At 31.1% G+C, this 72,089-nt stretch overlaps 2 protein-coding genes and 2 pseudogenes across 6 annotated transcripts in view; 2 read left to right on the forward strand and 2 right to left on the reverse strand.

The window, feature by feature from the left end:
* The first annotated feature begins 3,360 nt into the window (after positions 1-3,360).
* On the forward strand, positions 3,361-33,537 carry LOC111283829 (uncharacterized; annotated as a pseudogene).
* A 15,472-nt stretch (positions 33,538-49,009) lies between these two features.
* Positions 49,010-49,524, forward strand: LOC111283306 (NEDD8-specific protease 1 pseudogene; annotated as a pseudogene).
* Positions 49,525-53,155: 3,631 nt separating this feature from the next.
* On the reverse strand, positions 53,156-57,741 carry LOC111283489 (transcription factor bHLH81-like). 4 transcript variants are annotated; one of them, XM_022872075.2, is made up of 6 exons: positions 57,138-57,741; positions 56,637-56,780; positions 56,481-56,546; positions 54,416-54,484; positions 53,645-53,694; positions 53,156-53,418 (listed from the first exon to the last, which is right to left on the reverse strand). In XM_022872075.2, exons 1-6 carry the CDS (start codon positions 57,588-57,590, stop codon positions 53,319-53,321), a joined length of 882 nt encoding a protein of 293 aa, XP_022727810.2. In that variant the 5' UTR covers positions 57,591-57,741; the 3' UTR covers positions 53,156-53,318. The 4 variants fall into 4 exon arrangements, with proteins under 4 accessions (XP_022727810.2, XP_022727812.1, XP_089614587.1 ...); XM_022872077.2 differs by having other exon boundaries at positions 53,645-53,687; positions 57,138-57,737; XM_089758461.1 differs by having other exon boundaries at positions 53,156-53,687; positions 57,138-57,737.
* Positions 57,742-70,139: 12,398 nt separating this feature from the next.
* LOC111283961 (patellin-3-like) overlaps positions 70,140-72,089 on the reverse strand; it is a 2,611-nt gene continuing 661 nt past the window's right edge. Inside the window, exons 1-5 of one of the 2 annotated variants that reach the window (XM_022872660.2) lie at positions 71,432-72,089; positions 71,218-71,342; positions 70,963-71,113; positions 70,535-70,791; positions 70,140-70,376 (exon numbers count right to left, since the gene is read on the reverse strand). The exon at positions 71,432-72,089 is cut by the window's right edge and continues 661 nt beyond it. In XM_022872660.2, the coding sequence (XP_022728395.2) occupies positions 70,537-70,791; positions 70,963-71,113; positions 71,218-71,342; positions 71,432-72,089 (1,189 nt within the window). In that variant the 3' untranslated portion in view covers positions 70,140-70,376; positions 70,535-70,536. Of the gene's footprint in view, positions 70,792-70,962; positions 71,114-71,217; positions 71,343-71,431 lie in introns of both variants that reach the window. The other variant, XM_089758462.1, reaches the window with a different exon arrangement.

Here is a 72,089-nt window from a genome sequence, read left to right on the forward strand (position 1 = left end):
AATTTTTTTTTTTTCAATTTTCAAGATCAAAGGGCTCAGTGGCCATGAATGCATGTTTGGAGATACGGTGTTCGAAGTAAAATTCTTTTTTTTTTGACAAAAAAAGTTCTTTTTTTTTTTTTTTTAAGCTTTCCCAAGTCCCATTTTCAACAAAAATTTGTAAAAGTTTGAACATGAAAAAGGTAATTTTAAAGTTGTTGCTGATACTTAACTTCTAAAATTTATTTTTTACTATTGAATTCTTGATTGATTGAGACTGATTTGAGTGAGTTGTTTGTTATAATAAGTCTTGGGTAATATATTCATTGAATTTTCCTTGATGAAAGAATTGTAAATTTTGAATTTCTGATATGATATTTTGAACGAAAATGGTGTTAGTAGCAATGACTTTTTATTCATGATCACTATTTTTCACTGTATCATTTTTTCTTGCTACTACCGGTTATTATTACTGGCGTGAATTTTTTTTTTTTATTTACATCAAAAGAATAAAATTTTAGTATAAATAAAAAAAAACTTATTTAAAATTAAAATTTTGATATTTTTTCAAGTGTCTTTGACCATTAAGTTAGAGGCTCGAAGCCTACTGGAGTAAAGTTTTTCACACCATTCTTTTAAGCATATAACGGCTTTAGAGGATGTCCCTACCACAAAATAATATTGGTGACACCGGTACACTGTCGCTTTTTAAATCTCATTATGAAGTATCCAATAATGATTCATCACATCAAAATTTTTTTCCGTGCAAGATTTATTAAGGTTTTTTTTTTGTAACATGGTTGTTAAAAGTAATTTTTGCATTTAAAAATTACATTTTGTCAAACGTAATGCTAAACAAGAACAAAATTTTAACTTTTTTAATTTAAAATCCTGATTTTCCAATTAAAAACAAAAAATTCTCAAAAGTTGCCTTTGTGATAAAAAAAAAATGCATTTGAAATAAATTTTTTTTTTATTATCTCTATATTTTTAATATTTTAATATTCTATATATATATATCTTTATATATTTTAACATTTTAATTACTTATAATATTTTTTCACAATAATTTTAATCACATTTTTTCTTGCCATACTTTTTAAAAATACTTTTTTCAATTCAAACATTTTCTCAACTGTCACGGCAAACTAGCTGGGACAAAATTCAAAGACTATCACAAAGAATAACCAAAATAATAAAAACAAAAACGAAAAAAAAATTCACAAAGAATAACTAGAACAGAAAAAAGAAAAAAAGTTTCAGTTTCAAGCGAACGAAAGAGGTGAAACCAATCAAGCATAGAAAAACCTTCAAGTCTTCTTCTCTAATCCCTTTCATGATCATAAATTAAGAGAAATGGATTTTTTTTTAAATCATAGAAAATTTTGTATTTTGAGAATGGGACCTTCCAGGATGCGTGTGGCCTCCTCCAAAATTCACTTTGTCATTAATATCTCCGCCTTCTCTTGCTTATTCACTTTTGAATAAAATATATGTATTTGCCAAGTTCTTGATTCTGAACAATAGATATTTGTAATATGAGAAATTCAATGAACAATGGCTTTTGCTATTTGCTTTTCTTTTACCTTATTTTTCTGTATTTCTGGCGTTTCATCTATTGAAAATTATAATTGTTCTATTAGAGCATAACTCCATTACTCCATGGAGCCTGGGCTTTTAGTTGTCCGGTTGCAGATAAAATGTTTGTGTTTTTGCTTATGTCAAATTTGCTGTTGATTCTTAACTGGGGATCTAGTCTCGTTTTAATTTAGAATAATTTGAAGACAGTCTTTTGATTGACAAAAAAAATTGGGATGACTTCCAACGAATTGAATGTTTAAACCCTTTTTTTTTTTTTTTTTGGTTTTATTTTCTAGTTTCACCTTCTTCTTGTTTGAGACTTCAACTATGACGTAGAGAATAATTCGGCTGTGGCGAAATGTTATTGGGTGGGCCTATATTTTTCTTATTTGCTGTACAAGTGAACAACTATATATATATATATATATTAATTAGGTAAAACAATAATTAGAATATTAAGATTATTTGGAAATAAAAAAATAAATGCATAATGTTAAACAATACTATCTTTTCCTGTTTTTGAAACCCCATCGAACATTTTGAAGCATGTTATTGTAAGACTCTTCCAAGAACTTTTCAGTCGTCTACCGCAGTTCTTCAATATCTTCACCATTGATGTCGGATTGACTGCATTCCATGTTGAGAAGATTATAATAAGCTTCTTTGAAAAATTTTTCAGTCGCCATCGCCTTTTCGGCTTCAATCAAACCCTCGGAGATATTTTGATGGTGCTTTTCTCTTCCAAATAAAATGGATTTTTTTGTGTGTATGGAAAACCTAGGATGAGATTGTTATATATATATATATATAGACCAAATAATGCAGTTCCTTTGTAGTTGGGAAAACAATGAGTACTATACGTTGAAAACATGTTTTCCTTTGAAAACATGTTTTCCTTGGTTAATAAAAATATTGGGTGCCTTTACTTCTACATTTGATTTGGAGGAATTCCGTAATAAAAATATTATAGGCAAAACATAGAGAATAAAAAAGTAAGGGAAATACACAAGGATTTGAAATTTGACGTATAATACAATTGAGTTAAAAAGAAACTTAAAAACGACATTTGGCACAATGATGTTATTAATCCCTCAAATAAATTATTAATCACTTAAAAATCCTTCAATTAATTAATTAAAAAATTTTCATAAAAATTAGTAAGTGCTTAAAAAATTTTCTTCTTCGACATGCTATACTATTGCGATTAGACTCAATCTAATGGTGCTGCACCAAGAGTGTGCGGATGTTTACTATATAGTCGCAATTTTTTTTATTATTGTATTTGCCTAATTATTTTCAAGGTGAAATTGCCCAATTTGGCTAGATATGGTTGGGTAATTGACATAATTAAGATGAATTCGGATCAAATTTATTTTTTAAATACTATATAATATTATAAATTTTTAAAATTTAATTTGAATTTAAATCTTATTTTATAAATTAATTTGATACGAATTGAGTTATTATTTTTTTTATATTTTTAAAATTTAATTTTTTTTAATTTCTTATATTATTTTAATATAATTTTTAATATATTTAATTAGATTTGAGCATAAAATAATTATTTTATTTTATAAAAATTTAAAAATAAATAAAAAATATAATTTGATTTGATTTGAATATTTTTAATTTTTTAACTTTTCAATTTAAGATTGATCAGAATATGATAAAAATATTTAATATCAAAGCTTAAACCGAATTAAATTAAAATTCAATCGATATGAACCTAAGAATACAATGATTTCAAATAGATGTTTGCCTTTTTAATTTTTTTCTGATCCATATAAAAAAAAAGGTCAAATGGATAACTTAGACTGGAATATTTGGGTTGATTTCAACCTTCAGTTCACCCATATGAAACATAAAAAGCCCCGAAATTCTTTCTTTTCTTTTTAATTTTGGAATTTAGTATGGCGAAGCCCAATTAGTCTACCCGAGCTTTACTTTTGTAACATTACTCGAAACGAAAAGAAATCTGTTTGTCAAAGCACAAAATCGTGGTTTGGTTTTTTTTTTTTTTTTTTTTTCTGTTGGAGCCCCTGAAATCGAAAGAAACGAATTAAGGGAATAGAAGACATAAATGATTTGTTGGTTTGTAGTGGTGGAGTTCCTTTCAGGTTTAGGTTACCTTTGAGTGCGGTTGGGATAAATCTCAGGAAAAAAAGAATAAAACCAAACCCAACAAGATTTCTCAAATAAATTGTCATGACTCAATTGTCACTTGATTAGGGTTTTAAGGGTTAAGAAGAGAACAGAGGAAAATTGAAAAGACTAAAGAGAGAATAAAGAAGAATTGGGGAGACTAAGAAGAGAATAGAGAGGGATTCAAAGAAGAAATTATTTTTTTCATTCATGAGAGATCAGTTACAGCCATAAATTATTTAAATAAAGTTATTGTGAAACTATCATGCAAACTATAAAAAATACAAATTTACAGAGTATTACTAGTCACTAGATTAATAATTGACTCCAACCCCAATATATTAATAACTGACATCCCCATCTTCTGCCATAGTCTTGCTCATGCCACTATTGCTCTTTTCCATCAAGTTTATGGCAATACCTTCCCCTTCACCATTTCCTTGTCCCCAAGGATCAAAATTTGGAAACTGTGACTTCATTACTGTATAATCTTCCCAAGTTGTGTTATCAGGCCCTAAATTTGACCATACCACCAGGAGTTGGGTGATAGCTTTATTGTGCCTCTTAACCATTCATTTATCAATCACAATAGTAGGATATCCAAGCAGTTGTCCATCTTCAATAGTTTCTGGTGAAGCTATGCTGGGAACTACCTTGCTTCCTAATTTTTTTTTTTAACAAACTGACATGAAACACTGGATGAATCTTAGAAATATGAGGTAATTGCAATTTATAAGCAATTGTACCAATTTTGGCTAATATAGGATAAGGACGATAATATCTGGATGAAAGTTTTAAACTCTTTCGAAGTGCCAAAAAGGTTTGTTTATAGGGCTAGACTTTTAAATACATTTCATTTCCTACTTGAAACTCTTTTTCACATCTTTTTATGTCAGCATACAATTTCATCCTTTGTTGAGCTTTATTTAACTAATCAATAATTAACCTATTGACTAGTTCTCTATCTTTCAGTAATTCCTCCACATTCGTCATTTTTGCTTGACTACTTGCATCCAATGCTAAGGCTGGTGGTTTATAACCATACAAAGCCTGAAATGGAGACATTCTAAAAAAAATGTGATAGCTTGTATTATACCACAATTTGGCTAATGGTAATCATTAAACCCAACTTTTAAGCTTAAAAAAACACATACATTGCAAATACTGCTCCAAACACTGATTAACCCTTTCGATTTATCCATCAGATTTTGGATGATAAGCTGTATTCAGATGAACTATGGTTTTCAATAATTTCATTAACTCCTGCCAAAATAAACTAGTGAAGACTAAATCCCTATCAGAAATAGCAATTTTAGGAGTTCCAGGTAGTTTATGAACTTGGCTAAGATATATTTGAGCTACTTCCATAGTTGTAAAAGGATGGGATAAAAGAAAAAAGTGACTAAGTGAATTTATCCACTATCATTATAATACAACTAAAATTTTGAGATAAGGCCAACTTTACAATAAAATCCATATTGATTATATCCCAGGTTTACCGTGGTATAGAAATTAGTTGTAGAAGACTAAGATAAAGAACATGCTCATTTTTGTTCCTTTGACAGGTATCACACTGTTAGATATACTCACGGACTTGTTTCTTCATCCTAGGCTAATAAAAATTCAATTTAAGTTTGTGGTAAGTGGCTTGAATTCTTGAATGCCCTTTGGAGGTGAATCATGCAAGGCTTGCAAAATTTTTTCCCTTAACTGCCTATTATTATCTACATACGCTTTCATTTTAAATTTTAAAACTTCATTACTAAATGAATAGTGAGAATTATAAAAAAGATGGATGATAAAAGCCTTAATTTGCCCTTGTGCCAATGAATCACCATTATAACTATACTCGATCTCCTTCACCCACTATAGTATAAATGTAGTGGATTGTAAGCTATAGCTTTATGCTTTCTTTTCATGTTGCCTGGATAGAGTAATCTAGCCCAAGTAATTTGGTTAGTCCTCTTTTTTAAATAGTGGTGGTCAACTTCTGCTCAAGCAAATGTTTTAAGACTTCATGATCTGTCTTGATAATGAATGATTATCCTTCTAAATAGTGTCTCCATTTTGTTACTACCATTAGTATGGCTAGATATTCATTTTCATAAATAGAAAGGTCTTTGTATCTAGTACCTAGAGCTTTGCTTAAGTAAGTTATTGACTTTCCATCCTAGGATAAAATAGCTCAAATCCTATTGTTGCTAACATCAATTTCTAATATAAAAGGTTTATTGAAATCAGGCAATGCTAGGACAAGGACAGAACACATGGTCTTTTTTAGTCGATTGAAAATTGATATTGCTACATGTGTTCATTTAAACCTATTTTTTTAAGCATATTTGTCAATGGCTTACTGATCTCCCAATAGCTTTTCATGAACTTCCTATAAATCCAGTCAATTCAAGAAATCCTTTCAAAGGCTTAACGTTTTTATGCTATGGCCAGTTTTGCATTGCTTCCATCTTAGCAGGATCTATAGATACCCCTTCAATTGATATGATATGCCTTAAATATTCAACTTGTCTTTAACAAAAAAAAATACTTGTTTTTTTTTTACACATAATGTGTTCTTTCTCAATATTGCAAATATAGTGTTTAAATGTTTTGTATGTTCTCTCAAGTTAGAACTATAAATAAGAATATCATTAAAAAATAACAATACAAATTTTTTCAAATAAGGAGCAATTATATCATTCATGAGAGACTGAAAGGTTGTAGGTGCATTAGTAAGTCCAAATGACATTACTTTAAATTTGTAATGTCCCTGATGAGTTTTAAAGGCTATTTTATGAATGTCATCTTCTTTCACCCTTATCTGCCAGTATCTTGATCTGAGGTCTATTTTTTAGAAGTAATTGGCTCATTTCAACTCATCCAAGAGGTTTTCCATTATAGGTATAAGGAATTTATTTTTCACTGTCGCTGTATTTAATTGTTTGTAGTCGACACATATCCTTCAAGTGCCATCCTTTTTCTTAACTAATAAACATGGAAAAACAAAAGTACTCTTACTAGTTTGTATGATAGGGAAAGATAATATTTTTGCCATTTGCCTTTCAATCTCATTCTTCTGATAATGGTTGAATCTGTAAGGTTTTAGGTTAAGAGGTTGAGATCCTGGTTTTAAAGGTATACTATGATCTTACACTTTTTCTGGTCGTGATCCTATAGGCTCTTTGAATATGTCCTCGTAAGAAGCTATTATTGGCTCAAGCACAGCTGGTGTTTCTATATGATCACAGTCACCACTGATCATGAACATTTCCCCTAACATCTAAGGATCCGTGTAGGCTAGCTTTTGTAATTTATCTCAAAAAATAAGCTTTAGGCTAGCTTTATTCGACCATTTTTTAACGTAACTTCTTGTTTTTTTTTTCTTGAAACTCACTGACATGTCATTGGAATCAAATACAAGAGGACTATATTTTCTCATCCAATCAACTCCAAGCACTATGTCACTACCTTTTAGTGCCTAAACTTTTAGATCATGAGTAAATTTATGCCCATACATTATCCATTCAAGTTGTTTGCATTTGGCTATACAACCTCTCACCATTAGCTACAATTATAGCCAAATGATTAGTACACGTCAACTCCACCTTATCTTTAGCCAATTTGGGAATCATAAAACTATGAGTACTTCCACTATTTATAAGTATATTTAAAGGTTTCCCTTTCACATTCCTTTTTATCTTTAGTGTGTTATACTGAATACTACCCATTAAAGCATTAATAAAGATTTCCAAATTACCATCTGCTGGGTCTACTTCAATGTAGATATCCTGACCATTGTCAACTAGTTCCTTATAATCTTTTTTTTCTTTTGAAAATTATTTCACCATGATACAGTTCAACTGTTTATTCTTACAAATGTGGCCAGGAAAAATTTTTTTACCATATTTAAAGCATAGGTTCTACAATCTTTTTTGCTCCAGGAGAGTTTGCTTTTATGTAATTGATGTTGTATTGGAAGTGACTTTTTATGATTGAGACTAAAGGTTATAAGGGTTCTTAAAAGAAGTATATGTGTTATTAGTAAAACTGGGTTTAATGGGTGGTCTGTTTCTTTTGTATTCAACTTCCAAGGCTAGTTGGTGTAACTTAGCTTACCTATAAGTGGTTGCCAAAGCTGTTGCCAAAGTTCAAGGCTTACTAGCGTTAACTCTTCGTTTTAGATCTTCCTTTAGGCCACTTATAAAATTAGATACAAAATATAACTTATCCAAATAGAGGTTATTCTAAAGCATGAATGGCTTAAGCTCTTCAAATTTCTCATGATATTCTTCTACTGTGCTATTTTGAGTTAGCTTGTTGAATTCTTCAATTACATCCGAAAAGGTCTTATCATAAAATATCTTGCAAAAATCATTAGAAAATTCCTGCCATGTAGATCTTATGTTCTGCATCAAGTATCCACCAAACCAGAGTTCTACTCTGCCAGTTAAATACATAGCAGCTATCTACATTTTGTGATGATCTGAACTCCAAAAATGGTAAAATACTTCTGACATTTTCTTAACCATCCTCTAGGATTCTCATCTTCAATAATGGAAGTTTGATTTTTGTCCAAGGGATAAAAACATTTAGGCTTAGAAGGTAGTTTGTTCCAGATGAAGCTTTAATATGTTTGCCTGCCACCATGTTATTATGTATATTATTAAGGTCACTGTCTTGCTAAAGTTTTGGTAGTAACCTTGGATCATTAGGCTTATAGCTAAACTTATTATATTCATCAATAATATTTATCTCAATAAGATTTTTACCCTCGATTTTGGTTTTCACCAACGGAGCCAAATGAGAACTATGAACATGCTCCTTTCCTCTTAGATCTAGCTGGGTTGGAGATTCCCCTTTTTACAGTAAAGATTCTAGCATCTTGGCCAAACTGTTGTGATTCTTAGCCATCTTGATTTCCAACTTTTTTTTTATATTTCCATAGTTTTGACATAAAACTCTGTGTTACCTTTATGTTCTCAAACTGTGTTAAGATATTTTGAGATTTGTTCATGTAAGCTATTCAATCGAGTGCCTTCAGCTATGGAAAATTTTTTCCTACTCTTTCCCAGCGTTGATATGAGATTGCAACGGGCTCTGATACTAATTTGTCACTAATTAGTTATGACTTGGTTATGGTTTTTAGGATTAAGAAAAGAACAGAGAAGAATTGAAAAGACTAAGGAGAGAGCAAAGAAGAATTAAGGAGACTAAAAATATAATAAAGAGGGATTCAGAGAAGAAATTATCTTTTCCATTCATGAGAGATCAGTTATAGTCATAAATTATTTAAATAAAGTTATTGTGAAACAGTCGTGCAAACTATAAAAAAAAATTTGCAGAGTATTACTAGCCATTAGATTAATAATTATCCTAACCCCAATATATTAATAACTGACATCACCATCTTATGCCATAGTCTTGCTTATGCCATTATTGCTCTTTTTCATCAAGTTCATCACATAAATGACCTTCTCACTCCTTTTCTCCCTTCCAAAATCCCTGGCACTCAAGTCTTTTATTATTTCCTAATATAATTATATATATGTGTTAGTAAATATCTCTTCATTTTTTTTTATTAATTCTTTGTTACAAACTATTTATGTTAAAACTTTTAGGTGCTCACATAACTAGTCAAGTTTTTTTGTTTATTTTTTAAAGTTTAGCTTAATAATTAGCTTGATGGCTAGTTTTAAGGTTAAAAAAAGACCTAAAATCTATTTTTAACTCTATGAACTTCATTAATATTTATAGAGTTAATTACACTTTTGATACATGAATTTTGAAAAAATGTATAAGTTAGTAACTAAAGAAATAAAATGTAAAATTTGTGCCCTTAGCTTTTAAATAATGTATCATTTTATCTAAATTCTATTATTGTTAATTTAACTTGCCTATATGGCATTTAACAGGTATAATTTTGTTATATACATGCTATTTGTTAAATAAAATTATTAGATATTTTGTAAAATCTTTTATGTGGATGTCACGTGACAAAAAATATTGATCAACCATGGACAATTTTTATGGTTAAAGTAAAAAATATATGTTTTTAATTTAAAATAAAAAGATATTGATAGCATTTGTGGTGAACGCATAACTTGATAATATCCATCAAACGCTGCATATATAAGCTGATTTGATTAATTAGATTTGAGTTTGGGTTAATATGATCCATAAGTTTCAAATTACACATTTTATTTTTTTAGATACCAATTTGTACATTTTTCCAAAGCTTAGGTACCAAAATTGTAATTAACTCATATTTATATTGTTTTACATATTTGAATTCAAAATTCTTTTTAGTTTTTTCTTTTTTGTTCCCTCAAATACTTAAATTCACCAATAGTTTGTGTCTTACATGTTTATTTAGAAGATATGGTTGAAATATATGAATAATAAATGCTTGAAATAGTAGTAACCCTGCCTTGAGCTCTTATGTCCTATGATGTTGCATTTTTTTTGCAATTACTAGTCATTAGTAGAACTACGTTATTACTATTATATTGATTTTGAAACCTTTGATTTTTCAGGTGATTACTTTGAGATTTAAACTATTTTTGTTGATTTAAGGTTTGAATTTTCATTAAGGAATCAATGGATCACAATGTTGTCATGTTGAGGAGGTCCACACTTGAAAGTCATTGAAGATGAGGAGAAAACATTAGTGTTTAATCAACAAAATGTTTGTGATATATAATGTTATTTATAATAATTTAAAATCTTTTATATTAGAGATATTAATGGTTGATTTGATTGTATGTCAAACTTGATGTTATTTGCAAGCTTTGACATTCCGTTCATGAAACAAAACTAAATGCCTAATCCATCTCATTCATGTTCATATATGGTTCTAAATGTAAAATTCGATTTAATTTTTGCTATTGGTTTTTTTGATATTTTGAACTCTTGTCAAAATGATAGTGAATATATGGCAGGTCAGCTTTTAGCATTTGGCTATGCAATATTTGACAATCATGATGAGGGAGACCTTTGGCTAATAAATACATAAGGCTTCGACCCTTGAATTAATTTAATTGTTATTATCTTTCTTTAGATTGTTGTCACCCTTATTCTCTTTATTATTCTTTTAGTACTAGTGCTAAGTGCTTATATATCATGTTTTAACAATTATTAAATCATAAAAAATTTTGGTTCTCATTATTAGAATTAATGCTTTAGAGAACAATTTGCCAATCCCATGGATTAGCCTTTCATTATATAGACAGTACTAAGGGAAGAGAATCAATTACAAATTACACATTAATGCTCCTAATTAATCCCTCCTAAACTTTTCCATAAAGTATTTCCATAATATTCCAACTCACACATGCATACACTAACACTCCCCCTCAAGTTGGAGCATATATATCAGTCATGCTCAACTTGTTAAATATATAGTCAACTCAAACTCTTGTAAGTGATTTTGTAAGAATATCTGCTAGTTGTTCCCATGTGTGCACATATTCCAGTGATATTGTTCCACTCTGTAATTTTTCCCTAATAAAATGACAATTAACATCTATATGCTTGATTCTTTCATGAAATACTAGATTGGAAGTAATATGGACCACAACTGGATTATCATATAATAACGTTATAGGGGTCCAAATTGAAAGCCCAATTTCATCAAAAAATTGAACCATCCACAATACCTCTATTCTAGCCAAAGCTATAGCTTTATACTCTATTTTTACGCTAGACCTAGCAACTAGTAACTACTTCTTGTTCTTAAAAAAACACCAAATTATTCTTAAAAAGGATATCATAACTAGATGTAGACTTTCTATTTATAGGAGAGCCTGCCTAATTTGCATCTGCATAGGCTCAAATACCCTATCACTAGTAGAACTATAGAGTATTCCTTTTCCAGGATTTCTCAACAAATAGCAAAAGATATGCATTGTTGCTTTCTAGTATCTCTGAGAGCTACCATGACTTGACTAACCACTCATTGGAAAAGATATATCAGGTCTTATTATGGTTAGGTAATTCAATTTTCCCATTAATCTCTTGTAAGGTGTGAGATTATCAAGTAAAATGCCATCTCATGGAGAAAGCTTAATACCTAGATCCATCGGTGTGTCACTTGGCTTGGCATAAAACAAGCCTACATCTTTCAAAATATCCAGCACATACTTTTTCTGATATACAAAGATTTCTTTTTTACACCTTACTACTTCAATACCCAATAAATATTTCAATTGACAAGATCTTTGGTCTCAAACTAAGACTTAAGATACATCTGAAGTCTATCAATCCTTGCACTATCACTACCAGTAATGATGATATCATCTTTATACACTCTTAAGAATATAAGGCTAGAATTCTGCTGCATATAAAATACTGAATGATCTTTTGCACTCTGTCGTATGCCATATTGAATAAGAATTGCACTAAATTTGTCGAACCACTTACGAGAAGATTATTTTAGACCATACAGAGACACTACACAAATGGCACACCTTTTTAGACTCCTCCTAAGCTATAAACCCTGATGGTTGCTTCATATATACCTCATTAGTCAAGTCACCATATAGAAAAACATTCTTCACATCCAATTGATGTAATGCCTATTTATGTGTAGCAACAAAAATGAAAATAGGCGAATAGAAGTCGTCTTTGCCATTAGTGAAAAGATATCAAAATAATCTACTCCATATATTTGTGCATAACCCTTTGCTATTAGTCTTACCCTCAATCTAGCCAATGAACCATTAGTATTCAATTTTGTAGTGTAAACCTACTTACATCCAATAGCTTGTTTCCCTTCTGGTAGGGAAATCAAGTTTCATGTATGGTTGGCCTCTAGGGCCATCATCTCATCCTCCATAGCCTTACGCCATCTCGAATCTACAAAAGCATCATAAAGAGTATGCGACATAATAATAGCATCAATTGTGGCAATACAAGTTTGAAATTGAATAGAAATTCTTTTGTATGAAAGTGTGTATAAAGAAAAATTTTTACAAATGCATGTACCTTTTTGTAGAGTAATCAGTACATCTTTATCCATAGTATCTTGAGATGGATCCATTGATAGAGAGACTATCTCAATAGGGAAAGTTTTTGTAGGTAGATTTACGTAGGTCCTTCTAGTATACATACGACCATATCGAATATTTAGGCATACCTTAAATGGAGATACATTGATCAGTGTACTATGTATTTGATAGATAAGAAAATATTTTTCTTCTAATATGATAGAGGATGGATGAGATGTAGTACTGAAAGAAAAGGAAGTGACTTATGAAACACGACATCTACCGAAATAATAAAGCGACCTAGGTTTAGGGAGTAGCATTGATACCCTTTTTGGACATGTGAATAACCTAAAAAGATACACTGAAGAGAATGTAGGTCTAATTTAGTGTGATTTGGATGAGTGTCATGAGCAAAACATGTGTACCAAACACCTTGAAGGAGACTGGAAATAAGGGACGATTAGGACACAATATTTGAAGATGAACTTTTCCTTTAAGAATTGAAGATTGCAAACGATTTATAAAATAGCATGCTGTAAGGACAACTTCACTCCAAAACACCTTAGGGATCTTTATTTGAAACAAAAGAGCTTTAGTCACTTCTAATAAATGATGATTCTTCTTTTCAGCAACCTTATTTTGTTGTGGGGTATCTGTACATGAGGATTGATGAACAATATCTTTTGCATTTAGGAATTGAACAAACTTTATAGAAAACTACTTTCCCCTATTATCACTCCATAAAATTTTGATAAACTTACCGAATTGATTCTCAATTTCTACATGAAAGGTAGTGAAGACAAAGAATAATTCAGAGCAGCTTTGCAACAAATACAACCAATAAACTCGTGAATAATCATCAATAAATGTCACAAAGTATCTATAACTAGATTTTGAAATAATAGGACAAGGCCCTCATATATCAGAATGAATCATAGCAAAAGGAAAATTTCTTTTGCTATTAAATCGATGTTGATAGGACACTTTATGCAGTTTGACAAACTTTCACGATTCACAATCAAAACTAAAAGATGATAAACAAGGACACATAACTTGTAAAGTTAATATAGATGGATGACCAAAACGACAATGAGACTCATAATTTGATGACAATTCTCTTAAGTATATCATTAATCTAGATTGAATCTTCTGTATGTCATCAAGCACATAAAGACCTCTTTTAATCTTTTCCCTACCAATAGTCTACTTCGTCAATGGATCTTGAAAAACATAATAAGTAAGAAGAAAAAAAATATTACAATTCAAATTTCTTATAATTTGACTAACTGAAGGTAAGTTAAAAAGAGAATAAGGGACATGTAGCACAAAATGTAAAGGTAATATGGATAGAGTTCGAGCCTTACCACATTTCATGATATTTATAGAATTTCCATCAGTAACCAAAATATACTATTTCCCTTATCATAGGAGTATATGAATAAAGAGTACCTATAGTACCCATCATGTGATTCGAAACTTTTGAATCAAACACCCATGTCCTGGAAGAGGTAGCCAAGCATGTAGTAGATTTACCTTGTATAAAAGTTATTGTTGGAGAGAAGATCAAAGTCTAATTCTAAAGCATTTGAATGAGCCTCTTATACTTATCCTGGGACAACTAAACTCTTTCTCCTCTTGTTACTGTGGTTGAAGCGCAACATCAGTCACATAGCTGTTGGTGGGCTAGAACTACCCTAGAGATATAGATAAATATTTTGTAAATGTCCCTGTTGTCTATAATGATAGTAGGACTATGGCTTTCCTCTACCACTTCCACATCCTCTATCTCGTCCACCACATCCTTCATATGATGCTTGCCCTTCATGTTGTGGGGTTACAAATACTGTCCCATCTTTTTATGGAGGATCATGTTGGATGACCCTACTCAGGCACTTATAAGCATCCAATAAAGAAAGTGGATCTTTGCCTGCTAACATCTGAGTACTAGCACTAACGTACTCTTTCCTTAAACCTGCTAAAAAAATACTATAGCTAGAGCCTTTCATTGCTCTTAGTTTGTCTTTAGATTGGTAGATAAGGGCATGAGTTGATTAAACTCATCATATTCCTCTTTGAATGCAGCAAAATATTTCCTCAAGCTCCTATCCATTCTAATGCATGCCTTAGTAACATCTGAGATCCTTTGCCAATTCTTAGAATTTGCATAAATAAATTTTAAAGCATCATAAAGTTCCTTACTTTGTGAAGTATTGATTGAACATCACTTTAACTCATCATTTCATCGAGTTGAACAATTGTCCAAGTACTCGATTGGCCTCCTGCTCCTATGTTGCATGCTTTAAGCTTTCCTTTACTAGCGGCACACTTGTCAGAAACCAAGCCTTTCCAAGACCTTGCAAGGCCACCAATAACATAGTCTTGCTCCATGACAAGTAGTTGGAGCCATCAAGTTTCTCATCCAACAACCGTGAACCTGTGATAATCTCCTGAGTTATCACTTTCGATGTGGCTTCCTCTTCTTTGGCCATGGCTTAAAACCTTCTTCTTCTAGAATACAACTAGTAATCTTTCAATCGAGTAGCGTAATCCCAAATCAACAATCAAGAACTCCATCCCTAGTTTTATAGCCATGCTCTACATCGAGAATTTGTCTTCCTTAATCTATAATTTATGAAGAGGTTGCAACCTATTTTTCTTGCCACCTTTGATATTAAGGGGGTGGTCCCCTTTAAACAAATGAAGGACTATTGAAGAGAAAGGAAAAGTTTCAAGTACATAGCTTTAGGCTGCGAGATCAAAGTTTGTAGTAGTGATGGTTAGGTGACGACTCAAGGGCTATAGCAGATGGGTTTGGGAAGAGAGAGAGAGATAGAGAGAGAGAGAGAGAAAGAAAAAGGGGTGGCATAAGCTAGGATTGCACTACTGGCTCTGATACCTTGCTAGAATTAAGGCTTTAGAGAACAATTTGGTATAGACAATACTAAAGAAAGAGAGTCAATTACAAATTACACATTAATGCTCCCAATTAATCCCTCCTAAACTATCTCCCATGGAATATTCCCTTAATATTCAAACTCATACACATGCATACATTAACACTCACGACCTCAATATATATTCTTCTATTATCTATTTCATAAGGATTTGAATGGATGTATTCCTATATTAAGGGCTACAACATCAATATACCCAAATGTTGGTAATTTTAAATTGAAGTGTTAAAGATTTATCATATTATGATACATCCCAAATTGAGGACGTTTTGAGGATATGTCAACAATGTTGACGGAGGTACAACTTTCGGACTTTTGAAAACTTTTTAAAATTTCCCGGATAACTACTGATGGATTTAAATAGTTGAATTGCACCTTATATATCATCTTATTTTTTGGTTATTCTTTACTGTACATCTCTCCAAAACTGCAAGGATATGATAGTAGCATGAAGACCCAAACTTTTCAATTTTCAATTTTTTACTCTGAATTTCCATAATTTTTTCAAATCAACAGATATATTCCTATACCCATTGACATATCTAGTGTTACTGATATTTTGTCTTCATGTGAGTATGTGGGTTTTTATTAAGACAAGAAATATAAGTGACTCTTTAAATGATAAGCAAAATTATTTCATTTTTTGGTCAATAGATTTCCACTCTGTGTCCGGAATGGCAATGATGCTACATTCAAACCATAAGGCCAACAAGCTTTCAATACTTGAGAGTAGACACCTTATGTAACAATACTGGATTTTAGGATTGTTTCTGATAGACACTCTCAGCATATTAGGGATTATATGATCTTATTTTATCTTAAATCTTAATTTTTGAAAAATTCTTCTACTTGCTTGGGTCATTCGTGATGGTGGGAAACACTAATGAAATATGATCACTATTGGTTATAGAAAATAAACGTCACAGTTTCTTTTGATGTCCGCCCATGAACGTCAACTTCATTATAGCCTTAACTTTTCTGTCCTTTTTTTTAATTATTATAAATTATTGGAATATCAGAACTATAGCAAAAGATGTCGGGTAATTTTCTGGATTAAAGTGAGTGCTTTTTTTAAAAGAGTATAACCCAATTTAATGTAATGTTGCATATCTTTGAGAGTTAAATAAGAAATCTTGTTCTATACTTTCACTTGTGATTAGTACGATGATTATAAAATGACCGAACTAGTCTGATATCGAATAAATAGCAGGCATCATTGAATTAGAAACATCTATTGCCTCCAGCATTAGCCTCTGAACCTTTTTCATTTCCTAGGATGGCTGCTTCCCTTTTGTTATGAATTGAGGCATAGATATTTGTACCATCTTTTTATCCTCTACTTTGTTTCATTCTGCATATGGCTGCTGATAAATAATGATTTGATTGAGATATATTGGTTGTGCTGCTGTTCATATGTCCAATCTCCTCAGAGGCATCACAATGACTAAGGAATGACTAAGATATGTAAGAACTACACATTATCCTTCAGATCTATAAAATGCAAGGATCATTTTGTTGCAATAATAGTCTGACACTACTCGCAGCAATAATCATACAATTAGCAATTTTTCTTTTATGGATTTATTAAAAATAAATAAATAAAGCATCAGCATGCAATTATCATCGATGTATAAAAGAGAAGGAAAGCTACTGCTAGTTAGCATCTTCTTTTTCATCCAGAAAACCTTCTCAAACAAAACAAACTTGATTAATTAGCATGAACATGAGTCTTGCGGTTTGCCCCAGAAACAAAGGGCTTTGAGAGTGAAACTTCCAAAATTTAGGACATGAAAACATGGTTACTTGGCTTTTGGCTTGAATTTTTTAAGTATTGCTCTCTATATATACAGCAATTGTGAAAGAACTATGGAAATAATAACCATTAGCTTTTTTTTTTTTACAAGAATTGCATGAGTCCAAGCAGATATGTAAGTTCTTAGGCAAAAGTAACCTGACTCAGTTTGTTGTGCTGATGCAAGATTTAAATATGTTGGACAAGATTATAACATCCTTCTGTTTGTAAAACACCATTATTTGTATGAAGAAGTGGCTGCATGTTTCAGCCGGTTGACTATCAGCAGAATGCCTTTAGCTGCAATGACAGGTATTTACCTAAATTATATTAACATATAACATGAATTTGCTGATGCGGTAATGAATCGTAATAGCTTTTGCACAAGATGGAAAAGAGAATAAATGAAAGGGTGGGAGGAGGGTGGGAAAATTTTGTAATGCTTTAGATATAATAGTTTGAAGGAACTCTAGGAGACGTGTTTCCTGGCGAATATATATTATGGAGTCTAAAGCTTTTATGGTTCTTTATAATCCTTGTTGAGTATGCTGTTTCTTTGCATCATCCCTAGAATTTTATATTTCTCGACTGTTCCTCTGTTTGGCCGTTATGCTTATTTCTTTACCTTATAATGAGCAACTTTCCTGCCATTTTGCCTGCTTACAATCATATGCAACTTAGTGGCTATCTCCTTTGATGGTGTTTAGAAGAAAATCTGGCAAAGTCAGTTAATCACTGTATGAGTAATTGATGAATCAATTTAGACATAAAATGTCAGTGGACAACTTTGACTATCATGGACATTGCTTTTGCCTATGACACTCTCATAGTAACTGATGGCTGTTTGACCCTCCTTGCCACAAGAAGTTTCTTACCAAGATAAGTACCAATCTAAAATTTCTTGGGTGTCATAACTTAGAAATGACCACATTGATGTCTTCTGGATCTCTAGTTTCATATTACATGAGACGTAACTGGATCTTGTACTATGTATTTGGTTTATTATGGTTAGGAAGTTTTACTAACTTTAACCATCCCATTGGAAGATGTAAAAAGAAAGGGAAAAGAATGAAGTTGAAAACAAGGGGGTGGGGCGGATGGGGAGAAAACTTTGAAACCATACTGCCAAAGTCCTTGCCATCTTGGCTGCAATATATATGCTTGTTGCATTTTGAACATTTGACATAGCATATCTTCATCATTTATTGAAGAAACCTTATGGCTGTTTCAAAGCTAAAATTTTCGATAATATGCCAGGAATGACCTTGAGCTATTTATTATTAAGACAATAAAGTATTTTAAAATTTGAAGGGTGCTGTAGCATTTTAGACTAAAATAACTTAAAAAGAAAATTTGGTAACTTTGAACAACTATCTCCTCTCTTTTTACTCCACTATATTCTCTTTCTTTTAGCAGTTGCCTAAACTCACTTCTATACAATCCTTCTTTGACACACTTTTCCCGTTTATTCCATTCAAATACTCTCTTTATGTTACCAGTGCATATATTTTTTAATGATTTAAATGATATTTTTTTGGTCTGTTTTGCAGATGCACAGTGAAATCTCTGAGTCAGTCAGCTATGAACATGTTAATAACAAAATGTAAAAGTGCAAAAAAGCCACTGGTGGTTGCCGGGTGTGTTCCTCAAGGAAGTCGAGAACTGAAAGAGCTCGAAGGGTCAGTATAGTTGGAGTCCAGCAAATTGACCGTGTGGTTGAAGTTGTAGAAGAGACCCTGAAAGGGCATCAGGTGCGGCTTTTGAACCGCAAGACCTTTCCAGCGCTGGACCTCCCTAAGTTTTGAACTGTAGATTATTGCAATTTCAATTTCTTAAATGGAGTTTCTTTATGACTATCCTAACACATTGTTGGCATTTTTATTTCCTATAATTTTTGTATTGGTTGTGTTTCTTTAATTACTGACTTTAGTCTAATACCAACCACCTACATAAGTGAAACAAATAAGTATATAAATTTATTTATTATAAAAATAAAATGACAACAAAAAGTTAGTAGGGGAAAAGATTGCAAGAGAAGGGGAGAGAGAATTGAGTAGAATCGGTGATAGTTAAAGAAGCAACTGAAATAAGATACATTTTTTTTTTTTTTTCAAATTAGTACCACTGTGTTCTTTATCTTTGACAGTGTTCTCATGGAAATGGTGATTAATGGCTAATAGTTAGTTTTCGAATGTTGGTGCCAAAATTCATCATTAAAAACTCCCAGAGGTTTCCTTAAATTAAAAGTATAGATAATAATTAGCATAAAGATGATAATTTTTTAATCATAAGATGAACTTAACTCAAATTTGTTTTATTTTATATTAGGTAAGAAAGAACAAGTTTGTCGAGACTCTTCCGGTTTATGTTGGTTGTTTAGATGCTTGCACTTATTGCAAGACAAAACATGCTCGTGGTCACTTTGGGAGCTACACTGTTGACAGTCTTTTAAGTTTACGAAGCTGGACGGCTGCATTTTTATTATTGTTTGTTTCTATTTTTATTAAAATCTCCTAAATGCAGGTGTTATGAGCTAACTTTGTATAGGACCATGATCAGGGCTTAAGTTGTCATGAGCCACCCATGTATAGGGTCATGACCGGGTAGATCTCTTATGCTAAGAAAAGTGTCTTCATTTCAAATATTGTACTGGTTAGTGGTAGTTTAGCTCTAAAATCTCTAAAGCTCTAAAATCTCTAAGGCTCTTTAGAGGGGTGAGCGGGCAGCGTACTGTTGGGCTGTCTCACCGATCGCGATACGGGCCTAGGCCATCCTCCAAGGGCTACCCCCCTGGCCCTGGCAATGGCGGGAAGTCCCGATCTACTATTCTCGATTATAATAAAATTCACCTCCAATTCGAATGTCCCGAATGTTGTCTTGATGTGTTTTCTTTTTTGTCGATATGAATGTGCCTTCTTGTGTGTGCTTGAGATTGATCTCGATATGGATGTGTCTTATTGCGTACGCTTGGGACTAACTGTGGCTTATGGTTATTTGTTCAAATATCGAACTATTGAAGGCTGACTTGGGTGGGAGCGTCCATTCAAGTGCCGCACAGTCTATTACTTGTTGAGAGAAAGCCTAGTCCGTGACATGTGGTATTAGAGCACGGTTGGGAAGTGCTAGAAAATTGATGAGATGGCCACAAGTGGTGGACCTAATTATCAACAGAGACTTGAAGAACTTGAGGCCGCGGTGGTCGCAGTGAAAACTCACATGGTGACTAAAGATCGATTGAGAGAGATCGAGACAACCCGATAAGAGTTGTCCGATACTCTGCACAATGTGAGCGAGGAGGCTAGAGATGCCTTGAATGTTCTCCAAAAGGAGTTTGAGGAGCTCAGAGCACAAGCGAGCATCATACAAATGGCTGTGGCCAGATCGAGTTCAAGCTCGATGGAAAGGGAAAAAAGGGTCAAGGTACCGAAGCCTCGATGCTATGAGGGGACAAGAGATGCCAAGGAGCTTGAAAACTTCATGTTTGATATGGAGCAGTACTTTCGAGCTGTACACACGGATTCAGAGGAAGACAAGGTAGTAATGGCGTCGATGTACCTCACAGGGGATGTCAAGCTATGGTGGCGCTCCAAGTTTGTCAATGACGAGTGTCCGATTAAGACTTGGATGGACCTGAAATAGGAACTGAAAAACCAGTTCTTCCTTGAGAATGTGGAATATATGGCTCGAAGGAAACTTTGAGAATTGGTGCAAACAGGAACAGTGCGTACCTCACAGGGGATGTCAAGCTATGGTGGCGCTCCAAGTTTGTCAATGACGAGTGTCCGATTAAGACTTGGATGGACCTGAAATAGGAACTGAAAAACCAGTTCTTCTTTGAGAATGTGGAATATATGGCCCGAAGGAAACTTTGAGAATTGGTGCAAACAGGAACAGTGCGAGAGTTTGTGAGGAGTTTTTCTACCCTGATGTGGGATATCCGAGACATGTCCGAAAATGATAAGATGTTTTATTTCCTTAAGAGCCTCAAACCTTGGGCCAAGACAGAACTACAAAGATAAAAAGTGTAAAACGTGGCCACGGCCATGGCTGCAGCTGAACGTCTCCATGATTATAATGATGGCTCCTCAAAATGAAAAAATCCTTCATCAGTTAACAGTAACTTCAATTTTGAATGTGGGAGAAAGATGACTAGAATGGATCGGCCCTTCAATGGGAGATCAAACATGAGGTCCTTTGGTCAAGATAGCACCCAACCCAAGACAAACAATGTAGTGATTTTCAGGCCTAGGCAACCACTAGCTTGCTTCTTATGCAAATGGCCGTATTGGGTGGCCGAATGCCCACACAGAGTAACCCTTAATGCCTTAAGAGCTTTGTCTTAAGAGTCCCCCAAAGCACCAGAGATCGTTGAAGAAGTTGAAGAGGAACCAGCCAGGATGGGTTCAATAAGGTTTCTTAATGCCCTCCACACCCAATTGAACACAATAAAGAAAAAACAGGGTAGAGGCCTGATGTATGTGAACTTAATGATCAATGAGAAGGCCATCAGGGCCATAGTAGACATGGGTGTAACCGATACCTTCATCACACCAGAAGAAGCAAAAAAGTGTGGTCTCTAGGTTAACAAGGACTGCAAGCGAATGAAGGCGATCAATTTGACAGCCTTTACGATTAGTGAAAGCTCCAAGAGTGTGATTACCAAGTTGAGGCCATGAAAATGGAAGGTAAACTTTATAGTTTCCCCTATGGATGACTTTGATGTCGTCCTCGGATTGGACTTCATGATGTTGGCTCAGGTGATCCCTATCCCCACCGCTAGTTGCCTGTTGTTTTTAGTGAAACACCCATGTGTGGTGCCGACCACTATCTTGCCAAAGAATGGACAGAAAATAATCTCAGCTTTACAATTCAAGAAAAGGGGTAAAGAGAGGAAAACCCTCCTTTGTGACCATGTTGATTTACAAAGAAGGGTTAAAAGTGGAACCGATACTCGATGGTATGAAAAAAATGTTGGAAGAATTTGAAGAGGTGATGCCAGGGATGTTGCCTAAGGTTCTACCTCCTCGAAAAGTTGTGGACCATGAAATTGAGCTCTTCCCAGGAGTTAAACCCCCTGCTAGAGCCCTTTACCGCATGGCCCAACCATCGTTGGTCGAACTAAGAAAACAATTAGATGAGCTTTTACAGGCCAAGTTTATTAGACCATTAAAGGCTCCTTTTGGAGCGCCAATGCTATTTCAGAAGAAGCATGATGAAAGTTTGCGATTATGTGTTGACTACAGGGCATTGAACAAAGTCACTGTGAGAAACAAATATCCCATCCCTCTTATAGCAAATTTGTTTGATCAACTAAGCCAGGATAAGTATTTTTCCAAATTAGACTTGAGATATGGCTACCATTAGGTTAGAATCATTGAGGGAAATGAGCCAAAGACCACTTGTGTAACACGGTATGGCGTATTTAAATTTCTTGTTATGCCCTTTGGACTAACCAATGCTCCTGTCACATTTTGTACATTGATGAATCAGGTGTTCCATGACTATCTAGACAAATTTGTAGTCGTCTATTTAGACGACATAGTGGTATATAGCTTTACTCTAAAAGAACATCAAGGACACTTACGCTAGATGCTTCGAAGATTACAAGACCACTAGTTGTATGTGAAAAAAGAGAAATGTGCTTTTGCTCATACCCAAATCCACTTTCTCAATCACATTGTCGAAATGTGGCCACATTCGAATGGACATGGATAAGATTAGGGCCATCAAGGAGTGGACAACACTGAAGAATGTTAGTGAACTTCGCTCGTTTTTAGGATTAGCCAACTATTATAAAAGATTTGTAAAAAGGTACTCTCGTAAGACCACGGCCCTCATGGAGCTATTGAAAAAAGAGCATAAATGGTGTTGGACAAGTGAGTGCCAAGAAGCCTTTGAGGGATTGAAGGATGCTATTATGAAGGATCCTATCTTAGCTCTCCCTGACATTGAAAAGCCTTTCAAAGTTTAGACTGATGCATCTAATTTCGCTATTAGGGGAGTGCTTTTACAACAACATTACCCAATAGTATTTGAAAGTAAAAAGCTAAGCGAAGCTGAGAAGAAATATACGACCCAAGAAAAAGAGCTTTTGGCGTTAGTTCACTGCCTGAGGGTTTGGCGACATTATTTGTTGGGTTTGCACGTTGTCATGAATATAGGCAATGCGGCCATTAACCATTTCCTCACCCAACCAAGGCTTACAGCGAAACAAGCTAAATGGTAAGAAATTTTAGCAGAGTTCGACTATTGTTTTGAGTACACCACTGAAAAGACCAATCAAGTGATCGATGCATTGAGCAGATGAATAGAGTTAGCGATCCTTAGAAGAATTACCCCAATAGCGGTTAGCAGAGTCACGATAGACATTCGTAAGTTAATTGAAGATCATTGAGGGAAGGATCCGCAGGCCAGTGTCATTTTGAAGCTAGTTGAAGAAAGAAAGTCCAAGTACTTCTGGCAAAAAAATGGGGTCTTGTGGACCAAGGGGCCCTAATTGTTTGTACCAAGAGCAAGAGGTCTGAGATAGATGCTGATGAGGGAATGTCATGACACACCATGGGCCGAACATCCGGGCTGGCAATACACTTTGGTTTTATTGAAATAGGGATACTATTGGCCTCACATGCGACAAGACGTGATGAACTATATAAAGACTTACCTCATTTGCCAATAAGACAAAATTGAAAAGAAGAAACCTACAGGCATGCTTGAACCACTATCGATGCCCACTAGACCGTGGAAAGCATCTCTCTCGATTTTATTTCAGGCCTTCCTAAGGTTGGTGATCTTAAAGCTATTTTGGTGGTGATTGATCGTTTCTCTAAGTACGCCATATTCATTCCCACTCAAAAGTATCATCTGCGAAAGACACAGCTCAACTACTGTTTAAGCATGTGGTCAAATATTGGGGCCTCCCTCAAAACGTTTTAAGTGATAGAGATCCGAGATTCACAGGATCCTTCTAGAGAGAACTTTTTAAGATATTGGGGTCCCAACTTAACATCTCCTCAAGTTACCACCCTCAAACCGATGGTCAAACGAAACAATTCAATGGATTACTAAAGGAATACTTAAGGCACTTTGTTTAAGCCAATAAAAAGAACTGACCTTCGTTATTGGATGTTGCTCAACTTTGCTTTAATTCTAACAAAAGCTCTTCCACTAACAAGAGCCCATTTGAAGTGATCACCAAATAATTACCAAGGCTACCCTATACTTCTTTAGAGCAATATAGAGGGAATAATCTGAGAGCCTTCAATCTCGGTAAGGAGTGAAAACAAAACACTGAGATTGCACAAGCTTACTTGGAGAAGGCATCGAAGCGAATGAAGAAATGGGCAGACAAAGGTCGCAGGGCGCAACAATTCCAAGCTGGTGATTTGGTTCTTGTTCAACTAATCCCTGAACAAACCAGGTTCTTGAGAAAGAAAGATCGTAGATTAGTGCACAAATATGAGGGTCTAGTGAAGATTCTTTCCAAGGTAGGGAATGCTTCTTACAAAATCGACCCACCAAAGTGGATGAAAGTGCACCCAGTATTTCATGTGAGCAACCTGAAACTTTTTCATGTAGATCCTATAAATGCTAACCGAAGGGAGCCAACCAGAGCCGCCATCACCATGAAGCCACCCTCAGAGCGTCGAGTCGAAGAGATCTTAGTCGATAGAGAAACCAAGGTATCTCGAAGACTAGTTCGCGAATACTTAGTGAAGTGGGAGGGATTAAGACTAGAATAAACCAACTGGGAAAGGGAACACAACCTTCAGAGATTCAAGCGAAAGATTGAAAAATTTTAAGCTAGCAAGTCGACGAGGACATTGATAGAATAGGTGGGGGAAGATGTCATGAGCCAACTTTGTATAGGGCCATGACCGGGTAGATCTCTTGTGCTAGGAAAAGTGTCCCCATTTCAAACATTGTAATAGTTAGTGGTAGCATAGCTCTAAAATCTCTAAGGCTCTTTAGGGGGGCGAGCGGGTAGCGTACTGTTAGGCTATCTCACTGGTCACGATACGGGCCTAGACCAAGGGCCAAGGGCTACCCCTTAGCCCTGGCGATGGCGGGAAGTCTCGATCTGCTATTTTCGATTATAATAAAATTCACTTCCGATTCGAATGTCCCGAATGTTGTCTTGATGTGTTTTCCTTTTTGTTGATGTGAATGTGTCTTCTTGTGTGTGCTTGAGATTGATCTCGATATGAATGTGTCTTATTGCGTATGCTTGGGACTAACTGTGGCTTATGGTTATTTGTTCAGATATTAAACTATTCAGGGCTGACTTGGGTGGGAGCATCCATTCAAGTGCCGCATGGTCTATTACTTGTTGAGAGAAAGCCTAGTCCGTGACATTGGGCATGTGAAAACTGTTATAGCTGATGGGGTCAAGGAGATATGGTTAAGCAGTGAAGATACTGAAGCGTATGGTATTTTAGAGTTGTGTCTGCCAATGATGCCTAAGAAACTTCAGATATAAGAGTTCTGTTCCTGCAGTGTCTATGGTTGAAAATATTGTTGAAGGTTTCAAATACACACATACGTGCATATACGTATAAAGATTAAAAGTTGAGTACATATATATACATATATGTATGAATACATGTATATGAAGATTATTCTTATGTCACGGAATCTTATAGGTCGTGACATTGGAGTTAACCTACCAATTTTATTGAATGCCATTGTTGCGGAACTTTCTCCTGATGGTAGAACAATGTTACGAATTGGGATGACCAATCCTCCTTTTATCTTAGAGCATCTGAAAGAGATAGCAGCTGTTTTATGTCATCCTTGTGTATATTCCTTTTTTCATGTACCGGTTCTATCTGGGAGTGATGCTGTCTTGACTGTAAGTCCAAAGTTGGTCATATAACTGTCTCTTCATTTTGGCTAATGGTGATTAGTTATTGTTTAGTAACTAAAGCAAATAAATAAGAATTTGTACTTAATGCAGGTAAATGCCCTGAAATTTCTACTAAATGATAATTGTCTTACTAAGTATTCTTCGATCCTTTTAGGCAATGAATCGGGAATATACTGTGAGCGAGTTTAGGACTATGGTAGATACCTTGACCGAACTTGTGCCAGGCATGCAGATTGCAACTGATAGAATATGTGGATTTCCTGGTTAGTATGCAGATTGAGTTGTCTCATTTTCTCTTTCTTGATGCAGGCATGCACATGTGTGTATATATATATATATATGTATGTATGTATGTATGTATTTATTTATATATGTGTGGAAATACTCAAAGTTTATTTAGGGCATTTTGCGATGCTAAATTCCTTTTATGTCATTCGCTGACAAGATTTGAGTTAGTCTGGGCCATAGGCAACTTTATTATTGGAAAATATTTTCCATTTTCTATGTCCAGTTTTTCTCTAAATATGATCAATGAAATATGGTAAAGAACTAAATATTGAAACATTTTCTAGTTTTATGGAACACTTAAATAAATTAAAATTAGGTGTTCCTTTTTCTAGAAAAATAGAAAAGCAAGGGTTTTCAACTGTAGTAATTTATTAGTACCTTAATCATTTTCGAAAAACAGGCTCTCAGCATACCTCATCATTTTGGAAATAATTAGAATTTTCTACTGATGGAAATTCTTTAGGATGAAGTCTTGTCCATGGGGTTGTGTGATTGCCCAGGTCTACCAGCCCGGCCTATTTTGGGCTGGGCTGAGCAAGGTTTTAGCCCAAGCATAGAAGCAGGCTAGCACAAGTTATTAGTTTCTTGAGTAACTAATTTTTTTATTTAGATTTAATTTAAAATTTTAAAAATGATAATATTACTATAAAAATAATTTATTTTAACTAGAACTCCAAGCTAGAGGTGCCTATGGCCCAGACTTCATTTTCGTACAAACCTTGAAGAGCTAGTCCTGGCCTACTCATGAACATGAAGTTTTACTAAAACAAAATAATTTATATTAATAGTTAAAATTTAAATATATAAATATAAATATAAATTTAATTTATGGGAAAATGCATTGTTTATTTAATAAAATAATGACTTTGGCTTGGGCTGGGATTTAAAATCTTTCTCGAACGAGGTTGGAGCTTCCAGCATGGGCTGGCTGCCAGCCCATGGATTGGTCTTCTCAAGGCCAAGTGGCTTGGGAAAGCTTTTCAAGGCTGGAGCCTAAACTTTGTTACAAAGCCCTTCCAAGTCAGGCCAGTGGACGCCTCTAACAGGCGGGAAACTTCTATCTCATCACAAATATTCTGAGGATCTTATCAGAACCCTTATTCTTGACAAGCTGTTTAAGGATTTAGTTTATGGTTTTTGATTCAAGGATAGTCATTTTTAGGTCATTTCAGATGAAACTGATGAAGATTTTGCTCAAACAGTTAACCTCATTAAAGAATACAAGTTCCCACAGGTTCAGATATCTCAGTTCTATCCTAGACCTGGTAAGTTGCTTGTTTGTTATTGCTATAGCTTCTTTGTTGCAATTTTCTACTTGCTTTTACTCTTGTCAACTTTATTTCACTAAATACTTAATCTTTCTTTAATTCAAGGCATATTGTGTTATATTCCATTGGAGCTCATGAATTCGTTGATATTCATACATAATCCATTTAAGCACTTGTGTTCTTGTGGCAATCATTGGGCTATATTTCAATGTCCTAGGAAGCTTCTTTTGTTTACTAGAAAACTTAAAGATGAACAAATCCTTGATGAGTAATTTAAAAGCAGAAAAAGTTTATTTTAATGGCTTTATTCCTTCAAGCCGCTGCAAGGATAACAGTTGAAAATTGCTGATTATTAGGGCTTGTTTAGTTTTGAAAACATTTTCCTATCTCCAAGTCAGCTATCTGAATTCTTGATTTCTTTTCCACTACTGTCGTTACATTTTTTGTGCTTTATGTTCTGCTGTCATTGCAACAGAAAAACTTTTAAGTCAAGGAGGCAGGGTGTCTTTAGTTACAAAAATGCAACAGAAGAACTACGAAGGTTTTTTTGGTAAAAATTGTTCTGGAAATCATCCTGAGCAAAGCCAATATTAGTAGCCGAAGTAGAAGGAACAGGACATTTAGATTTAGCGCTGTTATAAACGAGTAAACCATTTTGAAACTAATTAGGAGGTTGGTTGATTCGTGAATTCTTAATTTCCAGGAGAAAAAGTGTTTTTAAGAAAAAGTGATATTGAAAGAAAATGTATGAATTTTAAATTTTATTCGTTTAAAAAATATAAAATTTTTATGTTTGATTTAAAAGAATATAAAATTAACAAATAAATTTTTTTATTATATTATTATTGATGATATGTGAATAATATATGATATTTATAATAAATAATATATAAAAAACACGTGACATATGAATAATTTGTTATCTTCGTTGAAACAAGCATTATGAAAAACGAAAGACTCTGGTTTTTGGTTAAAAATGTCGTCTTTTGTTATAGAGACTACGTTTGTATTTAAGAACAATAGTCTTTACATTCAAATCACCAATAAAAGCCATGTACTGAAACAGTGATTCTTCTAGACTTGACAGGTGAAAGTAATGAGTTGCCTAAGGTTTTCAACATTAAACAACGGTTTTTTAAAGAATCATAGTGTTTATGAAATTATTTCAAAAATATATAATATTTTTACATTTAGACAAAGTGGTTAGATATATTTTAAAAATTTTAAACATTAGACTACGGTTTTTAAAGAGACCTTAGTGTTTTTGGAATTAGTTCAAAAATAAAATGTAATATTTTTTTAAGAAGTATCTAGTAGCTTAGCAATAACCTCTTTGATAACAGATAATGTTTTGTTCCAAAAATGTAGTTTAAGTTCCAAAATTTTTCATGTGGGTAGTTGTTGAAAATTTTTACAATTTTTATTTTCAATAAGTATTACGTTTTTTTTCTTAAACATGTATTATATATATATATATATATATATATTATAGCATTTTAAAAAATATTTTTTTTCAAAATTTTATATTTTCAACATAGATTTCATTTTTTACTTCAAAAACATAGTCTATATGAAAAACTGTAAAATATTAAAAAAATAATTATTTACATTTACTTTGCAATTTTATGAGATTAGAAAGGATAATATAGCTTGAAAATATAATTAAGTGATTGCATATAAGGGAAAATTTTCACTTTTTTCTCGGAATCTAAAAAAACCTTAGGGAGAGTAGAGTTTTTGATTCCTCCTCTTTTCCCCTGTTAGGAATTTTAAAAAACTTTAAGAATCACATTATATGAATCAAACTAAAGAATCAAATTATGAAAAGTAAGATTCTTGCCAAAACTCTTATTATTTTTTTCTGTACCAATTGTCCCCTTGTAGTATTTGTCTTTTGTGACATATAGAGGATAAATCATCAAGATGTTAGGAATAAAAATTCTGTAATACAAACTGATTTAAGGTTAATAAATGAAGCTTCAATTGCCAAATTAGCCACAACAGTATTGATTTTTGACCTATTGGATGCTGAAATAATTGAAAGAGAAAGATGATTTCTGTAGTTTAGTGCGATACAAATGACTTATATAGAACTTAAAGTATAAAATTAATATGATTGATATTGAGCAATGGTGATGTCCATGAGATTTGGTCTTAACTCAAGTTTTACTGAGTCAAAAATAGAACAAATGCACTTTATAGCCACAGGATTTAGCACCATCTATCACTCCCCCCCCCCCCCCCCCCAAAACCAATAACTCTCTCCCTCCTCTAAAAAGAAAGTTATAAAACTAAGGGTGTGTTTGATAAACCATTGAAAATTTTCAATGGTTTAATGTTTTCAATGTGTTTGATAACTTATTTTGAAAATCACTTAAATAGAAGATTTTCAATGAAAAAGTGTTGAAAATCCATAGTTAAAAGCAACATAATGAATTCAATTATTCTTATTTAAGGAAAAATTTGCCATTTAATTACATTAACCTTACTTTCTTTCCTTTTTAACTATTTATTTTTCCTTTTTAACTTTTATTGATGTTAAATACTTGATAAAAGATCAAAAGAAACATCTCTAGGATTAAAAGATCAATAGAATAGCAAATGATTTTTACATTAACAATTCAATACTAAATTTTTTTAGAACTAAAAATTCAGTACTTAATTTTTAGTGTTGATTTCTTTTCTGTCTATCAAACAGTGCTTAGGAAAAGGGAAAACAATAAAAGAAGAAAAAAAGAAACTTAACCACAACAAGAACGCTTAAAATCCCCGTAGAAAATGATCCAATGATAGAGAAGCAAGGAAAAGGATCACTCATAATCTTAGACAGTAACTTCTCTAAAATATCATCAAGAAAGAATTTTCTGAACAACCAGCTAAGTCTTATAATATATCTATCATGGACTCAGGATCCATTACAGGATAGGAGTGTGTATCAAACATGGATGTCATGTTTGTAGCAAAATTTTGCACTAAATTTGATGATTTCTATGTCATATGCACATAAATTTAATGTATCCTATAAGTGTTGCACCTGGCTGCTTTCTAGTAAAGTTAAATCCTTGTTGTAGCATTATTTATAATAAGCTTTTGAGTATTTATTAATTTTTTGTTGAAAGAAGATGGTTCAGAAATCATCTTTAATATTCCTCCTTAGGCTTAGAGCCTTGAGTTGACTGTATAATTTAGATCAGATAGAGAAGCCCAATAGGCCTTCTAAATGAGACAGTTGTGTGTAGATATTCAAATGTTTGACTCTTGAAAGCAAACTTGATCAAGTTTAAGCACAAATTTCTCAACAGAAACAGGAATTTAGGTGAGGAGGGACTCAATCAGATGCATCCTTTGAAGGAAAACTTTTGGCTTTGTTCGGTTAAGGAAAACTAGTTTTCAAAAAATGCAAAATGAGATTAGGAAAATTTTCTAATTCTGGTTTGTTGAATATCTATCTTACAAGCATGTGTCTTGTGATTTTTCTTCATTCAGATTTACCAATTTTGCATCTTAGTTTACTACTATCATGGAAAACTTGGCTTTCTAGTCTCAACACTTAAATGCATACTCTAGATTTTTTTTTATTTGAACTTAGGGCTTCTCGTGGCCTTAGCTTGTCTTTTTACCGTTGGACCAAAGTCACATTGGCCATTTTTTACAAGTTCTTATGCAAAACAAAAACTTCTAATGGCGTAATGTTGAAATTCTCGTGTCTGCGTGATAGAATCTGTATAAAATGCTAACTAGTATTTGCTGGTTTCTATTCTTGGTTTTTTAGTTGAAATTTCTTAATGTCTCTCCAAAAATTCTTGGTAGATCGTGTTTCATTTTAGTTCTTTTTAAAGATCACAGATATGAGCTAATAGATTTCTTTCCAAGTTTTCTTCCACTGAAAAGTAGCAAGTTTATAGAAATAAGGAAAGATGTATTTTAGCTGTATTTGAATATGATAAATCCATGTTAAAAATGGTACACAGATTCTAGATTTGCGGGTGTATGAACTCCAAAAAATTGAGATATCAAGACACAGCTTAACTAGTTTTTTTGGTATTACAGCTTAACTTTATAATTCTAAACTTCTTCTTTTAAACAAACTATGCTTGGCAATTTGCTTAGCCAACGTAAATACGGGTCGTTTATGTGCTCCTAGCTATAATAAGCTAAGAAGTTCATGTGTATAACTTTTCTTAAACTAGGGACACCTGCTGCAAGGATGAAAAAGGTCTCGAGTACTATAGTGAAGAAGTGGAGCCGTGAATTAACTTCTGTTTCTGAAGCTTTTACACCATACAATGGAATGGAAGGCAGAGTTGAAAGAATATGGATTACTGAAATTGCAACTGATGGAATTCATTTGGTAAGGATATTTGCTACTGGCGAAATTAACTTCTGCACAACTTCTGTATGCTTCCTTTTCATCCTGTGTTGTCGCACTAGTATAAGCAACTAGATTTCGGTTTAAACATAGATTTATTGTCTGATGGCTGTGGGCCAAAACTCTGCTGTTAAGTCGCATTTCGATGGCATATTAATGTGTTTATAGTCCTGGTCTCTTGCTCTCCGGTGAACGTGATTGCTTCAATGTTTTGTTAGAAATTAACCGCCCCTTGGAAGCCAGTTCAGTGTTTAATTGATTTACTCTGCATTCCATTTTGCTCTCCTTTTTCTTTTGGGGTTGAGGGAATCCATTGTGGGAAAATTTCTTTTTTACTTCTATTTTGAAATTCATGTTAATGCATTTTGGCAAGTCCTGTCAATCGTCTCTGTTTCACTCTCTTAAACAATTGATTTGCAGCTAGTTGTTTAATTTTTCTGCTCAAAACCAGTTTATGGCCTATTGATTTACTGGATATTTCAAATTAGTACTTGGTATTTTTTGTGCTAAGAATTTATCTAGATACATTTTTCAGTGAATGCTAATATCTAGCATGTGTTTGCTTCACGAAGACAGTTGTTAAAAACCACTTCATGCTTCAACCTTTTACTTGATATTCCAATCACAAATTGTAACTTCATCGAAAGGCTTTGTCTAGCGTGTGCTAATATCTAGCTTGTATTCACTTCATTATCCAAGGTTGGCCATATGAAGGGATATGTGCAGGTTCTCATAATTGCACCAGAAAGTATTTTGGGTACTTCAGCTATGGTGAAGATAACATGCGGAAGTTACTTGAGTCTGTCACCCAGGTAGATGTGAAAATGGCTCCAGAGACGTTTCTAATTGGGAGAAATGTTCTCCTTGCTCCAATCAGTATGAGAGTTGTGCATGTTCAAAGGAGCCAGAACCTTGCTCTTGTGGACCAGACAGCTGTAGAGGACAGATTAGATTGGAAGAAAGCATTGTTTCTAGGAATGATAGTTGGATGGAAGATGGAAGCAGCAAAAGTCTGATTGGCTGGTCACTAAGGAAATGAAGGAACCATGAGCACAAAAAGGTGGAGAATGGCATTGCCTTGGGGCTAAAGAATAAACAGGACTGGGCCCTGGCGGCTGGGATATTGTTGATAGGGCTCTTCTTGTTGGAATCCTTGTCTGCTTATTGATGATTGTTGCAGTAATAATACATCTAGAATTTAGGATTTCATTGTCAAAATGAATATTGTCCTTGGGAGGATTTCCATGGCAGAATTGCCTATATGAATTTTTTTTGTATCAAAGCAACTTTTTGACACTAAGTGCCAATGAAGTTTGAGAGATTTTGCTGCACACAATATTCTTGAGTCAGAGAACTCTTTTATAACATTTATGTTTTATTATAACCATTTTGTATCCTATAAACTAGTTGTAAAACTTGCAGGCACTGACCTACAATTCCTTCACCTTTTTTACTCCTTTTCAGGGCGCCCATCTGGAATTGTTGCTTATATTCACGAATACACAGATCATAGCTCACCAAAATCTTGAATAGCAGCCGAAATGAATGGTGGGTTCCATAGATGAATCTGAAGAAACATGAGAAATGCGTGTCTTTTTTTAAGTTCTTAATTTACCTATTGTCATAACATATAAATTCGAAAATCTATAGCTAGATTTAACAAATAAATGGAGTCACCATCAATCTTTTATTAAGTGTGATTGTTCACCTAAGAAATCTATCCTTTTAAGGAACTTCTAAGCTTGACTAAAGGTCCCTAAAAGAATAGATTCAAGTTTATTAACCACAACAGGGTTCGAGAGTTCGATTATATGTGGGAAATGTTACAGCACCACCACATTCCCATCCAAGGGATAGTACCATATTATTTCGAATTTATCCTAAGGTTTAGAATCTAATGGCTTCAAATTTTATGTTAAATATTGGAAACAATTTTTAAGATTCTCCATCAATCTGGTAGTACTCTCAAAAAAATTCTTCCTCACCTCAAAAATATTCAAGAATCTCATTTAATTTCTTGAAGAGGCTCCGTCGTCGGAAAAAGATTTATTTATTATTTTTTATTATTGTCATTTTTGTTGAAAATAAATCTAATTATTTCACCATTTGGGCCAATTTAGAAATATTTTCTCTTTTGAATTTATAAAATTTTCACCATTTGAGTCTATTTAGAAATTCTTTTTTTCTTTTTTTTTTAGAAAGAAAATAATATGAAAATTATTTTTTTTAAAATTTCATCTAAATTATTCCACCATTTGGGTCAAATTTAGAGAAAACTTCTCACCTAGACATTTCTTAAAAATTTACCATTTGAAATTTTTAAAAATCTCATCTTTAGATAATTATCAAATATTTTCAATCTAAATTTTTATTTGAAAAAGAATATAATTACTTGTACTGAAATTTCATCTAAATCATTCCACCATTTGGGCCAAATTTAAAAAAAATTTCTCACATAGAGATTTTTTAAGAATTTACTATTTGAAATTTCTAAGACTCTCATCCCTAGGTAATTTATATTTAATTCCAAAAATTTTTATATTTTTATGCTTTTTATGTTTTTAATTTTTCCTTTTTGGTTTGAAAATAAATATTAATTATTGTTATTGAAATTTTATCTAAATTATTCCACAATTTGGGACAAATTTAGACAAAATTTCTCACCTAAAAATTTTATAAAAATTTATCATTTGAAACTTTAATAAATTCTATCATTGGATAATTAATATTTATTTCCAAAATTTTTATTTTTTCTTATTTTATCGTGTAAAAAATACTCCTAAAATAAATAAACACATAAATAAAAAAATAAATAAAAATACCAAAAAATGGAAACGGCTCGGTTTACGGCTAAGATCAGCTCGGCTTGAGACAGAAAAAACGGCTCGAAGGCACGGCTCGAAGAATGCGGCTCAGCTCAGCTTAGCTGGAATGGTTGGTTGGAACTCGGGTTAGTCGAACGGGTTGTGATCAGGTCAGGTTAACCCAAAAAGAAGCGCACGGATCTTGGGTATCTACTAATGCTAAAACGGTGTTGTTTTGCCTTAGTATAAAAGCATAAGTCCGATCCTTTCCTTCATATTTCTCCTCCTCCCTATCTCTTTTCTCCCCTTTTCTCTCCTCTCTCTCTAGACGATTCTAAATTCTGGTTGAATTCCTGTCGGAATCTAGAAAAAGCTACCGAAAACTTCAAATCTGGTCGAAAAACTCGTTGAAAAATTCAAAACTCACCAAAAAATTTCACCGGATTCTGGAAAATTTTCATAAATTTTCCAGAAAAACAACTTCAAAAATTCAAAAAAAAGCTTCTAAAAATCCTATAATGCCTCTAAACACTTTTTGCTTTCGTTTCACCTCTTTGTTTTTTTTTTTTCTCTCTGATTTCCCTTTCTTATATGTGATTTATGGACTTATTTATAGGGATTGATCAGAAGAGTTTCTGTTCAATCCCAACTCCTTCTAGGATTTGGATTCAATCTTTGAATCCAATCTCAACTTTATCAATTCCCAAATCACAGCCAAAATCATTCCAAATTTTTTTTTATCCTAATCCTAATTTTAACTGAAAATTAATCAAAATAAAAAAGATAAATATATAATAGATAACAAAAAATAATTAGATAAATAAAAGAAATAGATAAATAATAATAATAATAAAAATAAAAGCAGATAAATAATAAAAAATTAATAGATAAAAAAATAAAAATATATATTAATAAATAGACAAATAATAAAAATAAAAATAAAAATAAAAGCCAATTGGGTCAACTAATTGGATCCTGAATCGGACCCAATAGGCTTAAGCCCAAACCCTATTGGATCAGGCCCAATGGCCTTAGGCCCAAACCAAATAGGGTGTCTACACCTATGAACTTTTATCTTAATAATTTTCTTGTGCACACAAGCTCCTTTGAATTTGCAATTTTTAAATGAACTCTTATTGTAATAATTACGTGGTTGATGCACACAAGTTCTTTCAAACTCGTAATTTTCGAATGTCGACTTAAATGATACGCCAATTTTTGTGAATTCTACCAGGGTGAGAAGTGCATATCTTGCTAAAGCAGGAGAAGTGAGATTTTGTTATGGGGCAGTGGAGCAGGGGAGAAAGTGCGTAGTTGCTTTTCTCTCGCCATCTTTTGCTATGATATCTTTTGAAGTTATTTACTGTACTATATCTTTATTTAGGGGTGAGCAGTTGGTCGGTTCGATCAGTTCGATCTAAAAAAATTAATAATTAAATTAATCGACTTTTATTCTACTAGTAACTAACTTTCAAAATTTTAAATAACCATTTTAAGCAAACCGATCAAAAATCAGTTCGGTTTGGTCAGTTAAGTTAAATAACAAAAATTTTCATCATTTTTTATCTTATTTTGAATAATTATTTAGTTACAAATGTAATCCAATAAAACACAAATTTGACCTAACTAAAAGAATATGAAATAGCCTTTACCATTTCGAAAAGTATGTCTATAAATAAATGCAAATCAGTTGTAGGTTTTTGTTGGTAAAAAATTTGGTTTATATATGATGTTTGGCATGAAAAACGCATTTAATAATCCCTTACAAAAAATTGCATAGTGTTATTCAAGGTGTTTTTATCCAAAAATATTTTGAATAATCCCCAAAAATTTTTATAAAGTGATTATTGAAGGTGCTTTTAGCAAAAAAAAAACGCCATCAATAATCCACTGCTATTTTTTTTTTGGATTATTCAAAATATTTTTTGTCAAAAACGTCTTGAATAATCCCTTACAAAAAATTGAGTGGGGTTATTCAAGACGTTTCTGACTAAAAACATCTTAAATAATCCCCAAAATTTTTTATGAGGAGATTATTAAAGGCGTTTTTGGCAAGAAACGCTTTGAATAATCTCCATTATAATTTTTGTAAAAGATTATTGAAGGCATTTTTGCCAAAAATGCCTTTAATAATCCTCTGCCCTTTTTTTGGGGTTATTCAACGCGTTATTAAGGGATTATTGAAGGTATTCTTAGCTAAAAACGCATTGAATAATCTAAAAAAAATGGCAAAGAATTTTTGAAGACTTTTTTGGCAAAAAACATCTTCAATAATCCCTTCATAAAAATTTTTAAAGATTATTCAAGGCATTTTTGTCAAAAAAAACCTTGAATAACCCCACTCAATTTTTTGTAAGAGATTATTCAAGGCATTTCTGGCCAAACACGTCTTGAATAATTCAAAAAAAGGTAAAAGATTATTAAAGGTGTTTTTGACCAAAAATACCTTTAATAATCCCTTACAAAAAATTTAATGAAGGTTATTCAATGTGTTTTTTATCAAAATACCTTCAATAATCCCCTCATAAAAATTTTTAGTGATCATTCAAGGCATTTTTGGCTACAAACACCTTGAATAACCTCATTCAAGTTTTTTGTAAGGGATTATTGAAAGTATTTTTCATAAACACATGAATAAGTTTTCAAAGGTCAAGAGGCCAACTTAAAAAAGCAAATCATGCAAATGTAACTGTCACAACTTTGGTGCAAAACATAAAAGACATTTTAAGTTAGCAAATTGAGCTAACAGCTCATACAAAACATAAAATAAGCTAATGACACTTTGAGTTGACAAATGGATATAAAATTCGTAAAAAACATAAAACAAGCTAATTAAAGGACATTCCAAGTTCCAACAACATTCTTCATATATGAACCTCATAGCTTTGGTGCACATTTTTCATTGTTTCCTAAAATGTTAAAGAGATCAAAACCTTAATTAGTTGTTAAAGAATAAAATAAATATTTTATAAATGCAAATATTCATAAAAATTAATAATGAAATTACCTCAAAAGGTCTATGCACCTTTTTCTTAATCAATTATTGGATCTAAGGCAATTTTTGATAAATCTAAAAATATATAAACAAAAAATAACATAAGTAAGCTTTAAACAAATAAAAAAATAAATAATAATAATACTTAAAAAATGAATGATGGTATAAATAAAATATTACCCAAATCCATTTTTTCAAACTGTGTCAAATCATTTTTAGGTTGAATGAATTAAGATTAGAAGATCTACGTAACCAATCTTGAGCACAAATAAGGGCTTGCACAATCTTAGGAGTTAAAGAGCTCTTATATGCATTAAAGCACACGACCACTAGTGCTAAAAGCATATTCGAAAGCAACTATGGATATAGGAATTGCCAATACATCATGACCTAGATACGAAAGGATAAGAAGCCTATGGCTATTGAGTTTCCAACAAGTTAAAACATCAAAGTCATCACTATCATCATCATTAGGCTCTTCACTCAAAATTTAGCTAATTCTAAATTATGTTCATCTTTGTCATGTTCAATCCTATGCCTCTTGTACTTGGACTTAAAGCTTTGCTTCTTTTTTGTCATTCCATTTCCACTTTCATCATTAGTGGGCTGTGATATTTTGGCTTACTTGACTACTTTCACCAATTTGCTTAGACTGAGGTTTTAACATTCTTTTGTATTCATTGAACAAGTCTTTTATTGCTTGTTGTACTTTTTTAATCATCAATGAAGCCTCATCCGAAGATTACATTTTCATGAAGCAATATTCAACAAAAGGAAGCTTTTTTTAAGGATAAAAAAGAGAAGCAATATAAGTTAACATATTCATCTTCTTTATATTTTTCTAATACTTATCATATTTATCCTTCATTCTCTTTGTCATTGCATTCAACTCAACATCATAATTTAATTATCATTCTCGTAAAGCGGAATAAACATCACATATATCATCAAAAAAAGTATTAGATGTGACATAAGAAGTACTTGAAACTTTCATGGTGAGATCATAAAATTATTGTAAGAAAAGGCAAAACTTCTTAACAATTGCACAATCATTCTGATCGGGCACCTCATCTTCCATCAAAAGCTCACCTTTGTAATAAAGATCAACATCATCAAATGCATCGAATGCCCTTTCAAACTTTTAAGCTGTATCCAACATCAAGTAAGTAGAATTCTATTTAGTAATAACATCCAAACAAAATAAATTCTTACTCTGAATATGTTCATTCACAACACACTCTTTAAACTTGTCTAACCTAGAAGATGATTGTCTCACATATCTTACTGCCTTTCTAACATGAGCAATTGATTCATTCATTTCCTTTAATCCATCACAAACAATAAGATTAACAATATGTGCAATGCATCTTAAATGAAGATATTTACCTCTCAAAATAATAGTTCCAGCATTGTTAAATTTCTTCCTCAAATATGCAATTGTAACATCATTATCAACTGTAATAGTAAAAATCTTATTAGTCCCTCAATCACACAAACATTTCTCAATTGTCTTACTAATGGCTTCACCTCTGTGACTAGAAATGAGATAAAAATTTAATATCTTTTTATTTAGTTTTTAATATTTGTCTATAAAATAAGTCGTAAGACACATATAATTGATCATTTGTAATGAAGTTCATGTGTCAGTGGTAAGAGATACTCTTATAGAAGATGATTTCATGAATTGTTTCAAATGAGTCTTTTCATCAATATAAAGTTGATAGCAATCTCTAGTAATTATCCATCGTGATGATACACAAAATCTAAGAGATGCAACTGACATGCTATACCTAAATCTTTTCGCCTTAACAAATCTAAATGGCAACTCATCTAAAATGATCATTTTAGCTACACCTTTTCTAACAACATTTTGATTAAATTTTCATGTGCCTAAAGATTCCACTCATTCTAAAGGCAACACCAATTCTGTTTGAGAACCTTCATCCCCCCTAACATGAGGAAGCTTTTTACAAGAATTCATGTGATTCTTTAAAGCAGTGGTTCCATTCTTTTTAGGATCAGTAAAAAATTATCTATCACAATAATTACATTTAGCTTTACGATTACTTTCCTCGTTAACAAACTTAGTGAAGTGGTCCTATACCTCTGACCATGGCTTAGATGCCCGTCTCGTCACTTTAGAGTTTACAATTTCACTTTTTGTTACTTCATTACGTGTAGGAAATTGAGAGGCTGATTGTGTTTGATTAGGTGTAGAATCCAAAGTCATATTATCCACTTCATTTGATATCTTTTTAAAAAAAAAGGTAATCAAATTATATCCAAACAATAAAAAATAAATAATTAAATTATATTTAAATAATGAATAAAAATAAATTATATTCAAATAATAAAATAATAATAATACAGTGGGCATACCCTAGGGGTTGGGTTAGCACCTTTTGCACTTATGCTTTTTCTCAATGGCTTGTGTGGATTTGCATGTTTTGAGTGTTGGTCTAGCTTAGATAAGCCAAAAGAGTACAACCTTAAACAAGGACACATATGAAAGGACTTTTACCTAAGAAGCATGGAGAAATTTTTAAGGTGAAAATGATAGGTGTAGTTCGATCCCATTTTGGCAACTGTTATAATATCATGGTAAAGGAAAAAATAAAGGTCATCGGGATTTAGGACTTACGATGGCTATAAGTCTTGTACAGTAAATAAAGATCTCTACAACTGTCAAACTCTGATCTTGTACAGATCTTATGCAACAAATTAAAGGGAGCAAGAGACTAAGAGGGAAGCAGTTGAGTAAGAGACTGAGAGGGAGGCAAAGATGCAAGAGATTAAGAAAGAGGCAAAAAGCACAAAGGGGGCACGACGTGGATGGATTAGAAAAAGTGAGTTAAGTTTAGGGCTTTTCTAGGGGAATATACATTTTTGTCTTAGTTATTATAAGATTAGTTAATTCGGTTAATTCGGTTATCAATTTTGAAAATCGATAACCGATCGATTTAACCAATTTAACTAATCTCAAAATTGACTATAATTGAAAACTGACTAGACCGAATTGAAATGATCATATTTCATTAGTTTTGGTCAGTTAAATCGATTTGAACTGATATCTGCTCACCCTTATCTTTATTCGCAAACTGATTAAATGAATGATAAACTAATGAAGGAAATTATTGATAATTTTTCATATGCGGAATTCATAATCTAGTTTTATCTCATGATGACAGAATTTTAAGTGTGATAGTGTCAGATACAGAAACATATTGAATGGCAAGAGTTAGCTTAAGTATTTTAATCAAGTTCATCATATTTTTCATCAAAACTTATTAAAATTTACAATAAAAATCCAAATTATAATTTGTTAAATAAATCAAGATAAAAAACTTTTAAGTATTTTGCAAATATTAGTGTTTTTACTAGAAAATGAAATTTCTTTTCTTAATAAGTACTATTAATAAAATTTTAGTAATATATCAAATGTATTTTTTAGAATTAATTATACTTTTGGTATCTAAACTTTGAGGAAATATATAAATTAGTATCTTAAGAAATAAAATATACAATTTGTATAATGAACTTTTAAATAATGTATCATTTTAATTCAAATTATAATATTGTTAATTTAACTTGCCAATATGATATTTAACCAATATACTTTTGTTACATGCATGTTATTTATTAAATAAAAGTATTAAATATTTTGTAAAAATTTTGCGTGGATATCATATGGATGCTAAGTGATAGACAATAATTGATCGATCTTATACAATTTTTTTTATGGTTCAAGCTAAAATATATATATTTTTAATTTATATTGAAAAAGTTGTTGATAGTAGATGTGATGAACACATAAATTGATAATATTTATCAAACGTCGTATATATGTTCTGATATGGTTAATGGGATTAAAGTTTAGGTTAATATGATACATAATTTGAAAGTTCATGGTACAAATTGTATATGTTAATTTTTAAGAACCAATTTGTTCATTTTCGTAAAATTTAGATACAGACATATAATTAACTCTATTTTTAATAAATTATCTATATAATATCAATCTTAAACTAATTTATGGATTTATTAATTTTGATTTTAGCTAAATCTTTTCTGACAAATTTACTCAATGGAATGAATTATAAATAAGTTTCTTACAAATATAAATACTTTCTTGATTTTTCTTATCTATATGAATGACTCTAGATCGGATGTTTACCTTTTAATGGAAATTTGCAAGTTCAAAATCCAATTTTCTCTCAGTTTGTACCTTTGTGTCTTTGGGACCCTGAGTTTTAAGGAGATAGGATTCCAAGTTTGCAATGACGGATGTTCACATTTAATTTTTAGGGACCTATTAAAATTTTAATTATATATATATATTTAATTTGAGTTATGTTGCTATATTTCACTAATATAAGACATATATGCAAGTAATATATTAATAAAACTCTCAAGTTTATAAAATCATAAATTTTATCAATATATTAACAAAAGTACAAGGATACAAAATACATCAAATAAATAATCTTAGCTAAAATTGTAAGTGACATATTTTTAAAGAAACAAAATTTTCAAGAATTAAATATAAATTAAATGTCTCAACAAACTCTCTTTCGAGGTTGACAATAAGTTATTTGCAAGAAACTCATCTTTCATCTTGTTTTGATGATCTTTATAACTGAAAATGCATGCTCACTAGTTGCCGTAGATACTAGAAGAGTTACAATAAGTCTAATCAATTGGATTTTCCTATCTCTATTAAAATAAGATACAATTCAGTTTCATATCATTGTGCATATCATACTCAAAATATTTTAGCTCAAATTTCAAATTCAATTTCTCTTGCTTAGTAAAATCAATAGGATAATATTTTTCTATAAGAGTGTAAATCCCATAAATATTGGAAGAAATATACTTTTCTCTTGAATCCAAAGTAGAGCTAAGTTTCAAAAGATCCATTGCTTGGGCACTAATCTATTATTTAGCTCTTGCAATTGAAAATCAATGATTTTATTAAATATGTCAAAATGATAATGGTGCTTCATAGTGATTTAACTTTGCTGTTGTTGAGGTTGACCTTAAAAATATTGAGCATTCAAATCAAGAACACTCAAATCATTCTTGACATAAAATGATATCACATTTTCAAGCAAACTATTCCAACCATCTTCTCTCAATTTCTGAGTCAACATCTTTGTACTTGAAAACAAATGCTTACCATTCAAAATGTCTTGAGCTTTTTGCTACAAAGCTTGGCATAATAAATTAGTAATGCTTATGATCTCTTTAATCAAGTGCAAAATAAAAATGAATTCAAATGATTGAATCAACTTTGATGCAGCACTAGCATCCTTTTGTTGAAAATATGTGGATCTTTCTCTTTTAATATTTTCAAGCACTAAACATGTTGCATTAGACATTGTTATAAGACTACATAGTGTAAAAGTGAGAATTCATATGCGTATCACTAGCTCATTTTAAAGTGCCTATTTGATTGGCACTTTTTTTAGTCTTAAGCTTATCAATAGTTACCATGCGTGCAAATTCAATTGCTAGAGCAGCTTGTAAATCTTCATGACAATGGCATGAGGCATCAGTAGAATTGATAATGAATGTCAAATTATTAAAAAACTCATGAACAGAATATACCTCTCCAGATGTAGCAACAATGGCTAATTTTAGTCGATGAGCTAAATAATGCACATAATGAGTATAAAGATAATCATTAAGGAATAATGCTTGCAATTCTTTCCATTCACCATGCATATTGCTAGTCCTATCATATCCTTAACCACAAATGTTTTAAACATCAAGACTATGATAAGAGAGAATAAGACATTTCACTTTTAAAAATTAATGCAGATGTAACTTTAATATGAGTAAAATAAAAAAAAAACGCTCCCTAATAAAATCATTTTTGTCAACAAATCTCAAAACAAGAGCCATTTGTTCTCTTTTGGATTCATCACAAACCTCATCCACAATAATGCAAAATTTTGAATCTCTAATATCTTCACGAATCTTGTTTTGTATTTTATTAACAAGAACATCCAAAATCTTTTTTTGAATCAAATAAAAAATATACTAGGCCGATTTATGAGCATTTTTCAATACAACTTTCTTAACATTATCATTGTAAGAAGCCAAAAATTTAATCAACTCAAGAAAATTTTCTCAATTTTTTGAAACAGATGTCTCATCATGACCTTTAAAAGCATAAGCTTGGAATGCCAGCCATTGAATGTAAGGTATAAAAATCTTAACTTGTAGCCTCTTATCCAAAATTTGTTGTAAACTTTTGGCATGCATTACTTTATTAATGTGCTTGAATTATTTCATCAAATTCACACAAGATCTCAATGCATTATCATGCAGTGAATATGGATCATCTCTAATATGATTAAAAAAAGTACAATTCTTCATAGTATTAACTTTTTTTTCAGCAAGTAAATCCTTTAAAAGTGAATACATCTCAATCAAGTCATCTGTTGGGTTTCATGTTAAAAAGGTAACACAGTAAACAATATGCAACATATTTTGTTGGAAAATACTTAAGCCAAGAAGAAAATTGAGCAAACCAAGAATATTGAAAATGCTTATGATGCTTTTTTAACTTATATGAATAACTAGAGAGATGAATTTGATATGGATTTTCTTTCAAGTAAGCTTGTTGAATTTTGTCTTATTAATTAACTGGATGTTCCTACATTAGTTGATGTAACCCAATATCATGTTCTATAGAAAGTGTTAACTTCCTCACCATAAACAGAAGACATAGGAGGAGATTGATTAGAACTTTAGTGCTCAAGCTTGGGAGATTTGGATGGTATATTACTTTTTAAATTATCATAATTTTTTTAAATAAGCCTAGGATTTTTTGTTTGCCCATGAATGATAAGCCTGCAATTTTATAAATTATTAGTTTAATTTCATAATAAATTCTCTAACACATTTATATTCTTCTAATAGAATTTATAATTTATAATACTTATTTATAAATTATAAAACAAAACTATTACAACAACAATATTAAACCTTTAAAGAATAAAATGACTTTATAATTTATTTACACAAACTTTCAATGAACTATTTATAGGTAATCATTCTTATTAATTCATTTGATAGTTTAAAATTAAAAAACTTATATAAATAAAACAATTATTATTATTAAAATTTTAATCAAATATGACATAATCTAATTGACCTTTAGTTTTAAAAGTTAATATGGCTCGGCTTGAAATTTTATGTGATCACCCAAAACTGAAACCCAATTCCACTATGAATAATTCAAATTGTTATGATTTTAGCTACTAATCACTCAATCCATTGAGTAAAAATAACTTTTCACTTGCCAATCTAAATTTATTTTTATTCGGCCTAAAATCATTCCTATCAAGTCATTAATTTTTTAAGAATTTAATATCACATCATGTTAGTTATTGCCTAACATCTAATTGTACTAAAACTTATCAAAGTCATTGTAAATATATATATATATATATGTATATATACATACATTAAGACAGTTATTGTTATGTATAGAGAACTAATAAAGTCAAGAAAAAAATTATCATATGAACCAAAAAGATAATCACAAATAGATTATATAAAAATAAAAATAAAAATAAGCAAATAAATTAACCATTAACAATTTTGTTATATATGCTTTTGAAAGGCTGAAAACTCAAGTAAAAAGCAAGTACAAAAGCAATTGAGGAAATTTTTTAAAATAAAAAAGAAGTTACAATAAGTGGGTAAAAGAAAAAAAATCTAAATTTATATATTTTTTGCTGAACTGAAAGTGTAAACTAGAATTTAAAAAGTTAAATTAAGTTTTCTTTAAATTCACATGACTTTAATTTAATATTTGTGACAAATTAATTGACTTTAAAGTAGCATTTGGTATGTTTTGTAAAATTACTATAGTAATGTAATCACCGATGTAATCTTATTATCAATACGATCTTATTATTCATGATTAAAAATTATTTTCTTTGATTAATAATAATAAATTCTTAGTAATTAAAGATCATTTTGTTTAATATTAGTAAAAATCAAATATTTTTTTGTTTAAAAATACAAAAATAATTATGTATATTATAATAGTTACATAAATTAATAATTTTAATGTTGTTTAAAGATAATAGTTTGTATAATATTAGTAATATTTTATTTATTTTATAATAAAATATAATAAAATTATTAAATTAATAAATATATTTATTAATGGGTAAATTAATTTTTATAATATAAATTATGTAAAAAATATGTGAATTAGAAAATAAATCTAATATATTAAGTTCATAATAAAAGAAAAATAAAACAATAAATTATATATAAAATGTTAAAAAATAAAAACTTACAAATTATTTTTGAACTTATTACAATGAATATTATTTTGAAAATATAAAAAATTATAATATAAAATAATTATAATTTTAAGGGGAAGCAAGTTTTTAATTCACATATTAAATATGTAATATTAACTATTGTTAATTTTATATATCAGTTCACCTCGATAATAAAAATTTTTCATTCTTTCGTATAGTAATTAGATTACTCTTCAAGTCAGTGATATGATCACTTTTTGTTATCCAAGAACATTGTCATATAAGACTACCAAGTGCTTACCAAACACAGGAATCTAATTATAATATATAGATCACCATAGTTTTTGGAGTGATCAGCCCATATCAAACACCATCTAAGTGTTTATAAAAAAGATTGGTGGGTAAAATAAATAGATGAATTTTAAGTCATTTTAATCCTTTTATTTAGGGGACCAATTAAAGTTATTTAATATATAATATATAAATATATGTATAAAGGGGATTTTCCAAAATCTTTGAGGCCTTTGGCTAGTTGACCCCTATGGTTTAGCTTATACATTGCTTTTGTTGTCATGCCAAGTATTTCAGGGAAGTAGCAAGAGGGCTTCAGTCCCACATCGAATAAAACAAAAAAGGTCGTTGGGTATATAAATGTCAACTTTGCACACCCTAATAAGTCAGTTTTATGGTGAAAAGGTAATGACCATGTGACAAGTGGTATTAGAGCTAACTTTTTACTCATCTAACTTCATGTCAAGCGCCCTAAAAGGGGTAGGTAGGGTGGGTTAGTTTGGCCGCTTAACAAGATGTAAAGATAAGACACGGTGGCAAAGTCTGACCACACCAAACATTATAAAAAGGGAACAAGTAAGGTGGCAACCGTGAGATTGAGTAAGGGAGAATGTTACATTAAGCGCTCCAAAGGAATAAATAGGGTGCTTCATCCCACATTAGATAAAAAAGAGAAAGTCATTGGGCATATAAGTGTTGGCACTGCATACCTTAATAAGACGATTTAACAAGGAGAGGATAATGGCCATATAGCACTTGCACCCTTCTTTGTTTTATTTCTTTATTGATATACTGGACATGGTAAATTCTTAATCCCTTTGTTGCTACCAATTTATTAGTTTTAGGTTTTATTAAGTCATTACTACTACATGACATATGTTTCGAGAAATAAGGTTTTCAACTTTGATGTGGATTCTGGTATTGAATAATGACTTTTGGTTTAGGCCTTGATGCCTAATATCTAGGGTGTGTGTTGTTTTCATCATATATCCTTCTATTTAGACAAAAATTCTCAAATAATTACACTACTATCTTATAGAATGAATTTTAAAATGAAGTACAATAAACAGCTATTATTTTTTTTAGGCTTCTGTGGAAGATTACTGTAGTATTGTATTGTTGGCTAACACAATTGATGCATGCATAAAGTAGGAGATTAGGTGCTTAATTTTTATTCTATTTTTTTTCTTGATAGTCACAAACAAATGGAGCAAATGATGGAATTGTGCACTGGGTAAACCATTACCATCCAAGAAAGTAAATCACTTCTTTTTTTGTTTTATTCTTTATTGCTTATAGTTTAACTTTTGCATAAGTTAGTTTTTAACCATTTTGATGCATGAAGGACATCGCTTATATGACAGACATAAATTTTATTAATCATCACTATAACATTTTTGGCCATTGGTGGCACATGGAATAATGTTACAAAATATTAGTTTTTTGTCACCATAAATATTTTTTGACAAAAACTTCAACATCATGAGGTTCGTCACGTTTACATCATCGCTAAAGGTCAAATGTGATAATACCAAAATATCATCACCTATTGTGAATTTAAGTGAGAATAACATCAAACGTCACTTTATGCTTTATTTTATTTTTTTGTTACATTAGGCTTCGTAAGCTATGTGTGAAAAAAATCATTCTTAAATGCTATAATCCTCACAAAATAAGTGATAAAATTCCATATATTAGTGATGAAAGCTAAAATGGCACACTATTGGTGACTCAATTATCACCACCAATGATTGCAAGATAATGTCATAAAAATTTTTATAATGTCACTAAATATACGTAAAAAGTTAAACTTAGGTGATGACATGTTAAATTTGTGTCAATTAAATTTGTTACCAAATACAAACTTATTTTCGTTAATAAGATAAATATCATTAGTGAATATGATGATACTTTAATCATCATGGAAAAAATTTTTGAATGACAAATTAACCATTTTAATGTTGAAAAAAATTTTCTTTTATAATGGTGACAAAATATTGAATGTCATAGATCGTCACTGTTATTTTTTTAGAATAATCCAATACAAATAATAGTGTTCTTGCCAAATCCTATATGAATAAGAAGAAATGATAAAAAATTGACCAAATATTAGCATTGTTTTTAAATGTAGTACATTCTATAAAGTCAACCCTAAAATCATATAGAAATAATATTGTTTTAAAAAAAGGTATCAAAACTATGAAATAGGTAGTGATCGAAATCTTGTCTTGAAGCTTTCAAACCAATTCTTGTGTCAAGAGTGATTGCATTGATAGTGAGTTTGTGTCACTTGAAATTGCAATAACAATTTCCAAAGAATTTAATGTCACAACAGAATTCCTTATAACAGGTAAAAAGAATAAGGAGATAATAACATTCCTTCAGGGGAAATGCACAAGAAATGCCTAAGCAAATGAATTGGTAATGGTCTCAAAGATTTTTTGGAACCCCTACAATTGCCAGATAAGAAACTAGTGATTTTTCCTATCAATAATAACGATGATGTAAGCACAGCTGAAGGTGGAAGTCACTGGAGCTTACTTGCATATTACAGAACCACTAATGTCTTTGTGCATCATGATAGCAATGGGCAGATGAATAAGATGCATGCTGTGAGGCTGTTTAAATTTGTTGATGGTTATATCGGTAGTTCCAGTTCAGACTGTAATGCCAAGTATCTAGAATATATCGGTACACCATAGCAAATCAATAGTTATGATTGCGGCTTATACATTACAGCCACTGCAAGAACTATATGTTGCTGGTATGAAAGTAGTGAAAACGAAGATGCTAGTGATTTATGGTTTTCTGCTGTGAAGAAGCAGGTGACTCCATCAGTGGTCAGTGAGAAGAGGAAGGAGATACTAGGGCTAATTAAAGATCTAGTGGCCAATAAATGAGATTTCTTACTTAATTCATCAGTTAAAATAAAATAAAAAATGGGCGTCACCATGCAAGAAGATGAAGTTCATACCAAAGATTTTGCATGAATTTCAGGTTTCCTTTCAAAATCTGGAAAGGGGCTTGGGCAGGAAGTAATGACAGTCGTATACATGTATGCCTATATGATTAATTTGTTTTCTATTGTTAAATTAGTGAGGGTGAAATTTATGTATCCTTAGAGGATGGATCATAACTTTCCATGATTTCTATATTTATACTCTGTTGTTAGGATAAAAAAATTGTATATCATTCAATGTTCTCCATTAACGGGAAACTTCCAAAATCAGATCCAATTGACTAAACAGGGTAATTAACCCTATCATTTATCAACTAAAAAAAGAAATATAATAAACGTTACCCATATGTTTATGTTGCTAATAACATAGAAAAAGTACTAAATACAAAAGTATGGTGTATGAGTGTAGATGGATATGTGTTTATTTGGATTAAGAATACTCCATATGACTAAAACAAATTGAGAGAGTGTATGGGTCTTAATGGTAAGTGCTTGATATGTTTTGTATGTTGGTAATTCTTTATAACTAGTTGATTTTATTTTTCATCCGTGAACATAGGTTAATTGAGTCGAATCACGTTAAATTATTATCTCTTATATGATTAGTTGATTGTTTAATTTTGCTTCCGCTAATGTATAATTGGATTGAGGTTTTTAGCCTAACAAGGAAAACATTGTTCTCAAGCAAGCCAGAGATATTTCAAGCTTTTAATCTTTTGTCATCCCTTTTCACGGTTTTGGTCAATGCACTACATTTGGAGCCTAAAGACACATTGCTTAGTTTCTTATGCTCATGATTGCATATTGCTTGATATCATAAGTTTTATTAATAGTAATTTATCCCACACAATTCTGCTTCTTTCTCGTACTTATAAATTGACTGTGATGTTATAGGTTATGTTTGACAGGATGAAAATGGAGAAGGAAGAAGGCAGAGGAAGAAGAGATGACTTTGTTGCTGAGGGAAGCAGGGCCACTGAGCCACCAAGTGTTACTAATCCAGCAGCTACAAAAACAAGGGAAGCCCCCCTCACCAGCAGCTACAAGTTCAGAACAGGAAGTGGTCAAATGGAGAATCGCTAGGCTGAATGAAAGGCTGAAGAAGCTAAATACAAATTCATCACATCTTAATGTTCCTACTCTAATGGCCCTCACCTGCATCTTGTTTACCTTGGCCAGCGCCTATGCTTCAACTGTTGACGCTATAGATACTTTTTTCTGGTGTAACATAGTTAATTAGTTGATTAATTTCAGTTCTAAGCTCTTTGTAAAGATTTACTGTAGGACACTTGGGTTTTGTAGCACTTGTCCGTGTAAAGTAAACTTTGTTATATCATGGAGAGAATTTCTGTTGCGAAATCCGTTCACAAATTTCTTTTCCTATTCTAAGTCAAATTTTACTCTGCAACCCAACTTGTTGAGATATAACCTTGCTCTAACAAAAGCCAAAAATATAAGTCAAAATAACTCTTCTACCAGAATTGTTTTTTTTTTTTTTTTTGGCCATTACCAGACTTGGTTCAATGGTTGATGGATGATACATTTTTTTTTCGTACGTTACAAAAATTTTGTGCTCAAATAGTGGCAGGCTCCAGTATGAATGACTAGATAATGGTGTAATATAGAAAACAAGACGTTAAAGAAACCTTTGTTATTTAGATATATTATAATTTATTAGTTAATTATTTTAATTGGCGATTATAACTAGATAATTATTCTAACAGTTAAAATTTATTTATGTAGAGCAAAAGATATAGTTCTTTACATTCTATGTGAAAATTTGCTTAAGACAGAAAGGAAGTCCACAGCTTGATAGAATTTTACTTTCGATTTGAAATTTTGCTAGGATAGCCGAACTCTATGAGAAGACTACCCTGCAGAGTTTCACTTTCTGTGTAACAAATTATCTAAATAGTCGAGCCCAATGCCATTATCGAGCATTCGATGTCCTTGATGAAAAATAAAAAAATTTGTAATTGAACATAATGTTTTATCTCCAAAGTGATGACTCTTTATTCAATAAGTGTTTATTCATAGAGAGATGTTTCAAATATAATTTGAGGCCATATAAATATTTTCATTAACTATCATTTAAGACAATTTTTCACATAACTTTATATTAAAATCTCTCAAAAAAAAAAAATCAGATCGCTCTATTTCACTTCTTTTTTTTTCTTTTTAATTTTGATTCATGCAAGTCCAAAAAGAACTTCAACTATGTTTTTTATTTTAAGAATGAGATAACGATTTCCAAAATCCACTTACACCGAAAGTTTAAGATATTTTAATGAAACTGCCTACCTAAAAAATTTGCTTTTGCCAGCCAGCGTCACGTGCAACACTCCCACTCCATTCACTTCAGGAAATCTAAAAAAATCACTGGTCTATGCTTTAGTTATAGATATTTTCTGCACTTCTACTTTATTCATAGGGAAAGATCTGAAAGTCCCCACATTTTACTTCTATGCCTCCGGCTTATGCTCTTGGTGCTGTCATTCCTAAAGCTTGATGAACAACAAATCACTGGGAGCTTCGCTTAATGGAAATAAAATAAAATAATTTAATTAATTTAATTTTAAATAATTCAATTCAAAATTATTCGAATTAACCAAAAAAATAATCTATTTCAAAGTAATGAAACGATTTAGAAAGCAATGCAAGCTTTTAGCTCTAATTGACAGCTTTTTCTATATTCTCTTACGTCCCTAATGAAAGAGAAATTTTCCTTTGTTTTAACCTAATACATTATCTTCTTGACTCTTTAAAAGGAATGGAGAAAAAAAAAAAAGGCAAAATGCAGAATAACCAACAGAGCAACAAAATTTGCAAAAACCGGATTTTGACCTCTACCCCTGAATGCATGTAAAACCAACATTTCCGTCCCTATCTTGTTAAACCTAGACAAGGTTCTTTAGGCGAGTTCCATAAACAAAAATAACTGGAAACTAGCAAGAGTACATACAGCCATAACCATTCCTTCTGTAGAATAGCCCTTCAGTTCATCCTCTTGTGAAACCACCAAGGAAAAAAAAAAGAAGTATAGAATATAATAATATGCCAAAGAATGGTCAATAACTATTTCACCACCACTTAGAGGTACCAACATTGCCAATCAGAAAGATCTAAGCTTTCATTGGAATCAATAGCAATGATCTTTGGAGAGAAAACACAGCAGGGAATGAAAGCTCCTCTAGAATTCAACTTAACACACCAATATACAATCCTCAAGAAAAGTAAGATTTATGATGATATATACCATTACATAACATTTGGATTATACAAAGTTTCTCTACAATTTCAGCAAACAATTCAGAGTTTAGAAATACAATGACATAGGAAGACTACAAAAATCAATTAACTATATTGCTCATAACATTTTTAGTAAATTCTTTACCATCATAGCTGAGACCGACAATTTTTACATTCTTCCCTATGTAATTCAGTTGCACTGCAATCTCAGGAAGTATACATGACACCTAAAGCACAAATTCCTCTGAATTCAGAGAACTAGACTTAAAATCATACATCAGTTTAACATACAATGTTCTTCAGACCCTAAATTAAACTGCAATTCCACAAATATCATTGTTTTATAACATAAAAATCATAGCAAATGTAGTCTTTAATCACCTAATCAGTTTAAGTTAAATCAAGTTATCTGGACATGTATTCTAGCAGAAAAACCAAAGCTCTTAGTTCTCATAATTATACAATAAACTATCTCATTCCTAATTTATCAATTACAACCACAACTGGGCCTTGCTCAGTCATATATTCAACAGACCGAGCAACCAAACAAGTATTGTTCCAACTCTCCTGTGACCTTCGAAGTCCAGATTTTTGCGAAGGTGCAAGGCTGAAAGATTCCTTTTTGAGATCCAACAAGTGGAAAGATGCAGCCAGGTCGGGAAAATGAACGAAAGAAAGCATGTGAAAGAGCGTTAGACATTAGGTTTGCAGCCTAAGTAAAACTAATACTAATATTTACCTATACCACTATCTAAAAAATATATAAAAAAAAGTAGATAGATAAGTAAAGAACAAATAAGATGACAATTGCAAAAATTACAGCACAAGTAAGAAATTTCTTTACCTGATACCATGCTCCTTTGCCCTTAAGAAGCAACAACAAATATCTGAAATCTTGATCATTTGATCGTTATTGACAAAACACTTTTAAAAATGTAGAAGGAAAATTTCATTGAATACAATTATCTAGATAAACAATAAGATATTATGGGAAACAAATATCTTACTTAAAAATGATACCAAGTGATTAAAAAAATATTTTAATGTCTACAATATTGTATAACTACAATGATACCAAGTGATCTTTGAGGAAGAGTACTAGCAAAACTGAAGAGGGGATCGGGATCATGAACTCTATAGTTAATGTAGCTCCAGAAGCAGCCACATCTAGGTATTGCAGAAGAATGCAACATAGTAGGCGGTAAATCTTGTAATTACAATATGGATCTAAGAGGCAACTTTATTAGAAAATAAACATAATGTACTAACTGCGTGGTTACACTAAGTTCTGGGTAGCCAACAGATTTAGCTACCCTCTCCCAGTCACTCTTTAGTTTTGCACTTGCATTTCCTTTGAAGCTCTGTGAGTTCCTGCGAAGATCCAGGTTTTTCAGTAGGCATTTTTTTTCATTTTACTGCAGGACCAGTCATATGCCAAATAGTATTGCCTCCTTCTCATTAATACACATTATACATTGCAGAATAAAAAACTTTGGAAAACAGTGTACAGATTAGGGTGGCAGGGGGAGATTGCCTGTATTTCTAAAAATTTAGATCCATTTCACTCGGAAAATCAAATGGACAATTTTTTGGAACAAGTTTAATAAGGGAGTACCTGAATCTGCTTTTGAAGATATTTTACGTATTCTACTGCCTCTTCTAGCATGTCTGCTGTGTTTGTTTGCTGCAAGGTACAAGAAAGAAAATTGCAGGTCAAATAGCGTAGGATACAATTCCTGATATTCTTCAAAAGATCTATTCACATGACATTTACATTTTAGAAGAAAAAGATCTTTCTTTTTTGACAGTTTGGATGATTTGTGATAGACACAGATTTCCTTAAGCATTTGTTGATTGTAAACTTAGTACATCACTTAGACTAAAAGCTTAAAACATTAAGTCATGAGTTCATTTTACCTAAATCCTTTTACTCATTATACGCTCCTAAGGTGTAGGATATCTTTTAGAAATGCCACTTGACTAGTCCAAGACAAATGGGAGGATTAGCTGCCCACTTAGTAGTGTTATTTTCATTTATGAAAGCTTCCATTTCTCTCAATCTCCTTGAATCATCAAAATCACAACAGTAATTATTACAAACTAAGCCTTTTCCCACTCATCACTAAAATAATCAAAGTAGAATGGAAGGAGAATGAAGAAAACTTCTTAGAATGACCTTGTTAGAAATAGAATTCATATACTCTAAACCTTTAAGGATACCTTTTAATTTGCTAATATGATAGAGAGATGAAATTTTAAAGGCATTTGCCTTTACATAGATGAAAGCAACTTAAAGAATAAGTACAACCTTGAACCCTCTAAAAATTATGACATGGTAGCCATTTCTCTTATAACCCTTCTACCTTATTGATATTTGGATTGGTGTTAAATGAGAATAGCCAAAACTCATAAAATTCTAAATTACTTAGTTCTTCATCTGGAGCAGCCTCAGTTTGTGACACTAAAAAACTCATCCTTATCAAGTTCAATCTTGTAACTATCAAAGCAAAACAAAATCCATAGATCAATAAAGTTTCTATTGAGGTACTTCATCGAGTAGAATAACCCATCCAATCCATAGATTTATAGTTTCATCTCATTCGTAGACTGTAAATATCCTTATTTCTCAAAAATCCAATGAAATTCACTCATCCTTCATAAAGTTAAACTCACACACAAATACATCTTGCTTTACAATTGGATCAAAAACCTAAACAGATCACTTAGGAAGATTTCGCATGATAAAATTATCACTTGAACATAAATTTATAGGATAGTCCATAAACTGATTGGTTAGGTTTATGGATATCTCTGCATCCTACGCATGTCAACGCTTTATAGCTTATGCCTTGTATAATCAAAAGGAAAAAACATAGGGGAAAACGTTTCTATCAAAAGTTACAGTTGAAGTGACTGACTTCAAGATCTGGCTACAGTAAGGTAATCAATCTATAGACTCCCTAGAAACCACAAGTTTTTATTTTTAATTTAAGAGATAGATCTTTCAAATGCCTTTACTCCACAAAAAGAACTCTTTTCCCCAATAATCAAGCTCAATGCATCTTCCTATGGATATAAAAACATCTTTATATAACCACAAACATTAAACACATCCCTTTTCTAACAGTGATTGAACCTTTAAAAGTAGGCAGTCAAGGTCCGTTTGGAGTTTTCTGTGGAAGGCATAAGTATCAACCAAATTCTCATTGTGATACATTGGCATCTTACATTGCAATTATCAGTGCAAGAATCCAGTACCTCATCATGACTATTTGAGCCAGCCTGTCTCACCCTCTAAATCTAAGGTTGCAAATAAACATCAATTCCTTTCTGCTGTTTTTGGGCCTGATCTATGAAACAACATCCACCAAATTGAACTAGCCTTTTCCTCAAAAACCTTAGCCAGTTAAAAGTATGAATCAGGGAAGTAGAGATAGAGAGATTATAACAAGTTTACACTTGCATGTACAAAAACTACTACAAATGCTCATGCTACCCAATCTACATTTCTTTATAGTTATTCTCATTTATGTCTCTTCCAGTGAGACATATCAAAGCATTTGTCATCAAACTTATTAGAATGCTACTATTAATATAGGTTAATATCTGAAAATTTAAAGAACCTGTCTTCCTAGGAAGCTTTTGAATTTCATTAAAGTTGATTCCGACAAGTAGCCTACCTTATCCATGTTGGGTACAAGCTCCTGAAGCTTTCTGATGCGGTCACTAATCCGTGTTCTTCGAACCTAACAAAAAATAGTGATGAACGGTTAGAACTCCACGTAAACAATATTTATATCTTATCAATGAATGAAATCATCAATGAGTACACTTACCCTTTCTGCAATGCTTCGAGGATGAGTAGCACAGCCACGCTTGGCACGCACCCTGCAAGGTACCGAATCCTCCAAAAGTTTCTCCATATCCACATCTATCAAATTAGATATTCCACTAGAAATTTGACCACTCTGCTCCCCTTTCTACCCAAAAAGTTTAAAGGAAAAAAAAGAAGGTACTGTAAATGCAAAAATTCAAACAATTGAAACTCAAACATAGACTATAATTATGCTGAAAGGAGTAATTTTACACTTTCCCCTTTGGCTAGAAATCTATGTCTCTTAGTTGGTCGGCCTTGAAAACATATTTTAAAGCCTAAACCTCCAGTACCATTGAAAGAAGACTTTAATGATTATTATAACAAGACCAATATCTTTCCTTTTACAGGCAATTCAAAAGACGGCAGAAATATAAATAAGTTCACAAAAAAATTTAAAAAGTGAAAAAAATAAGGGAAACCAACAACCCTTCCAAGTTCATATGGTATAATAATCTCGTACCAACTGAGACTGAAACTTTGTTGGTGGGTACTGCGTATCGAGTTCTCTAGCCTGCTTAGTGGAGGAAGAAACATCGATAGGTGGCGATAAATAGTCATAATTTGCTGGAACTCCAAAGTTAGTGAAGTAAGCATCAGAGGCAGAAGCAGAAGCAGAATTGTTTCCAAGGAAATCAGCTGGAGAACTGGTTTGCCTGAGAAAACCAGTAGGTTCAAACATCCCAGCTGGATCCGCTGAGTTAGGAAAAGGCACTGAATTTCGAGTGGTGGGTATTGTCGAATTGGCAGTGAGTAGCTGAGTCAAGCACTGGTTAGGCTTTAAAGGGTCCTCTTCTTCTTCCTCAAGAAGGACTTCTAACCAGGTGGCTGGAGCTGAGCGGAAGCGGGCGAGTCCACCTCGACTCACTTCACCACCACCACTAGAGCTGCTGCTGCCACCAGACGAAGGTTGCATCTGCTTCTGGTTCAGTTACAGGGGCTAGCTTTTTCTCTTATTGGTGTTTTTGAACCTCTTCAGCTTCAATGGAGAAAAAAAAGGGAAACCTTTCTCCTTTTTTTTAATTTTTTTCTCAGCTGCTTTACCTTATAACGTAAAACCAAAAAAAAAAAGAAAAATTACAGTACAATAATTTGTTTGTGGATATGCCCTAACAGTACTTTGCTTATTTTGGCAAGTTTTTTCATGACATGATTTTTGGACCGTTGGATCAGCAGCAGATGCTATTACAAATATTGAAAAGGAAAGATGAAACGGTGGTTAAGTTCGCTCTATCAGAAAGGGTAACAAACATGTAAGGCCAGAAATCGCAACCTCATCATTTTCTTTCAGACTTCTTCACCGTGAACTCTAGAAGTAAAGTTTAAAGTTTGTTTCAGATGCACAAGCTTCACGTGATCTTCACCGACCAATGAAAATTTAGAATAGTATGCCCGTGCCGCTTAAGAACGTGTGGTACGTTTTTCTGTGATTTTTTTTGGAAGTGTCGTGGGAAAAATTTTGTTGCTTGATGTGGCAAATTTAAGGAGGGGGCGAAGAGAACAATTGCACCTATCCACAAATGCAAATGTAAAACAGTTTGAGAGTAAGAATTAAAACGTGAACTTCACAATTCTTTTTTTTTTTTCTTTATATTTTGAATTAGATTTTGGTGAACGACGGGGACCTTTCTGCTCAATTGAGTTTGGATAGGATACCGAGCATGGGTGGAACCATATAAGGTTTATGGGGTGCTAAGTTTCTATTGAAGTAAAAAAAAAAATTACATGTTTTCTTAAATAAAGTTTAAAGGATTTTCATAGGTTTAATGTATTTATTACTTAGACTAGCATTGTTTTTACAAGTTGTCACTTTCATAGTAGAAAGAATATTTTTAGTAATAAATATTTTAAAACTTCGTTTGCATAATGATATAAAAAATAAATGCTTGAACGATAGTTTAATTGTAAATATTAAAAAAAATTGTGTTCAAAAGTTTTGACAAAAAATTATTGTGAAACATTTTCAAAATATAAAATTGAATTAAGGATAAATTGTAAAACTTTTAACAATTATGATTAGATATAAAATATTTAGTTTCTTATCACAATTATCATTATTGTTATTATTATTTTCTTTATAATTTAATATATTTAAATGAAACCCCACTAAAAAAAATTAGTATATTTAAATTAAACCCCACTAAATAAAATTTTTGGTTCCATTACTAATTAGATTTGTTCATGAGCTGGGCTAGATTCAAGCCCAATTGGCATGTTATTTCAACATTTTAAGTAAGTTTAAACTCAGCTCGGGTTGATTTTTCGAGCCTTATTTTTTGTCAAAGTCCATTCCTACATGTAATAATAAAGCTTAAACTCGTCCAAAGCATTGGTATTTAAAATTGAAAAAAAAAGATTTTTTTTTATTTTTTATAAATTATTAATTTAACTAATTTAATTAATTTTAATTGAATTTATGAATCATTTAAGCTTTGGTTCAATTTGATTTTATTGAATGTAATTTAAAATTAGATCATCGTTTTGTATAAAAAAAAAGGCTTTATCATATTATAAGTAATAAAGCAAATGGATCTTATCCATTATAAAAAATAAAGCAAATGAGCTTTATCCCATTATGATAAAAAATATTTTTTAATTTTTTAGCCTTAAACAGTGAAACCCAAGCTCAGCTCTATTTTTTGATCGAATCTCATTTATTTGTCTATGCTCGATTAAAAAGCTTAATATTCATATTTAACCTTCAAAATTTCAGGCAGGCTTTCGAGTTCGAGAGGGTCGTTTAGCCCATGAGTAATTCTACGGTTGATTATGACATATTTCCTTGCTTTTATTTTGTTTTGTTTTCCTATTCATTTAACACATAATGATATTGATATTAAACATTATGTAACCTCATTTTTAAGAATTTTTTAATTTTGATAATATAATTTACAAAAGTGAAGATATTTTTCTTAAATTTCATTTAAGTCAACTAGAAAAAATATATATATGGGATGGAAGAAGTGATATGGCATTGATATTACTTAATGCAATTAGGGGATTTTGAAAGTTTTTTTACAATTTATAATGATGTTGACTCAGAATATTATGATTTGCCTCACGATTTGTTAAATGAATAGAGCAAGAAAAGAAACTCATATAGCCCAATTAGGAGACCATAGATCTATTAAATTTGAGAGATAAGAAAAATAAGAAAAAAGTTAGGATCGGCACTTCATTGTTGTCAATGGAAAAGTAGAAGCTAGAAAACTTGTTGCAACAATATGTAGATATATTTGTATAGTTATATCAAGGTATACTTAGGCTTAGCACATATATAGTTAAACATAGATTGTTTTTAAAGCCAAAGACCAATACAAAAAAAAATTAAGGAGCATGAAGCCAAAGATGTTGAAAATCAAAGAAGAAGAAAAAAAGTATTTTAATGCGGGTTTTCTTAAAGTAGCCCAATACCCCAAACAGGTGGCCAATATAGTCCCAATTCCTAAAAAAATGGAAAAGTGAGGATGTGTATGGATTACCAAGACATAAAAGATAAAAGAAAAATGGTCATTTCTTATTTCAAATGTGAATACTTTCTTTGAAGAATCTATATTAAATGAAAGCAAGCTTGTGGATATAAAAGACCATGTTCTCTTAAAACAGCTCTATTTATGCTTTTTAATGGATAAGGAAAGCATGCCAACTTTAATCTACCCAATAAATTAGAGATCCAAATCATCAATCTCAAATGAATGAAATTTTCAATATTGAATCTCACATTATTGTCGTAATTGTTTGAACATTCATTACGTGAAATATGAGAATGAGTGAAATATGAAGGGATATATCAAAGTAAGGATAAAAATAAGAATATATAATGAGATGCACTTGTCATTTTATTGAAATACAATATAATACAAGGTAAACATATAAAAGACCTCATTGTAGTTCATTACTTCTAAAAAAACTCCTAAAACATCTCTTCAAAATTATGCCCCTATATTATCGGGCAAAAGATTTTTAATGACACTTGGCCTTTTTTATCATCAAACTTTTATCAAACTAGCATTGATGAGACCTTGTACCTTGTGTTTCAATGCAACATAATTCTCTATTAAATGACTTGTGATCATTGGTTCAACATGAACAAGGGCCAATAAATGATTTTCCACTAAATACGATAACAAATCTATATGTGTCATATGAATGTGATTAAAAAAAGGCTCCTCTTTGTTGTTTGATGGTCCCATCAAATTACTAGTTTAATTATAAGGTTTTAGGGCTGTCTTTGTAATAGGTATGATCGTAAAGCTATATATATGAGTTAGCAATTGAAAGGATGGCTGAAGAGCAGGTAAATAAATTGGTTATTGGATTAACTAGTAGGGTAAGGAATCGAAACTACATTTTTTATAATAGGGTAATAGGCTTGGTACATTAATTAAAGATATGAAGAAAAATTTCTAATTCGATGCCCGTCATAGCTCATAGGTTAAGCTTTATTCTCTTTCTTCTTTGGTATTTCATTTTTTCTCATGCTAGTTGACTTTCCTTTACCTTACCATTTTTTATGGCATTTTTAATTATCTCACTAGAGATTATCATGTTAGCAAAGTTTTTGGTGGCATTTTTGATCATTTTCTTGTAATAAAAAGCCTTCAAGGTGTTAATAAATAAAACAGTGGTTTCTTTTACAGTAAGAGGTGGTTGGACCTAAGTAGCCATATCTCTCTACCTCGGACATATTCTTTGAAAGATTATATTGCCTTTTTCTCCATGCTCTGCAAAAAAAAAAAAAAGATCAGGAGAATCTATAATGTGTCAATGTTGGGTAATGAATGCCTTAGCAAGCTCTTTCCAAGAGTGGATATGGGTTCTATTTAATTGGATATACCATCTTATAGCTAAGCTAGTAAGGCTATCCTAGAATACATGCATCAATAACTTTTCATCACTATTATAAGTAGTCATTTTTTGATAGTATATAATGACATAAGTTATCAGATACTTCATAGCATCATACTTCTTAAACTCAAAGACCTTGAATTTTGGTAGGATTACAACATCTAGGATCAGGCAAAGGCCAGTTGCATCTATAGAATCATAAAAGTTTATCCTCTTGATTGCTCTTAACCTCTCTTTTAGTAAGTTCATCTTTCATTTAGCTTTCGAGTCCTTTAAAGTCCTAACTGCTTTCAGCTTTAGCTTTTTCTTTTTCTTTGGGTCATCTAAGTTAGGGACTTGAAATGGTTCAATTGTTTTTTCTATGAAGACAAGATCAATGAAGCTTTAAAACTACCTTTGAGTTGATGCAGAAGGCATCCTAAAATAAATGTACCCAGCAAATAAAGTGAATTATTGTTGAAAAATTCCTTAAAAGGATTGGGCCTAATATGGGCTATTATCAGGATGGTACAACGGGTCAACAACATCTTATGATGGATGGTCTTATGGACTGGCATTTTTTCCATGACTTTCCCTTTATTTAACTTGTTCAAAGCTTATAGAATTTTATTCAACTCTTCCTTGAGCTCTTCTTAGGCCCTCTCTATTTTTTGAAAGTGGTTTGTATTCTTTTGCTCTATTGTCTAGCTAAGGCCCACGTATTGTACTAATGGCAAGTGAGCTACATCGAATTCTTAGATGGTTGAGATTAAAACTTAATATTACTTAATAGTAATATTTATGCTCATATTACTTAATATTTATGCAATAGTTTTTAAGATTATCCTAACTTGCTTAAAAGTCTTATATGAAATGATGAATGTATGCGTTGGATGCTTGACACAACAAATTATGATGCATAAACATATAAATGCATGCATAACAATGTATGAATGGATAAATGAATACATATTCTAATGTTTATCATATAATGATGCATGAGTGAATGCATATGTTAATTATACATGCATTAAAGTTTAACATATAATCATTTAACAATAAATAAGAGACTAAATAAAAGTTTACTCATATGTCCTAACAAGGGTTATATTCTAATGATAGTTAGGCATGGCTCTAGCTTAAAGTTGGCTTCTTATATTTTACTACATGTGGTTTAGATTCACAATTTAAAGGTTCTCAAATTATTCCTCACATCCTTATCTATAACAGACTAGTAAGGTACCCTAACGTTCATCCATAATAGGTTACAAGGAGCAAGGGTTCAATTTGAGTAGGATTATTTCACTAACCCATGCGGAGATATGAAATCTAATAAAAGCACAAGTACTTTACTCCCTCATAAGAGACAAAGCTCGAATATAGAACTCATGTTATGAAATTCAAATGAATGACATAATATAATATAGTTGATTATCTTTAAACAAAATTCTTAATCTTATTAAGTTAGGCTTTAATAACATGAATTTATTTATTGGTCTAACTCTCGACAATTCCCAATGAAGTCGCCAAACTATCGTAACTTATAGATCTATAAACCTATATCTAGATATTAAACTTAGGAGCCGTTACCAATCTTTTTTGTTTAGATATGATTTATCACCTAATTGAATCTATCGCCCTTTTAAAAAGATGTCCCAAGTTTGACTTGAGTATCTTTAAAAGGTAGATTCTAATCTAAGACACTAGAACTAGGTTCGAGAGTTTAGTTATACATGAGAAAAGTTATAACATCCTCACAACGCCCATCCAAAGGATGGTACCAGCCTTAAAACATATTTGTATTTTACCAAATAATTTAATTATTAAAAATTGATATTAAAATTGCTCCAATAGTTTCATAGTAATTTAAGATAATTTTCTCATCTCAAGAGTATTCATGAAAACAAATTACCTAATTTGAAAAGGCTTTGTCGTTAGATTTATTAATTATTTTTTAAAAAATAATTAATAAAATCCTTCAATAATTTGGTAAGATTTTATTTTGATGCTATCCCTTAATAGTTTGTGAGATTTTTATTCAAAATTTATTCAGGAAATTTTATAAAGAATCATTAAATCTTTCAATAATTTGATAAGATTTGATTCGAGATTTAAATCCTCTAATAATTTGGTAGAATTTAAAATTTTATTTTTCACAAAAATTTATTAAGTCCTCTAATAGTTTAGTAAGACTTAATTTAAAGATTTAAATCCTCTAATAATTTGGAGGATTGAAAGATAATTTTTTCATAAAAATTCATTAAGTTCTCCAATAGTTTGGTAAAACTTAATTTAGAGATTTAAATTCTCCAATAGTTTGGTAGAATTAATTTGAAAACATTTTTTTATTTAAATTTCTTATGAAATACTCTAATAGTTTGGTAGGATTCATAATCTGGAAACATTTTAAATCTACAAAAATCTTTCAATAGTTTGGTAGGATTTATATATTTATTGAATGTATTTTTAACAAAAACTAATTTAAACAACATGAATAAATAAAATTTACCCAAAATAAATTAAAAAAATAAAAATTGCCAAAAAAAAAAGGTTAACGACTTAGTTTGTACTTAACAATGGCTTAGCTATATAAACAAATAATGAAGTAACAATTCGTACTTAACAGTGGCTTAGCTATAGAAACAAGTAACGAAGTAATAACTTGATACATGGCTCGGCTTGAAGCTATAGATGTAGGTTGTTGGATCCTAGTTTTACGGGTCGGGTCCACAATTGGGTTGACACTTGGGTTAAGTCGAATCGGGTTGATGCTTGGAAAAACTGAAAATTGTCATCAAAATCTAGAAGTATCATCGAAACCCTTATCAGGAACTTGAACGCTTGCTGGAAAATGTCACTGAAGCCCAAAAACCTCATCGAGAAATCGTCAGATACTAAAAAAAGCCTAAATTTTGAACTTGAACTACCTAAAACTTGTTTACTCTCAAGTTCTATTTTGTGATTGTTGTATCTTGATTGTGTAAACTTGCAAAGTATTTATAGAAGCCTAGTCCTAACTTGATAATGACTCTAATTCAATCAAAGATTATTCTAAAATTTTTCTTCAAAATAATCTTAGAATTTCATACAATTTTTTCCAAAACCAAACTCTTTAGATTTTATCAGTAAATTGTGTATTTGATAAAAAAAAAATTGGTCTTGGTATAAAACCCTTAAATCGAATAAATTCCTATCATTCAAGAATTCAACCTCACTCATACTTTTTTCAACTCTTTTCTTTTTTTTTTGTTTTAAAAAAATAATAATAATGAAAACAAAAATAAAACAAAGTAAAGATAATTAAGAAATAAATAAAGATATATAAGAAATAATTCATTAAATAAAAACAACTAATGAAGATAAATAACCTATAAAAATAAATGAAAATAAATAATAAAAAACTTAAAATAATAAAAGGAAATTTGGGCTTTTTAGCTTAAACCTAAATTGGGTCCAAATAATATAAAAAATCAATATCTTCTCGAAAATAATTTCAAAATTTTAAATCTCAGACAAAATGAGATATCTACAAGAGGTAGATTTAATCTATGTTGAAAGTGAAAAAAATGAAGTTAGATTTGGCTTTTGGTTCAGATTGAAGGAGTTAATGGTTTCCCAAAATCTGATAAAGATGAAACCAACACCGGTATTGACTAGGAGAAAAATCCCATCTTTTTAGTTGTAACAAAGTTGAAAGCCCTTTTCTCTTTTTTTGGGGTTTTTTTCTTTGTATTTGCGAAAATCTTTTACTAGTTTCCCTTTCTAATTCAAGTATTTTTAAGATCTTTGATTCAAGAAAATATTTTATTTTTGAAAATTTTCTTGAGTCTTTTCAAATAAACCACTGTAGACCATTATTATATTAGACTACATTTTTGAATATCGAACGTAGCCTATTATTAAAAAATAAATGTAGTATATATATTTAAACGACTAATTTATTATGAGAAATGTAGTCTATTAAACAAAAAAATTTGTCAATTAAAAATAAAATTTTATTATGTGAGTGTCAGATTCATTATTGGTTTATAATGCAATTTTTGTGATATTGAAGGGTATAAATAACAAAAATACTAATTATTCAGGGTAAAAGTGAGAAATTTTGCTTTTCGTTAGGAATTTTAAAAATTCTCAAAGGAAACGTTTTTTATTTTGAGTCATTTTGCCCTTTCTTGACAATGTTAGAAATGTTAGATTATGAGAATTTTATATTTTATGGATCAAATGCAATAATCACATTACAAAAAATAAAACTTTTAAAGAAAATATTAGATTCTATGAACCAAACCACCCTAAAGGCTAATAGTAGTAGCAAAAATCAATATAAAAACTTGCATATGATAAAGACGATACATGAATAAAAGTTGTTAAAGTTGTTAGGTTGGATGATTGATTACCAAAACTTATACTAATTGAAGATTATGGAACTAGTATGTCAGGTTTAAGATCTAACACGTCTCTAACGTGCAAAGCGGCTAAATAATTAATGGATTTTATGTAGATTCAAATTTACAAAAAAGATGCAAGTTGAAGAAGGATTAAAGAATGATAATGAGAGACTCTAAGTGAAGATATTCATGAGATTTGAACTAAAATATGACCATTGATATCATATCCAATTAGGTAGATCGATTATTTCAAAAGTTTACAAAAACAAAAGACTCGAAACAAATAAAATGTTGAAGATGTTATGCAGTAATACTTACATGCATCTAGACCGCTGTTGTTTATAGAGAATTTTTTTATATAGAAAAAAGGTGGCAATTTAAAAATATAGAAAATAGTTACAAATGTTAGGAATTTAACTTTAAATTTATTAAATGTCATATTTTAAAAATAATTGTATGACCAATAAAATTAAATTTTTCGTTGAAAGAGAATTATAAGCTAGAAGATTATTACTATATATTGTTAATTACCATATCACTCAGTGCTTTTAGTTCTAATTTTCCAAGACATCATTGCCGGTCACTCAGTGCATTTAGTTACATAACTTACGGCATGAAAGTTCTACACAAGCCAATAGTTATCTAAATCCTAACTTAGAACATAAGACTATAAAATAAGCTTGGTTAAGGCTTTATATAAAACAATTCAACAAACAAATGATTGGTTATTTAACTTAAAGCAAGCTGATGACAAAACCAAAACCATTTGTAATTGTAGAACCGAAATTCTTGACCTCGTAGCCTTTGTAGATAAATCATAAGATCATTGTACCGGTTTCTGGTAGGTGAATTGTATAAGAAGAAAAAACCATGAAAGAGTAGCGAAAGAAGTAATCTGTCAATGGGGAATTAAGAAAAGGTTATCTGCATTTGAGCAGGGCTTTTGCATATAGGCATGTATCACTCTCCTGGTTACCGTAGAATAAAAAGGCAATCCAAAATTGTGTTGCTCTTTTCCATTTAAAATTTTTTCCACAATAAATTGTGTTTCACTTAAGTATACGCCAAGATTTCATTTGACGATGCTTTTGCTATTTATCTTTGGTTTTTGGAAGTAAAATAATGTAAAAAGTGTAGTTGAATACAACAACAGTAGTTTTTTTTCTTTTTCTTTTTCTTGAAGGATTATATGCAAATATAATTAATTATGATATTATTTTTTACCTTCTAATTTTGCTTTGTTGCAATTATTCGAAAAGCAAAACATGAATAGAAAAAGCATCAATCAAATAGAATTAGATAATCTAATTCTTGTTTGGTTTGAAAATTGAAGCAAAAGATAGCGATTTCCAATAAAAATAATTTAGAATTGGTAAAAATTTATCATAAGTCCCTATACTCTTTGATTTTTAAGAATTTAATTTTTTTAGTATTATTTAATAAAATTTAGTCCTTATAATATTATTTTTAAAAATTTTAATCCCTATAATTTTATTTTTTAAATAATATAACTTTTATACATTGTTAATAATTAAACTGAAATTCTTAAAAAATATTATTATAAAGATTAAATTTTTTTAAATAATATTAGACAGATTAAGTTTCTAAAAATAAAAAAATACAAAAATCTATGACATATTTTGACCTTTAAAATTTGTTGCATCCCTCAATTCATGTCATGTACAAAGTAAAGTCACATAAACATGAATACGAAGGAAAAAGAAAGGAACAACCGAAGAGAACAAGTTTGCAATTCAATAGAAATTTTTTTTTTTTTTAACAAAACATATCACAAATATGGGAAAGAGGTTATAAGCAATGAGATTTTAATTTTAAATTTATTAAATATTATTTTTTAAAAATAATTATATGAATTAATTGAAATAAATTTTGAAAAATTTTAACTTCAAATTTATTAAATATCATTTTTAATTAAAAGTAATTGTATGAACTAATTGTAATAAATTTTGAATTATATAAAACATTTTTCTCTTCTATTTGTGCTTTAATATTTTTTAATTCAAAACAAATTTTTTTTTTTTTGAATTTTGAAGCTAAAGATAGCGATTTTCAATGGAAATAATTATGATAGTTTTTGTTGGCGAAATGGAATAGAGAGAATAGAATTGGCATTAAGTAAGAATAGAAAATAGAAGAAATAGATTAGAATATGCATTATGAAGTTTGGTTCATTAGAATGAAATAAATGAAGAATTAGTATTAATATGTTTGGTTAGCTCAAAGATTATAGATAAAACTAGTTTAAAAGATCATTTTATCTTTGTAATTTATTATCAAAATTATTAATTAATAAAATGGATAAAATATTAATAATAACTTATTATAATAATTAAATATTATTAAGTAATATTAAATATTAACATTTTTAATTAATATTAATTTCTTAAAATTAAATATTAATTTAATAAAATTAAATATTAATTAATGATATTTTATATTAATTTAAAATATTATATATTCGTAAAATAATAGTCAATATTTACATTAATTATATTAACTATTAAATTTAATAATATGTTTAACATTAATATTATTTTAATAATATTTTAATAATTAATATAATTTTAATCATATTTTCATTAAATATTAATTTAGTAATATTTTAATATTTAGTCTTATTTTAAATTTTAATATATTTTAATAATATTTGAATATTACATATTATTGTAATAGTATTTTATTATTTTAATATTAATTTAATAATAATTTAATATTATTTAAATAATATTATCTTAGTTTATTATTTTAATATGATTTAAATATTCAATATTAATTTAATATTTTTAAAATTTAAAATTTATTTATTTATTTACTATTAGTTAATTTAATTTAATTTAATTAATATTAATTAATTATCTAACTAAATATGTAAGGATAAAATTGGAATTAGTTAAATATATATATGGATAAAATATTCCATAAATATTATTCTTAATTTCGGATGAACAAAGAATTGTAATCCTTAGGAAAGAGTAAAGAATTACTATTCTTTATTTTCAAGGAATTGATATCTTATAGAATATCTACTTTTAAAAGAAACAAATGAACCAAAAGGCCACAAGAAAAATAAAGAGAATGGAATAACAATTCCCCCAACCAAATATGCTGTTAGAATTTGTTGCATCCCTTGTGCGTATTCAATATTTCTCAGAAGTCATTCATCTCATGCACAAAGTCACATTAAGAAGGAAAAAGAAAAAGGAACAGCGAAAGAGAAAAAGTTTGCAGTTCTATAGAAAGTGTGCATATATAGATATATTTACAAAACATATCATAACTTGAACGAATAAACGAAATTAAACATGTAAAGATTTTAACCATAAACCTATTAAATGTTGATTTTTAGATTTAAAATTTTTTTTTAATTCAAAAGAAAAGAAGTCTCCAGCTTCTCATTGTGTTTGCTTTTGTTTTACTTCTCGGTCGCTCCACCATCCATTATTTAAAGGTTACAAATTCCCAATCGTCTAAAAGAGCTTCTCCAACTCTATGCTTCCATCCGTCATTCAAACAATTTTATTCTAAACAAAAATGTTCCTGGGGAAACTGTACAGCAAAAAGAATGACTTCTCAATGCAAACCATTAATAGATATAGTTCTAAAAATGCTCAAATTCTACAACCCACATTTGATGCAGATCTGAACATTTAATTCATGCAAACCCGTTGATTCAATGGTTATTTCAGATTCTACTCATAGAACAAGATTTGAATCATTTTTTTTTTCAAATAAAAAAATATCCAGATTCCTTCTAACAAAAAAATAAAAAAATAAAAAAAAAACCAATCTCCCAAGTTAATAAAAGGATTGTTCCACAGAGATCCCTTTGTCTAGTTCCAAGGGTTACAGATGATAATTCTGTAAGAATGTCAAGCAACCACCTTCCAGTAAAAAAAAAAATTTCGTAATACCATTGGTGTTCACACATACTAATAGCTTAGCGTTGGGAAGTTTATGCGTATTTTCTCCTATTCACTTTGCCGGGATAACTGTAGTTGACATTTACTCATTCATGTTCCTAAATGTCCTAGTAAAACCCAGCATAGTATGTTGTCATACAAAGTTTGAAACCATGATTGAGCTGAATGGTCAAAGATGAAACATTCATTGATCATGGCAATGTGACTAAGCTAAATCCAGTTACTAAACACCAAGTACAAGAAGGCAGAAATATCCATATCCGCAATTTAAAAATGCATTAATGCTTAAGGAGATTACAGGGTCCCTACTTTAAACAAAATTAATATCAAATAGAATATGGAATCTGAAGGATTACATAAACCAAACAGAAACTTGTGTTCTTACGAATCTACACTAATATAAAAGGTTCCAATATATTGACATGATACATAAAATATACATTGCAAAACACCACATAACAATTGGGTACACAGTAGGTTTTACGGCCACATTCTCTCCACCCAATCTGAAGTTTGTGCTTTGCTCAATGAGCAACATATATATTTCTTTGCAAAACCCGACATGCCAAAAACAAAATTCAAAACCATGAGCAACTTGATGTCAGCCATGCTCCTCACAAAGATACAAAACAAAAAAAAGGGAAAAAGTGAATTGCCCAAAAATTAGATAAGAATAAATTAAATGTCCATAGTGAGAATAATACCGTTAGTCGCAGAATGGTTTAACCTTAAACCTGTAGAGAAACTTCTTCTTTTTTGAAGTTGGGTTGTCAACAGTAAGCAATACTTTACCCAGTTCACCAACTTTGAAGCTTTGAGACACCACTGGTTCATCTTTTGGAGTCATCTTCGTGGGTTTCTGAATGATGACTGTATAGCTATCTTTAGCATTTGGCATAAATTCAGCTCCATAGCTCACCTCCCATCCAACTACCCTGATTTCCCAAACAAGAACACATTTCTGCAATGCAAAGTTTTCCGATTAATATACAGGATTAGACCTTACATTCATCACTGGCACAAACACATGCAAGCCAAATATATTTATTTAAAACTAGCAAATAAGATAAGGAGGTCATGGGACCAGCATGAATTAGATGTAGTATAGCATGAACAGTCAATGAAATTTCACCTCATAGATTGTTATTTCAACAGTTTGCTTTGTCGCTGGTTTCACAGTCATCTCAGTGGCAGGATCAGCATCGCTGAACTCTGGATTGCAATCACAATAATCCACACTCAAACCACCATATTGAATTGGAACTTGCTCAGGTGGTATGTATCTGTTTTACACATCAAAATTTAGGATATCAACCACTAAAAAGATACTAGAAATATTGAGAATATGCTTTTAGATAACTCAACTTCTTCAAAAACATTCACTCACTTGAAAAGGGTATCAGCAGATTTTGCCGGCCCTGCGAAAACAAACTTGCTCTTGGTTCTTTGAGTCACGAATGGACTAATCATTGTATAGAATGCGAGGTACCACCAAGGAACATTAATAAAAACCTAAACAGAACATAAAGCCAAAACCAATGCATCTCTAAAGAATCGGATGGAGAACAAAAATTTCACATCAAGTAGGATATAGAACATACCTGTTTTGCAACAAACTCTGGATAATTGTCCTGAAGCAACTGAAGAGCTTGTTTTGTTGCCAACCTAAGCTCCCGTTTTCCAGGTCCAGGTGAATTTTTTAGGTCACTAACCTGGAAAATAGTGGAAACACCACCAGGACTAAAATCAAGCTTTCTTATACTCTTCTCCAAGAGCTGAATACGCCAACGCAAAAACGTCATTCGCTTCTCCTCATCCGAAAACGCTTTCTGGTACAAATCTTTATTCTGAAACTCCCCATATACATTGTAACAAACAGGATGCCCTTCCCTATCATGTCCATGCATGAACACAACTTTCTCCATATCATCACCAAGATCTTCATCCAAAAACTCATCGATTCCGAAGTCTTTCCTCCACTGGATCGTGTTTTTGATCATTAAAAAGGCATCCTTCACCTTGAAATCCCTTGCCCTCAAAAACTTCAAGAGGATGACATCACTCCTATCATCTTTTAAAAAAGGAATACCCCAAATGGAACCCTCTTTTGGTTCTTCTTTCTTTTCCTTTCCAGTGTTTTCTTCACTTTTGGTTTCTGAAGTGAAAAGGTGATTGTCTATAGCTTCTTGGACAAACTGCTTCAGTTCTTCCAAAGCTTTTCTTTCAAAATGGGATAGATCAGCCACTTTGTTGCTTTCT

The sequence above is a fragment of the Durio zibethinus genome, chromosome 3 (assembly GCF_047325235.1).
Source record: "Durio zibethinus cultivar Kanyao isolate XHJ-2024 chromosome 3, ASM4732523v1, whole genome shotgun sequence".
NCBI classification, from domain to species: Eukaryota; Viridiplantae; Streptophyta; class Magnoliopsida; order Malvales; family Malvaceae; genus Durio; species Durio zibethinus.

What these genes read in the sequence shown, in the direction of transcription:
- LOC111283489 (XM_022872075.2), bottom strand. Translation starts at nt 57,590, where the DNA reads ATGCAACCTTCGTCTGGTGGCAGCAGCAGCTCTAGTGGTGGTGGTGAA. An exon ending in TTGTACCCAACATGGATAAG is followed by an intron (nt 54,485 to 56,480) that starts GTAGGCTACTTG and finishes TGTACCTTGCAG; the next exon opens with CAAACAAACACAGCAGACAT. An exon ending in ATCTTCAAAAGCAGATTCAG is followed by an intron (nt 53,695 to 54,415) that starts GTACTCCCTTAT and finishes CAAATGATCAAG; the next exon opens with ATTTCAGATATTTGTTGTTG.